Below are 60948 nucleotides of genomic sequence, written 5' to 3'. Positions count from 1 at the left end.
CCACATTTTTGACCGCAGAGCAAGAAACAAGATTAGAAACACTTTCGCGGGCTAAACCTTTCGCAAGAAAAAACTTACGCTAGGTAGAAATTTTTGCGGAATTTTCGAGTTTTTGCCTAAATTAAATCTCGAACTTTACAAGATTATCAATTCGCGATAAAAAATGTATAGGACTTAATAATTAATATCAACTTTTAAGGTTAACTTTTCACGATCATCGATTCAGCAAATTTATATTCGCAAAATCTTTTAATATAAGGCTTATTTGCAAAAGTTTTTGTACTTAAAGTATGTTTTCCATTAAAACTTTTCCATTTTGAGAGATAAGTTGCTTAAAAATTTATATACGGGTTCACCCTTCGCGGTCAACGAAAAATTCAGAGTTATTTTTCTTTTATGTTTTCTAAATAAATAAGTTATCTAATATATATATTAAACACGAGACTCCGGTGAGATCGCTTCTTCTTCCGTCAATGGCTGATTGCCGTTGACGCTTGTTATTTCCGTATCTAAACTTAAAGTATCAATGTCCGAAGTATCGATAGCCATATTTGGCGTATCGTTGTCTATATTTGGTAATTGATTGTCCGTGTTGGGAATGTTTGACAATGACTTGGAAAATGTTTCAACGTTTATTTGCGACGAAAAAAACAACGAATCGTTTAAAAATTTCTTAGGCGATTGTTCACTCTGGATTGTTTGTTTCACACCTGGGTGAAACTTGTCAAATCCATCAAGAATGCTACTATCAGTGCTCCTGTCACTGCTTGTATCACTGAGTGCGTTGTCATTGTTTATGTTCTCCCTGGATACGTTTATATCATCTCCAATGGAGTGTTGGCAGTTCTTCGCAGTTTCTTTAATTACGTAGTACGCATGCAAATCTGATGTTTCTTTATCGTACGTCGAGACGTAGGTGGCTTGGTTATGCTTATATTTTTGCCGTCTGTGACAAAACATACCGCATATGACGAAAAACACGACGACGGCGATTAATACAAATGTTAACGAAACTATCATCATAATCTCAACTGTCGTCGCCTTCGTTGTCATTGTTGCTGTAGCCGTGACGTTGTCGTACGATATGTTCTGTTTTAAATTGTACGCAGTGGTTGCTACAGTCGTTTTCGTATTATCGATCAACCTGGTGCGTTCACTAGTTTTGCTTTGTGAGGTAGTATCTGGTGCATGTACACATATGGCTTTTTTAATTCGGCCATTGTCAAGCAAATATTGAACCATGTCTTCCTTGCTTTTCTTCGTATACGCAGACAGCATCTGCACGATCAAACATTGCTGCGGTCGAGACAGACTTTCAAAATATGGTGTGATATATTCGGGAAAAATAGATTGTGGTATTAGATTGCGTCTGACTGCATCCTTTCCTTGTTTTTGAAAAAAAGGTACAAAACGAACGTGTGCGTTTAAATACTTTTTTAATTTCTTTTTTCCATAAAGATATAAAGCTGACAGTACAGTGTTAGCATTTCGTGGACCAGAATTTGGTAGTAGTAAGTATACATTGGTATAGAAGATATACTTGGTGCGGAGAATTTTTGTATTCGTTACAACGGCATGAAATATTGAATCAACCCGCGTAGTCCAATATGGATCAATATCAGTTTTAATGCCATGTTCTTTCGTGTAGTATTCCATAACGCGCTTTAAAATACGTAGTATTCTTCGCTCTATCACTTTGGGTTGGGTTTGGTTTGTTTTTCGGACTATGAATTTGACCGTGTCGGTGTATGCGTTTTGCTCTCGTATTAACTTGCTGCACTGTCGGGCGATCGGAATTATATCATGCTGACGAGCTAGCTTATCTTCAGTTTTCTTCACTAAATTTCCGACTTTTCTTTGAGTCTCTCCTCTTGGGAATTCACTCATATCTTTCATTAAAAGCCTATTCAAAATTTGAGATGTACTTCTGTATTTTCCATTCGCATGTTCTTGTCGACTCTGCCTCGCTTTTTCAACTTGTTTTAACGTAGTCATTGTTAGTATGTTGCACTGAAACGGCAACGGTAAAGTATTGTATAATCGAGTAAATAAAAACACAAGGTCCTTTTCTCTTAAAGATTTTTCTTCTCTTGCGTTCTTTTTGTACTTCAGCTTCACATCTCTGCACGCTTTTTCCTTCGAGTTGTTAAATGGAAACTTTTGAAAGAAAGATACAAAGCTGATATTCCGTTCCTCTAAAAAGTGGTCCAATAACTTGCAGAACGATTTTTGTGGTAGAAAATTCGTTACAACTTTTAATGATGCTAGAAACTGCGCCTCCAACTCCCGTCTATGTGTTGGGTTTCGCCTGCTGCGTTCTTTTTCAATAATAGCTTTGTTTGCTGTTGCCATGGAAACTGAAAAAAAAAGTTTTTTACAGCTTAAATTGGGGAAAAATACAGAGCATAAATTATAAGAATCATAATATATACCTTTATTCCTATTACCTTCCAATTACAGGTAATGACAACTAGATTCGAAACTTAATGGTTAAAAATATTTTTACATGACTACATCATTATCAACTTGTTTTTTTTTTCGTAGAAAATAAGCTTTAAAAATAGAAGTGTGCTCTGTGCCTTATTTAGTAACGTGTATTAAGAACTTTAGAATATCAATAGCCCTTAAAGGAAGAAATTTCGGCAAAATTGGTAAGCGGTTGGAACAATTTAGGGTGAAATGTTTAGCACTGTTTTGCATCACTAAAGAAGAAAACGTACTATGGTATTTTTTGAGTCGTGTACAGTGTGTGGTTCTCAGAGTATTTTGAATGTCATCGACACGCTGATAAAACCGTAAACAGAGCGAATGTTTGCTTAATGTGTAATCTTTTGAAGTTTCTGATTTTATTTTTAGTCTGTTTCAGCTTAACATTGTGGTTAGAAATTTCAGACCGTTATGTCAATAAAATTTAGAATTGACAATTGCACGAAAAGAATGTCTTTGGTAGGAAGAAATAAATGCTGTTTTTTGTTGTGATTAAAGAAATTGACATGGGAAATTCAATCGAAAATTAACGTGAATTAAATTCTGTCCTGTTACTCTTTCTAGAATCAAATTTTAAAATGCTTTGTCACTCTCAGACTAAGGCTTGGGAACACGAGCAATTCTTTTGAGACGCATACAATGCAATCTATTGCGATCAAAAAAGCCAAAAAATACACGAAATTAAGTCCCTTTAATAACAGCCGCAGTTGGGAAAAAAAAGATTTTGAATTGAATTTGTAAAGAAAATGCATTAATATGGAAATCTAAAGTTAAAAGATTGTGTGTTAAAAGTAAAGTTTTGTCCAACTATAATTCACATGCTTTTATAAAAACACAGAACTTGTAAAAGTTGCAATACATTTAGCATGTCGTGGTTACACGAGATATATTTTAGGCGCATGCATTAATTTGCTTCGACCTGCAAATTTGTTTACGTTACAGTGCCAGTGCAAGTGTCTTCTTTAAAGAGAATGTAGTGCTTAAGAAAAAATGGTTTAAACCAATTATACTATTGTGAAATATTGAAGTTTATTTTGAGCATGCTGACATCATATTTTTTGTCACTGTATGGCAAAAAGAGAAAACAAAGTACAGTTCAATATTTTTTAAAAAGCATAAAAAGCAAATATTATTTCTTTGAAGGCATTACCAGAGGTGTTAAAATAATAATTTGTTGCCTCCATTTTATTTTATGTTTACAGTTTTAATTCCACACCGGATCTGAGTATAAATACACATTGAAAATTTTTGTTTAACCTGACAAACTTTTCAACAATACCTAAATTCCTGCGCACGAATAACTATTTGTCATACTCCATTTAAGTCCGATTTTTTTGCCAACTTTGTGGCTATTTTTAGATCACTTTACGTAAACGGAAATTTTTTTAGTGACGTTAAATTGAAAAAGATCGTTTTTACAGTTAAATTTGAAGCTTAAGCACCTAACCAAAGGAAGTCATCCCTAACATAGAAATTTTTACCATTTTTGCCTATTTCATGTAACAGTTAATTAAAAAAGAATTATGTTAATGAGAAAACATACCAAAATCTTATTTAACTCCTGTATACAGATTTTAGTTTTCAAAACTATAAACCCTTTGCCAACAAATATGCGTAAATATTTGTTCGCAAAAGACCAGTATAGTGGCGCAGGGTCGGGCGTCATTGCAACGCTTTACTAAGAACTGGTTCATACGATGACATCGAGATGAAAATCCAATGCGCATGATATGTTTTTGTAGGAGAAAAAAACAAAAGCAGAAAGACTTGATGAACGAAAATAGACAAATATTTTCTAAATACAAGATTTTATCTCCTTTCACATTTGTTGCCAATCTTCGTAAACAAAAGACAAAGGGTTATTGTTCTTGTTTTGTATGACTTGACTCATGTCACTAATCTTGTGTCATTCACCCTGCTACTTCAAACGCGTTTCGCCGCGAGTTGTTATAGCCACCTGTGTAAGCCCCTCCCATCGTCCAGTTACCACATGTGGATAACCCACGTTATCTTACCATTTAATAGCTAATCAGATGTAAGTTAATCATTAAAATTTATTTTCGAAGACTGGGGAAGAATGTCAACAATATATAATGATATGACAATTTACTTTTATGCTAACTATGAAATATTCATACAATTATACACGAAATGTTTTTACTGGTTTTTGTACAAGATGACAGCGCCAATCTGAAATTACATCACCAAGCCGTGCGTGACCAACGTTATAGCCAGAAGAGGAAATTAAAGATACTTAAATCCCTGTGGGAACCTGCTTCCTGCTAAACCTGATCCTCAACAAGCATTAATTTCATGCTGTGACGTTCTCATGGCGACAATGAAGTAAATTTTAGTTTTCACAAACTAATTATATCGCATTTATCTCATCACCAGCGCAACTTCGTTTTGTGCAACGTTAAACCGGATCTGGTTCTCTTTGTGTGGTAATCAGCTACCGGTACTAAAAACACGCTGCAAACGCTCTTAAAATCTTAAATGATGAATGAGTAAACGCAGGATAATTATTTTGTGTGCATTTTTTATACTAATTTTCCCGACAAGTTCGTTTGTTGGCCTGTTAAATTTCTCATTTTTAGTTATTGGAAACTAATAAATTTTATTAGTTTAAAATATTTGTTCGTTTGAGTAGTAACTCATTCTATCAAGTTTAAGCATTTGTAATTCATATATTGTTTTAAGATGCGATTTCTGAATAAGGAGGCTAACGAATCAAATCAGTTGTTTTTTTAATTCCGTGTTTTGCTTTCTGACCATCAGCTCTTCATTTCCATAAGTGACATCATCTAGCAACCGCATGAATTTTTTTTTTTTTTGGTTAAGCATCAAGTGGTTTAGATGATTTTATATTTAGAAAACTTTCGCAATGGTTTGAATTACAGCCTTAATAATTGCCTTTCTCTTTGCTTTTCAAATGATTTTTTTCCTTTTAAAATATCAACTGGATATTTACATGCTAACTTCGTTATTAAGATGTTTACGTAGAGATTTTTCTCTCACCTCGATTGGTGTTGTTTTTCTTAATTCGTTCACAGGACAAGTCAATTGAATTTTTCTTTTGCGTCACGCAAGCACTGTCATTCGCAACAAATGTGTGGATTGCATAACCCTCATGTAACCCGACACTAGCCTTTGCTGTCAGATTTGGAACATGGACTTTCTTCTTAATAATTTTGTTCTCTTTTTATTTCCTGATTGCGGAACAATTAGAAAATGTTATGAAAAAATTTAGCCAGAAGCCAGCAATGTTTAACTGCTTTTATTTCGATAAGGGTTTGGTATAGAAAATTTCGCGAACGTGTAATTTTAAATTTGATTTAAAATTGAAGTTACATATGTTATCAAATATCGGAATATTATCTAAAAAATCGCTGGAAATGTGTAAAAAACAAGGTTTTAAAAAAGGACAAACTTTATAAAAACAAAAAAAGACAAACAATGAATAAAAAAAGAAATTAAGAACTCACCGAGAATGAAAAATAGAAACAAAAGATGGCTTCGCGTCGAAGGAATTTTCACCATGGTAAATTCCTAAACAGTAAACACAAGTTATTTTTTACTGGTAACCTTAATTGACCGCTAACCATTCCACAAAAAAATATATAATAGTTAATTTGTTTTTAAACAAAGATTCTGCACTGTTATATATATAAAGATAATATTGATAAAAAGATATGGAGAATAAACAATAAAAACAACAGAGACAAAGAACGAAATTATTTTTCAAGAAATTCCTTTGCGAATAAATAAACTGCTAAAAGTGACATTACTAATATAGACATCAATCTTGAAAGTAAACAAACTTTTAAATACAAAACAATAAAATAAATTTTTGAAAATTCATGTACTTATTTGTAAACAAAAACTTGAGTTAGATCTGAACAACAAGATTTGTAAGAGATATCAATAAAAATATTTCTGAACATTAACTAGCTATATACAACACACTTCCTCATCCAAGCTACACGCAAAAATGACATAAAACTCATCGTTAAATAGTTTAATGGCTCCTTATAACGTGCAGGAATATATCTAGTATAATTTTTCCGCTATATGAGTAAGTTATTGTGTTTGTTTTGGCATGATGTTAATGTTCTTCGATTTGTTTTTATGGAAATTATATGCAGAACAAAGTTTTCGTTAAACAATGTCTTGTGTATTTACAATTGATTTTTTGGCAAACTAATTTAAAAATTTCAAGATCTATCTATATAATTGTAAAAAACAATACCCACGAACTTTTTTTAAAAAAAAGTCGTTAGCGTACATAAAATTACACAGATTTTTCCGAAATTTTTTATAGGAACCTGAAAAAAAAGTTTTCAGTAAATTCATTTCCTAAGAAATCAGGTAAATTGCTACTTTAATTTACTCTATCGAGACAATATACGATTTTCTGCACGGTAAATTATTCGCTAAAAAATATATATATAATTTGTGGAATATTTTCTGGGAAAAGACCGCAAACCTTGTCAATATGTTAGCGTAACATGTTGTGACTATCGCAAATGGCGTAACATGTCTCAACTTGTCTCAAACACAACATAACATGGCGCAACATGTCTCAACATGGCGTAACATAGCTCAACATGGCGTAACATGTGGCACCACGATGCTCAATTCAATATTCTATGGAGGTAAAAGAAGCTCCATGGATATTCGAACTAGTATGTTCGTGAATCGAATGATGTCATTGCATAACGCGATCCATCATGCTAAAGCAAGTAACAAATAAAATCATTTTCCACCACATGCTCTTATGTCATCTGTAAAAACTTAAAGAAGAAAGAGGAAAATTTTCTCGTTTCAAAACCACCTTTTTCTTACAAGTTCTTTTTTTGTATCACTGAAATAATGAAAATAATAAAATCAGGACAGGAACTTCAATCCATCATGAATATATTTTTCCGGTTTCTCAATTTTTAATATCCACTCATTTCCAGGATAAAATAGCTTAGCTAAAACTCTTTGCTTTATAAGAGTAACTCGAAGGAGGTCTTCAAATGCTCAATTTTTTTTTTAAATTTGGAAAAGTTCTTAAATTGTTCTTACTTTCCCTCTATTTTGCTATTTTTGAAGAAGAAATATTTCATTACTTCTGGGTATTGACAAAGCATTCAATCTTCTTTACATGTTCAAAGTTTTAGACCTCTCAGGCCAATGTAAGTCTTTTTTATAAACAGCGTAAAATAGCAGCTAAAAGAAACAAACAAACAAACAAACAAACATACACACGAACAAGTTAACAAAAATTACTAGTCGAGCAAAAATCAGAAAAGAAACAAATACATAGTTAAACAAACGAACAAACAACTCCACAAAAAATAACACATGCGTGCAAATTTTAGATCCAAATCGAAGCAACTAAACACAATTCGAAATTACATTTCACTTGATTCGAAAACAAGACATTCGAATCAACGAATTTTGGAGTTCTCTTGCCTAAGCAAAGCTGATTTACTTTTAAACCTGCTTAATTTCTGGGGTTTTTTTGCTTGTTTTTTTTGAAATTCCCACTTTTTTCTACTGTGGTAGGAACGATAAGGCTGTGCTCGACGAAAGAGTAGTAATTGATCAAATTACAGAACCCCTCCCCTAGTCAGCACAAAGACGTTTATAAAGAGGTCTTTGTGTGACTGGGCTGGTACATTTGTAATTCCCATCAGTTATTCATTTTTTCTATTTTTTTGACTGGAAATTCGAAAAAATCCACGTCATCACCCACGAAGCTTAGAAGATCAGAACAAAGAGTATGTTGACGTCAGCAATGATGATAAGCACGGCTTAAGACTCCAATCCAACCTAAGACTTAGTCTTCTTTAAACATGGGCAAGTAAAATCTGATAATAAAATAGCTTAAATAACAACTTATGGGGAGGGAATTCGCAAACTTGCGATATGTTCTAGCATGAATTGTGGTAGGAATAGTTATAAAATTTTAAAAAAAAGACAATCAACTTTTTCCTTCCTTAGGAACAGCTCTTACCTGGAGATTTATAAGAGACAATAACCTTGTTTCGCTAAAATTATCGTTTATTAAAAATATGACGTCATCATTAATTTTTTGATGTCAAAACATTTTGGTTAGTTAAAGCTACTGTGTCAAGTTTCATTATCACAACTTTTTATCCCCTTAATTTTACAGGATCAAGGGTTAATAAATTAGAAGTTTGATAATGTAGGCATCTGGTACATGGAAAATCGCTTCACCCTAAACTTTAGAAATTCTTTTAGCTTTCTTTGTGGTAAAGTTATATCTGTCCGGAAACACGTTCATTTGTTTACAATATTATAAGCATGTTATCACACCGTCAAAATAATGAAGTGGGAAATAAAATTGTTAAGTGAATTAAAACTAACGTTTGCATCGCAATTAAATGTTGCTATTTGTCAAAAAGATAAGGTCATTTTCTTAATTAGAAAATCTCTGTAAAATTAAAAGAAAAACGTTCTGGTGAAGTTAATGGTTATAGCAAAAAGAGCATGGCATTGTTGCAGTGAATGACAAAAACTCATCCATCTTTTGATCCGCCTTGTTATTTTAGTGTTGCGTTTACAATATGTCTGTAGTACACCAATAAAGAAACCTAAAACATTTGTGTGATACCTTTATAACTGCGAGCATTACTGGTTGGTGATTTACAAAAAACTGATCTTTTAGGCTTTTCTAAAAATGTTATCTGTTGTAATATCCTTTTTATTTTAAAATAAATACATATAAAAACGAACCATCATATCACAATACGTCATCATACATGCTTCTTCGAAGACGAATGTGAAACAATATAAACAGACAAACAAGGTAAAAATGCGGTACTTGGATAAAAATGTAAAAAATGGTTATTAATATGTGTTAATATTATAAAACAACAAAAACAAAGAAATTATCGTGAGATCAACATAAAGGAGTACCATTAGTCAACAGTTACATCAATACTTCTAAAAGAATGGACTTACTGTAGCATATGGTTCTTGTTCGGTTTTGTTATATTTTCCGCTACCTATTTACAGTTCTGACGACCTCCTTAGTGTTGTATATGTTTTTATTTGTGTGTATACGTCGAAAGAGTCGAAGGTTTAAACCAATTCTAGTTTCCATAGCAACAAAATAACTTCTATTTAATAATGGCACCTTAATTAAAAACATTTACTTTCTTGTGTTTTGAGTTATTGCGTTTTATTGTTATCATATTTTTATTTCTTCTTATCATTGTGATTGGCAAATTTCCGTATGACTTATTAGAACACAATGAGTCCATTAACCTCACAGAGAATCTCACATCATCATTTGCCTTCCTTATTGACTTAATATGGTCTTTCCCTTAGCTGACTCACAAAAACAACTGATGAGAAAAACACTGAAACATTAAGCCGAAATGGCAAGAGGTAAATAGCACTATAGTTTAACTTTTGTACACGATGGGTGGCTTGCGCAAAAGGTTATGTCAAGGCATTAACCCGTTTGAAGATTGATGATCCTTTTGTAGCCAAAATAACTGACAACTTTTATAAATATAAGCCAATATAAATTCGTGTGTTAAACTTTGATTGAGTAGCTCTGATTGAGTAGCTAATTTGTTACGAAGAAAAGTAATTTGTTGACAAGTTGCAAGATTAAATCTTTTTTTTTTAAGCGCATGAGTTTACTAGAGTCGTGAGGTGTGGTTGATGGAGTGAGGGAGTTTATATGCAAAAATTAAAAAATAATACAAAAATTAGACCAGAGACTGAAATATTTCAAAAATTTATTAATTTTCAGGTTGAAATTATGCCATAGTGTATTCTTATACATGTGTATGAAGTAAATTGAAAACTTGTTACAAGATCTGGAATTCAATTCAATTGCCAATGTCAAACCAGCCTGTGGATGTTAACTCTTAATTGTTGAGTAAATCCCAGTCTATTGTTCTTGCAAAGCATATCCTAGTAGAAAAAACAAGCTTTTCAGTCAGAAAAAAAGCTGATTAATAGTACCACAATGCAGTTTTTAAAATATTAAACTTATTGAGATGATTCAGTGACTTATTTTCGTTTTAGTGAAAACATCACGTGGGTGTTGACACAGAAAAAGGTTTTTAATTGAATTTGTTAAAACAAATCTAACTTTCATTACTTGTGGCTTTAGTGCCTTAAGTCGATAATTGACTAAAGAATAATACCCAGTCTCTTTTTAAAACTAAATTGACAAAAAGAGAGAACATTCATCTTCGAATTGATAAAGCAGAGACTATTTCATAATAAGAGACGTAAACATCCCTATAACTTGTCTATTTATTTTAAAAACATTCTGGTATTACGAAGTATTTCACATTCCAGTACCATTTGATATTTCAGATTTAAATGACGTTTCATAGTGATAATAAAGATTAAATGTTAAAGATCGTAAATAATATAAATTGATTGTGTTTAATTAAAAAAGTTATCGATATAAATCATTTTTCTCTTGTGATGTGCCGATGTGGATGGAGTTAGTGCAAGAAAAGTAATTTGATAAAACGAGTTTGCAATAGATGACGAATTAAGTACATATATTGATTGTTCGGACATTTGATCCAAAGCTTCTGTTTTTTCACTCTATGCAAACAAAACTGTTAAGCTAACCTCAAATCAGTATGCGTAAGAAATTTCCAACCTTTATTTTCTTTGACGTACCGTAACTTTTGTAAATTACTTATTTGTTTGCTTTTTAGCTTATTACGGAAAGCGAGTTTATATTAAAATGTAAAGCTGAACTGTAAAGTGTGCAGAATCGTAATTAAATGACGGGTGAATTTTGTATTATTTGAACCTCATTTTAGGAACGCAGGACATTTGTTATAAAAAATAAAATTTTTTACCGTAGCAGTTATACCCTCAACCTATCACTTCCTTACGACGAAGTACGTTAGGAAAAGAAAAAATAGAGGTGATCAGGAGATATTCTATAACTAAAAACTTTAAAATTTTATTTGCAAAAAGAGACACATACTACGGTAATATTTTATATATCGGATTTTAAATCACACAGTTTAAAAAAGTCTGCAGAGTTAGTTAGTTTAGAGCTGCATGGGTAGAAACCTTACTTTATTCCGATACTCTTCATGCTGAGATAAAGCAAAACCTATTTATAATTAATGACGTTGTTCATCACCACGATGTAATAAACACATTAAATTTTAACGACTTGTCGAACCCCCTGTATTGTGGTTTCGGTGGTGTAAAACGGTCATTTCTCCTGCTTTCAGATTTTATCATCACTTTCAGCTGCCTTACGTCGATGAGCGGAAAAGCAATAAAAACATTTGGATTCAAATACCCTCCTTTTTGATGGCTATGACGTTCCTTGTGATAAAATAAGGAAATTTTGCTGCAGATAATTTTATAATGTTCATTTAATATAATTAATTGGCAAGGCCACTATTTCCTAACTGCAGAAATATGTTTGATTAAAAAAATATTTGTTACATTTTGCATCCGAATGAACAAACCGGCGTTATTTAACTACCGTCCGGTGAAATTATAAACTTGCTTTCACTCAAGTTACGTAAGTTATCTTGGAAATTCTTGCCAAGAGCACCTGCAGGATATCGTTTTAGGAACCCATGAGTTTCTGATGGAGGTTGGTATTACGAATGAAAGGTATTACAACACAGATTAAGTTAATTCAAAAATATTTAATCCGGTTTTCCGGACAGGATTTCTTTCCATGTAAACTAAGTGTGTAGCTGTTCTTCTGTTATTAAACGTCAACTCGTTTTTACTGCGTGATTTCAACTGTGGCTGGTTCGCATCTAGCCTATAAGATGCGAACCAGCCACAGTTGGTTGATAGTCAGTTGATAAGTAATATCGTATATAGGTATATTGGTAAAAAGAAAAGTTGGAAAAAAAGGCAGTCGCTTTTGCCAGGTAATTTCAAAATCGAAAATGATCACAAAAAGTTGAATTTGCAATCCCTTTTTTTTGATTAGAACTTTAACAAGAGGACAATGCAAACTACTTATATCAGTCAACTTTAATTTCAATGATTATTTATACTTCTTTATTTTATTTGAACGTTTTCTCCGCTTTAGTGATTAACTTTTTCTTTGTTATTTTTTTCTCGACTCTCTTGTTTTTTTTTCTGCTACTTGTTCACGTAACACTTTATTTAGAAAATTTATTACCGTTGTTTTTTTATCGATACTAATTGAAAAATGGGCAAAAATGGCTAAAAAATCCCGGCAAAAAATGGTGATCGGCAAAAAATAAAATCGACAAAAAATGTTAGGTCGGCAAAAAGTGACTTAGAAAAAAGTGTCCCATTTTGCCGACTTTTTTTAGCGATGAAATGATAATGAAACCACTTAGCAAAACAAAGTAAACATTATTGGCTTTCGTAAATATTCTTGGCGCTTGCTCCATGCCACTTCAACTCTCACGTCAACAGAGTGATTATAATGAATTCCCAGAATATCAAAACTTCCGTGAGGAGAAGTTTTTTAGTCGCTTATTTTATTTGTTTAATTGAACAAAACAAAAAAGTTGCTTCGAGTAGGAAAGTTTAAATTCAAACATGCGAGGATAAGCTTTTCAAAAAATTTCATCTTCTTTTTATTAAATTTTCACTTATTTTACTGCTAAGGAAATAAACTTATCGGTTTTTTATCGCTATAACTATAGAACTCGTTCTTGTAATAAATTTTGTCTCCCGCTAATTTTCCAATAACTGTTAGTACAATTCATAAAGAATGTGGAAACCCTGTGTGTACCATGAGCAAAAAATCAGTATAAAAAGGTAGAATAATCAATTTTTGGGTCAAACCTTACATTTGACAAGTTTTTTGCTGCAAAGTGAAAAGCAGCATTCAAAAGCATTTAAAATTTGATGTTCATATTTCGATGTGACGTGGAATATATTTCAGACTAGCGATAAAGATTATAGCGACAGACTGTTCCTTAGTTCTATTGCTATCTTAAAAAGCGTAAAGCTTATTTCTATCTGGTTGATCTTAAAAACTGAGGATATTTGAGAAGCTATTCAAAGAGAGTTTCTCCGAGAAGAAAATTAAGTTGCAACACGGATTAATAGAATGTTCAGTGATGTAATATGTTAAAATACTTTAATACCGCAACGAGGGCTTAAGATCTGAAGGTCTCAAAAGTAGAGCTTGGGGATATTCCACCCAAGATAAAAAAAACAAGTTGAGGAAACTGAAATAGACGTTGGTGAATTTAATGAAATTCTTATCAAAGCAATTGTATAGAACATAGTCATCAATGTATCATTTTTTTTCGTGTCGTCATTTCATGTGGGTTTTATGACGCAAGAATAAATGTAAACATAGCGTGACTAATCAGCTCAATGTAATTCTATTTTAAACCTAAACATCTTAAACTCTTGAGATTCTTGTAGGCATATTTTACATGCTTGAAGTTTGCAGCTTACAAATACACATATCTTATCTCAAATCTCATTTAAAGTTTTGATAAGTTGTACAAGTGAAAGAAAAACATGTTCGCTTTTCTTTTATTGTTACGTTAGAGTTAAAAGAGTGTAGCATTTTTAAGATGCCAAAGGTAATTAAAGTTTTATCGTGTTAAAAATACTGACTATGGCCCTGTAACCTCCGTCTGTGGGAGAAGTAGAGTAGCTACATAGTCACTGTTATCAATGGAAAACATCAGAACAATGAAAGTAGATGAGTGTCATCCATTCGTAGCTTTAAAAAACCCAGTAGGAATCCTATACGTCTGAACTCTTCAGAGTTTTCAGAGTTTCTTCGAATTATACAGAAAACTTTAAGCTACAAATGCACTTAAGCTTATTGGATTATTTTTTACTTCATTCTCACCTTGTATTTTTCAACCAGGAAAAGAATACCCCTAACCACTTGTTCGTGATTTCTTACATGAAGGTAGCTGAATATGTCTGCTAAGAGAAGATATCTACCGACAGGTAAAGAAATCACAGATAAACAAGTGAAAAGTAAACAGAAAACTAACAACAAAAGTTGAACTTACAACAGTTTATAGGTAACTGATTTGCTTTTGTTTAAGATTTTGTAGCTACTTCTTGACAGTTAGAATCATTAAACATGTTTACTAATTAGCATCCTGTATGGCTAATATATACTAGGTAATACGAGGGTGGTTTCCATATGTGATAACAAAAGCATGACAACAGAAACAGTGGTTTCCACATGACATAGCCGCAAGCGTGGCAACGGTTAATTTTGTTTACCGCGAAAGCATGATAGTTTCTTTTTTTTTTTGCGAATGTGTTTTTTTGGTGGGCGTACTTCATCGTAGATGATAATTAGGGTTATTTCCTGAAGTAACAACGCGAATTAGGTAACTGTGGTGAAGTTAAAAGCGTCGTGATAAACAAGCTCATGTGACAATACAACACGCGCTCTTTCTTCCCGCCAGTACAAAGAAATGGAAATATTTGTTTTTGCTATTTCAAAATTAGTTGTTGACAAAAATGTAACCCAATTCGGTCTAGAGTCTCAGGAATTTTTTAACATTTCGAACCACCTCCCTCCTGATGATTTGTTTATCCAATGCATCAAATTTGGTACTCTTCATAGAAGGAACAAAATGGCAGCAATAAATTTTTGCTGATGTTATCACTTTTCCTGTGACGTCATCGGAAGCTTGAAGTATGTCCAAAAGTACTATTGTCGGCTTACAATCAATTTACTTTAGAACAAATTTTCCTTTTCAGTCGAAAAATCATTAGGAAATCAGAATTTTCTCAAATTGTCAGGCGTAATCTTAAAAAATCGTTAATGGATGAAGTTATCGTGTAAATTTCAGGTTCCTGACACATTCCTAGCAAAAGTTTTATTTTAACAATTATAAGAGTTTCATAGAAATTAATGGGTATTTTTGAGTATAAGCCAAAATCTACGATATGGCATTTAAAATTTTAGCGGCTCGGCGTATGATGAAAACTCAGTATTATAGCTATTCAACAGCAAAAAAAGAATTTGAATCGGGTTAACTAGAAAGGGTAGCGAAAAATCTCTTCTTAGACTTTAAACAGGATTTTCATTTTATAGTATTTCGTCAAAATGGTATTTAAAAAATAAGTTGGTAAGCTAGATTTGAACTTCTACCACGACCTACTACTTCTAATACTATTTAAAAGCTTAAAAAGTTAACCCCATAACCTCCTTCATTCCATGCCATGACCTCCCTAATTATCGGTCAAATTCTACGCTACCTTAATTTACTGCTTAGTTTTTTTTGTGAATCAAAGTTCCCAGTCATCGAGTTTTGAGCTTACAAAAAGTGATACACTTCTTTCGAGATACGCACGGAAAGTTGAATAACTTCACCTAGCACGATGTGAAACCCCATTTAAGAGTAAGATATCATTTCTTCACTCTCACTATAAAGAGAAGCCAACATTTATTTCCTTCATAATCTTTCTTGGTTTACGCAGGCACATTACAACCCCAGCGTGCAAAAAACACATACAGTAATAATCACTTAGTTAATTATCAACATAAAAATGGTAGCATGAGGACCTTAACTGTTTTTAAGAGACATCGAGCGCAACAAATAATGTCTTGTTTAATTATTCCACGACAACATAGTTGTTTACCGTTTAAAAGATACCAATTAATATACTTTTAAAAAATTTTTGACTTTCTCAAAACCTAGCATGGAAACTGTTGATCAAGATAGAACGCAACCTCATTTTTTGCTTCCTTTAATTACCGCTCCGTTACAAATGTAAAAACAGCGAAAAGAGTCCTAGGCGAGAGGTTGTATATACCCAGCCCACTCACAACGAGGCGATTGGTAATTGAATATAAATAAGCAAATGATGTTATAAACCGCAATTCTTTTTTTGGATAATGAGTTTGGTAATCTGAAAAAATAACAATTTACTTAAAACGGTGATTTGGCAATTCCTTGTCTAATCACATTCTAATTCACACTTTGCAAATAAACATACTAGAAGGCGTTCCAGAAATTTCTAGATCATCCCTAGATTTAAGTTGGACAAATCTGTTTTTTTCATTGTAGCCTAGTCACAATAAAAAACCACTCCAAGGCGAATCACTCTACTTTCGCAAACAGAAACTTTAGCGATATTCTACGAAAGTATTGAATGTCAAAAGTTTATGACTTTCAAAAAAAAAATTTTTTCTTTAATTTACGAGAACTAATGTTAAAAGTTTCAACCTTGCTACTGTGAGACAAAAAAATAATTTGTTAAAATCATCCCTGGATTTAAGTTAGACAAAGCTCTTTAAAAACCTCTCCAAGGGGAATTACTCTACTTTCGCGAACAGAAACTTTAGCGATATTTATGTCGCGATATTCTACGAAAGTATCAATTTGCGAAAGTTTGACTTTTAAAAAAAAATTTTTCTTTAATTCACGAAATGTTCTTAAAAAAAGTTTTAACCAAGTATTGTTTATTTTAGGTTTATATTTATTCTGCGATTTAAGGTTAACTTTAGACGAATCCCAAAAGTAAATGCTTGCGATAGTTTCTATACTTACAGTGCTCGCACAGTGGATATGTAGCTTAGACTAACTGTAAACTAATTACCAGTCTATAATTATATTAAAAAAACTCTTACAGTATATTCGCATGGGACACTAGACTGGTAAAAATCAGTCCCGTTTAGCGTATGTCTCAATTAACCGAATCTTCTTATAGAAATTTACCAGCGAGATGAAAAAAGTTTTTAGATAATTAAAAAAAAACTCGTGACTTATTAGATTAGTAATAACAAAGATCAGAGATTTTCGACAACTTTTTTAATCGCATTTTTATTGAAACTAAATGAGCAAAAATATAAGAATTTAAACATTTTTGTCTCCTATCTCAGAAGTCACTGCAATATAGTCCTATTTAATCAAATTTTCTCAGGTTCAATTTAGTAAAAACGTTCAAGAGTCTGGTTCTAAATAGCAAAGTTCCCATTCACAAGGGTCTTACTTAACGCGGGTATGGCATAATATACTCAAACAATGATGTCCCCTGATCTTCTCTGATTTAAATTAAAAAGTTACATCGGGGTATAAAACTTTTAATAATAATCCTAAAACAACAAAAATATTTATCGAAATCGGATCAAGTTATATAACTCAGCAGGAATTATTAACTTTACATTATTTTATGCTTACATAATTTTACCAAAACAATGGACATCGCCCTAGGTGAAGATTAATTCACTTGGTTGACTTTTATGTGAAACTTACAATAGTTTCTCATGTCATTTATACATTTTCTCATCATAATTTTAATTAATAACTCTTTATATTTGTATTGACAGCATCACTAAATGTGATTTCAACTGCAATGTTATAGGAGAAAGCAGCCTATACTACGAAGACTTCTCAGGAACAGATAAAATTACCATCAAACTCTCATAAAAACTCCTAGACACTATAACGGCCACCTAGCGGACGTCTGTTAAAGGTCCCAATTTTCATTATTCCTGGGCCTAACACCGCCATAATGGACAGGACTAACATAAACAAGTCTTGTAAAAAAATATTTACATTTTAAAATCTTTTTGTAAAATTTTTGCAAAAGTTTGTGTTGTAAAAAATATAGCATGTTTAGAAAAATATTCTCTTAAAAGCAGCCTCTTGACGCACTCACTCCTGGGCAGGTTACATGAGCCCATTGTCTATCTGAGCTGAATTTCAATAATTTTTCGAGCGTTTCGATATATTTCGCTCACCAATGTAAAGACAAGAGAAGGAGAATGAATTAGCATTGCTAAAAAGACACGAATAGAGTGTAATGAATTCACTTTGTTTATTTTAAAAGAAATATAGGATAAGAAAAGATAGGAAAAGAAGTAAAGAAGAGAAAGAGCACTGGAGAAAGAAATGGCCTATCATACGTTTACCCCTGCTTGACTTTTCTTCTCCCGCACCCCTGTATAAACTTTACCACAGTCATTTTACGTGAAAATATCCTAATGCCATCTTAACCCCATAGAAGAGCTGGCGTTCGTGTTACAAATGTTACAGAATTGTTAATCCTTCTTGATCAGACATGCTAAGTCACAATCGAGTATTAGTAGGGATGTATTAACAACAGTTAGTGAAAATTATAACTTTTCTTTTTATTATTTTTATTTTTTATTTTTTAATAGATTTAAAAGATTTTTTAATAGAGTACCTAATGGGTGTTTGCTGACGAGGTAATTGGGGAACCGAGTAAGGGGTGTTTGAAGAAGGTTTGTATAAATCTGTTGCTTGGAGCCAGCTGAATCACAACTATTGGATGTATGTTAGCTAGGTTAATTCAAAATCAAACAAAAATATTATAATTATTACAGTTGAAATGCATCATCATTAGCCTACGTGCACTTTAAACATCCTGTACGTATTAATCGTTCCAAAAAGGAAAGCCACTATAAATTAGTCCCTTGACATTGACAACAACCGAACCGGCATTAAGAATTGACACCGTGTTTAATTATAATTAGATTAAGGTTAATCAAGCAATTAGTAAATACGTTACCATATAATTAGGGCTGACCGCTAACGAGGTCGTTCCAGATGATACAAGCAATAAACTAATAGAGATATTGACAAATCTCATGTCAGAATATGAATGGAAGGAAAGATTCGATTAGTCTAATTTCTTGCGGTCGAACACAAACATAGTGTAATTAACTCGAAAGGATTTAACGACTTTCTTCGTATTTGATGACGTCATACTTCACGTGAGCTTATCTCCTGTTTTGTCCGTATCGTCAACTGAGCTTAATGAGAATCTCCAACGCTATTTTTACGGTTGTCAACGTAGTGGTTGTTTGTTCTGGCAACTGAATCTTTCGATCGGAAGGTTTTTGGTTTATTTGAAACACGAAAGAAAGAGATGGGAGAGCTCTTGTATTAATAAGGTGCTCTGATCAGTTTTGAATGGTATTTTTGAAGAATGGTATTTTTTGTCAACCGTAGAATCCACGAAATACTGATAACATACCGCTAGCACATAAGAGGCGTTCATCACATACTTTATAGATTAATACAATTGATAGATTAATACAAGATCTTTCCTGAATTTCTTAATTAACTCAATTAAAAGGGTCGATACAAAAAGCATAGAATAGAACCATTATAAAATTTTGGATGATGTCATAATTATTTAATTTATGAAATTCGACAAAGGTGTATAAAATTTAAAAAAACGAACTGGTAGTAAGTCCGTGAAAAAATCCATTGAAATTCGCCTGTTGTCACATGTGTTATTTGTAGCTCAAAGATTTCGTGCGTGATTAGCCTGTCCCGCTTTTTTTCGACACATAGAATGCGGCTATTATTAAGGTCTACAAAATAACCCTTGGTGGCTACGTTTGCTTTTGGGTTCACTAAAAATGTGTAAACTGAAAGTAGGTATGCGAAGAAATGGACAGTTACGATAAAGTATTATTTTTCGAGGTACATCTACGAGCGCTCTGTGCAACCTTGTTCCCACTCCTCATTTCGTCCTAACCACAGTATCAGTATAAAACGAAACACTGAGAAAGATTTTGACCTGCGTAACGTATCTGTCAAGGTATAGTAAATATTGGTTTGAGAACAACCAAATACTTTTCTTTTTTTTCCAAATAAGAGCAGGGTTCAAAATGGTAGTCGATTTCCTACTAAAGTTAAGGAGGCAGAAAGTAGCGGTAATCGGAGTATGTACCACGGGTGATAAACTGAGGACTGGAATGCAATAGGTTAAATCGTGGATTTAACCACGCGCCAAGACTAGTTATTGAATATTAATCTCTATAATGATAACCCCAAGTAGCGAGACACATTTGCTGTATAGAAAGGCCGGCCGAGGATTTCCACGGGTTAATGACTAGAGCTTTTTCTGTCTGTCCGTCGGCAAAAAAAAAAATTGTGCTACGGAAACAGGAAATGCGATGCGAAAAAATGCGCTATATAAAGGAAGGGCGAAGCCGTAGATTTATCCATAGGCCAAGAAGTGGTATTGTATTAATGCGTGCATTTTTTTGAAAAGGGCTGCCACTTGACTATTTTTTGCTGAAAGTGCGATGCCCGAATTATATACCCCGAGGAAAAATATCTTGCGCGGAATTTTTAGGACGGCAAACCTCTTGTGTTCTTAGCAGGCTAACGTTTCGTCCAAACCCTAAAGCTGATCGCCTCTATAACTACAGATCATTAAACATAATTATTATCATTTAAAAAAAGTTTAAATATGGTTCTGAAGAAGTAAACAAGTTCGAAGATAAAGTAAAACTTGTTTGTAAAAAAATGCAGCAAGCAGTTTTTGTGTTGTCTTTAGTAAGAGCGTGATGTAAGTGGTGCCTAGATTAGTTTGACTCTCACAGAAATGTAAAAAAATAAAAAAGTAAATAAAGGGATAATGGCGGCATTAAGACTTAACGTTTTGTTCCTATTAAGTTCGTTAGTAATTCCTAGACTAAAATATGAGGTGTTTATTAACTGGTTAGTTATCTGTTACTCACCGCTGAAGCCTATGAGAACGAAATGCTGCAGACTGTGTTGTGAATGTTTCGAATGATTCTCTAAATTATCAGAACTTATGACCCTGCCATTGTGTTAATAGTGCTCAGGCCGTAGTTTGAGACGAATCTTGCATTACGATCGTGCAAACAGTGCTTGAAAATACTTGCAAATATTTTAATGATGCTAAAATTCTTCCTGGCGTTGTAAAGTCCTGACGCTTGTCTTACCGATTTCGATATCTTAGGAACAAATTGAAAGATATGTCAGTTTAAAAGTTGATTATGTCAGAATAAAAATGCTGTTCCGCTCAGCCTGCTGAACTGCATCAAACTTTTCACCAGAGGATAAAGGGTTCATTTGTGAGGGTTCATTTGTGAGATACTTCAAAAAACGAAGCTCCAGAGAGATTATTTACAAAATGACGTCAGCTATTATTCTAAGATTTTACACCCCCGTTACCTCTCTGCCAACCTGCGCCAACGTTGCTTCCTCCCCTCCGTCTGAGTTAACGTAATCTTTTGGAAAGAGATTTTTTCATAAGAAACTTTTACTTAATTAGAAAAATCAAGGGTTTGAAAAAATGCAGGTTGACGTCAAAAGTAGTGTCAACCCACCCCGTCCCCCTCGTCTGTCCACTTTAGCATACCCTCTCCCCCTTCCGCTCCCCCTTCCCTTTCCGTCCCTCTCAACCTCTGATGATTAAAGTCATTTGTGAAAAAAACAATCATTAAAAATTATTTCTGTTAATGCTTTCTTAGGAGTATATTGTTTTTTTGATCAGGTTTGCTTCCTATCGACAAAGTAATTTACGTTACTATCTAAGGATGTGGATTAAACATTCGCAAAATTTGTTTTATAACTTCCTCGCGGAAGGGAAGTCTGCCACAGTACCCTGTTGTTTGAAGCAACGGTTTCTTGCGGTTATCGTGGCTGAGAAAGCGATCAAAATATTATTTCAGTAATTTTAAAGGCACTTTTTCATCATCAAACAGTTAAATTGACGTTGGTTGTAAAAAATAAGAGAAAAATTGAATTCAAATTGCAATCGTTTATAAGTTTTGAAAACCTACGCACAAAAATACCGCAATCACGATAAGAAAAAAGAAAAGAGAAAAAAAACGAGGTGTATACCGCAAAAGCTAGTGTTACTAATATCTTGTTGCAACGCCCCTCCCCCCTCCCTCGCTTATAATTTTCCTTTCAAAAATTTAATTCTGAAAATGTTGTGAACAACACTTGTACTGTCAATTCATTTTTGTCCGCTTCCTCACGTCATTTCCTGTATCCTCGTTTTCGTTTATTTTTTGTTTGTTCTACATTCATTTAGCTTTGAGCATTCATTAATTCGACATGCAAGTAATCAAACAAGCCTCATAACCTAATTTCAATTATTCAAATACTGTGTTACAGTTACTTTTTGCAGGTATATACTGTCTAATTTATTATTAGCATGTTAAAAGAACTTATTCACGTCACAGGGTAGTGCCATAAACTGAGATTGTACCTTAGTTACTCAGCTTGACTTAAAGAACAAAATATCCAGCAGAGTGTATAATTCCAGATCATAAAACATTTGGCAGGATAAATTAAACTAGAATTATATTACTCACCCACAAATTTCTGGAGTCAGGCTAAACGTTCACTATCACCTAAATCAGAAAAGCATAAACTAAAATTTAATCTTACATTGCAGAAGTAAAAAATTTAGAAGTGTTTTATAGACATTAATTTTTGGGTGAACACATTCTAGATGGGTAGTTCACTTACAGAAAACTCTTGAAAGACTTAAAAAATGTGAAGTGAAGTCCCTGGTTGTCCAAACGACTATGAAAAGAGTTGTTGATGTTGAGAAAAGTAAAATGCGGTAAATTAAAAACGAAGGCACAGTGGAAAAAAGCATGTTGAACATCATCGCAAAGAGGGGGATTTCATTAAACAGTAAACAGTACTGATAGAGGTGTCTTTAAATCACAAAAATAAGTTGTCAAATTTACTAGATCGTGATTTGTTGATACAAAATATGATCACAACATACAAAGCTTTCTTCGTGGCAGAACGAGTTTTTTTATACCTGATAAATTGTGTACAACCTACGTAGTGAAATGTCAAAATGTCAAAAATCCATAAAACTGGTATTTTTAGAAAAGCGACGTTAATGAAAGCAAATAAGCCTTCTGAATATATCTGTTAGTTATTATCTATAATTAATGGCAAAGAGCCTAATATTTCAAGTTTAACATTCATTTGACTAAATACAAAGCGCTATGTTGTTGACTCGCTTTTGTGCAGTAAGTAATTTTCTGTATGTTTTACATATCTGTGTAATTTTTAAATTCGCCCTTTCTGACAAGGACTCTTCACAACTCAAAAAAATTATGTAAACATTTTAATTATTATTTCTTGTTTCATTACATGCATCCGATGTCTCTTTGGATTGGAGTCTACAGCTAGCACGTTCACTATTTCATTTTGTCACATGTCGACGTACCTGTTTCCTTGACAACGATCAATTGTCATGGAGACAACGTTTATGCACAAAAGACGTATGGACGTGTTCACACGTGAATAAATGGTACTCAAGAGCGATCTTAGTACCGGATGGGGTACCCCTCCACGCAAACCCAAGTATACTAAGTGTGTGAGTAACAGTGATTCTGTTACGATAGAAAAAGAAAAACGACTCCCACAACCTCTCCCAGTGCTCTTTTTGTACTTTCTGAATGTTGTGGAGGCGAAGAGGACAACAGCCCTCGGAAGGAGGTTGATTGGGCTGACTTTTACACTAATTTTCATTCTCACATTCTTTATTCTTTGTCACCGAATGTGTTGACAGCTTGCTACACTTACGAAAAGGTACTACCTTGTCCTGGGAACGAGGTTGAAAAAGATGCTATTTTCATTTTTTTTGTCTCTCCCGCTAAATGACAGATTAAAAAAGCAAACATAAATCATTTTTTCCACGATGAAGTCATTGAATATTTATGGAAGACGAAATTCTTCGTCGAACACTTTTTTTGACACTTTGTTACAAATCGTCACTTTTCTCGGGCGAAAACGTTTTATAACCATGAGCCCTGTTTTTTGCGCCTGGTCTTTAGTGTTGTTTCTGAAATGTTCACAGACAGACACACCCTGACAAGACGTTTAGAAAAAACAAAAGAAGAATAAATCCAGGTGCAAAAAAAGGCTTATACGATCAACCTCGTTCTCAGGCCTTGTTAACTTATTTTTTGTAGTTCGCAACCATAAAAGGTTCTAGCTCTGAATGTAAAAAGGACTAAGACGCACTGGGGACAAGGTTGTTTTTATCGTAATATTCGCAGCTATCTCAAAAATAGAGTGATAAAATTTAATATTGGTAGGAGCATAAAAAAAACGTAAACATGAAAACATCTTTCCTATTGCCTGCTTCTCATTCTTTCTAACTACCATTCGGTTACTTTACTACCAGAGACAAGTATAGCATTGTGATAATATATTTGTCTGTCACACCAGCCGGTATACAGTTAGGTGGCTCCACTAAAACGCTAACTTAAAGACAAATAAATTCTGCAAACTCACTATTCAACATCACAGCGCTTTTTGACGCAAATAATGCACATACCTCTCAACGCTATGCACAAACCAAGACAACTAACGCAGACGCTTGCTGTGAAGAGCTATAACTCAAACACACAAAAATATATCAGACATATTTTATCTGTCTAGCCTTGTGTGTCTTTCACCGCAGTCTTAAATGTTTTTCGGACAATAACGGAATTTGCTTCTAATCCAATCAAGAGGGGTTTCTGTTTGTGAACAATGTTTGAATGGGAGGCTTAGTAAAACAATTGCGTTGGAGGGGCATCTGTTTCGAGGTTGTAAACAAACAAATATAAATTAGTAAAAAGTATAGACAAAAAGAAAATAAATACAAAAAGAAAATATAAATCTGGAAAAAAAGTAAACATCGACTAATTGTTAAATTAGATATATTTTTTTTACCTTGTTTTTGCGACTTCTATAATTGCTACTAAGTTCGTCTTTAGGCATTGGAATTCGTTTTTCTTTTCCCGAATTTATAAATCTCTTTTAGATCTTTTCACTATTTAACCATTTACCTACAGCACAACATTCTTCATCTGGGCTATACTTCCAATACGATCTCTTGTTCCATTTTTTGTTTGTAGAATTCCATTTTAATACGCAAGAGATAATATGCACTTCTTCGCCTCAACTTAGTAAAATCTTCTTATTGGCTGTTTCTACGACAACGGCACTCTGATTGGTTTAAAATCCCTAACATCTGCTTGATTATATCGATTCATAACAACTTCTTTTATATCAGACCTGTAAAAGTAAAAGCGCGTATCAAAGCATGAATATCAAGGGACCATTAGGTGAACTATTTTACTTGTTTAAGGTTTCTTTCACACCAGCCGTTTTCCCGTAGAGATGATTACGTTTTTAATGCAAATAAGCTACTTAGTAAGAATCAACACTCAGGGGCTGTTTACACGAGAGAAGGACAGGACGATTCCCGGGATAATTTTGTCACTTTCTTATATGAAAACATTTGTGCCGGGACGATTTTGCAAAATAAACGCCAAATTCTAAAAACCGTAAAGCAAAAAATACATTGTTTTTAATAGCATTTTAAAATACTGAAATAAAATTAATACTAAATTTAATGTATCTTTTATCACTTCCCATGCCTCGCCCTTCTAATGAGAAACGGGTATATCGTAATTATTTTAATTTAACGCGCCGGTAAAAATAATTATTTTAACCGCCCCGCAAGAATAATTAGAAGCGATAAATTATAAACTTTTAAGCACGGTCAACCCGCGTTAATAATTAGAAGCGATAAATTACAAACTTTTGGCCATTTTTGTCCGTCTGCGTTAATTAGAAGCAGTGTTAAATTAGAATAATTACGGTAGCTCTGTTAATATCACATTACCTTTGTTTCTTATCAACTTAAGAAGAAAGAAGAGAAAAATAACAGCGAAGGGTATAACATTGATATAAGGGATAAAAGGATAGATAAAAGATAAATATTATTTAGAAAAACGTAGAAAATTACTTTGAAAACAATCGATCGATATATCGCATTTTCCCGACAATTCTATAGCGCGACCATATAAAGTTCGTGTAGAGAATAATGACATCGTCATGGCAGCATTAAGCCTTAAAGTGTTTAGAGATTTAATATGTTAAAAAAAAGTTGTAATACGCAGGAAAATGTTGTTTTCCGCGTTTTATTCACTGCCAAATTGCCAAAACGCACTTTTCCCGAGTTTTCATAAATCAAGCGCTGTGTAATATGAGCACTATTAACAGACCGCGGGAGGTGTCATAAAAGCAGGTCTAAGGTCTTACTTTTATCTTAAAAATGTGTTAAATAGAGTGGCGTCATTTGTAAATATAGTTGTAAGATGAGTTTTATGTATAAACAGCAGAAAAACCGCGGAAAGATAGAAATTTTGGAATGTAACAAGTTTTTATAAGAGTGAAATCAAGCACACGCTCTTATTACACTTCCCGCGGTCAATATTAGTACCTGTAGTGCCTACACTTGATTTGTAAAAGTGCAGGAAAAATTCGTTTTAGCAATTTTGTAGTCCTTAAAACGCGGGAAGTGTTATTTTTCTGTGTCTTACAACTTTTTTAACTTATTAAACCAAAACACATCAACACCTAAGGCTGCCATAATGATATCATTATTCTCAACACGAACTTTATGATGCTGCGCAACAAATCGCTTTAGTTACTTCGATAATTATTAATTAATAATTAGTCGGGATGCACTGTTTTATCACAAAAAAAGCTATAAGCAGTGGTCCAACATGCTAACTGCAGACAATTTATGTGATGGGCAATTACTTCAAAAATATTTCTGATATTAAAGGGTTATCCTTTATTGCACTGAAAAATAGCTTTTTAATCGTTTGTGCTGCAAACTTTAGCATTTTCTTGTATGTAAGTTTATTATTTTCTTCGCGGCAATACCGTATTTACTTGAATAAGCGCTCGGTGGTTATTTAATTTCAGGACATTAAAGATTTTATTCGGAGTAGGCGTTCTATATCTAAAAGCACCCTAAGTGGGAAGGGGGGTGGTATATTAGTGTAGTGTGTTTTGGTGCAAGTTTAAAGTTTTAATCATAATGCTAATGAAAGTTATTATATTTAACCGATGCCCACAGAACATTGAGTGATGTGTCAGATCGTCCAATTATTGTTAAACGTAACTCGAACCTCAACACCTCTTTGTAATGTTCAAGATATGATTTCTCGTTTTAAAATTGTATCAATAACATTATTTGATACGAGAGAAGACGGATCAAAATGGCTACAAAAGCACATAATTGAACTCGACCTTTTTATGCTTTGTTCAGCGACCAAAACGAGTTAAGCGCAAGCGAAGCCCATTTGACTTATAAGCAGAATAACGATTTCCTTCCAGAGTGCATTTAATTAAGTTAATCAGCACTTCGCTTATGACCTCTAGTCAGTACTCTGCTTATGAAGAATTAAAACAGTTTTACATATTTAAATATCTTAAGAATATTTATGAGAATATTTGGAATGTGCTATGTAAATATAACTGATATTTTAAGTGCAGGAACATTCGGGGACAGAACCTTTCGTGAATAAGATTTGCTTTTCGATAACGTCAAATTTTCCATATCAAAAATTATACAAACAGAAACTTTTACGAAGCGACGCTTTTTAGAATTTCGCAAACATTTACTTCGCAAAATCAGCAAAAAAAACTCGAATAAAAATTAAAAGAAACAGGGTTTCCCTTATAACACGAGCTTTAAAACTTAGCTCAGAGAAGAAAAAATTTGTAAAACATAATTTTAGCATTTTCTCTGCTATTACTTTCTGTGGTAAACGCAGCAAGCAAACTAAATAATATTTATCGTTACGTTTTCATCGTTAGTAGAAACTTTTTTTTTTGATTCTAAAATTCGACGACGTTGCATTGCACACTGCGAAACTTATATTTGCACCTGAAGTGCTTCAATTATGGGGGTGTTTAAAAATACACTATCGAACCTGTTTTCTTACCCAAGTCTTTTATATGCAAGTCTCATACCCAAGTCTTTTAAGAACTTTTAGAGTTAGTCAAACAGAGAAGATAAATCAGATAATGATAAAGTGTTCTCTTTTTTATCAAAAAATCGAAATGAAAAACGTATTTCAACGTCACCGGAATCACATGTGTTATTGACCATGTTTTGAGGTAACGTCACAACGCTGCCAAATCTTGCAAACGTTGAATACTGAGATATGTTTTTCTTGATTATTTTGAAATCTTTTGAAAAATGCAAATTCGTGTTATTGACTTATTTTCTGTGTGACTAATGACTTATGACTATGAATCACGAGCGAAGAATTTTTCGCTCGTGGATATAGGGGACTTCGCAAACATTTATATACTGCTTTTACACCAGAACGGGCAGTAAAAATAAAACCTAGTCCTACAGTTGTGATTGATACAAGCTGTGGCTGGTGGAAGGATCAAAATACACTTTTATTTCCCTTACTAACCACCAAGAAAGGTATTAGTTCACAACATTGTCAGTGATGGCAACAGAGAAAATTTTACTGGACACAAAAGTTTATACAGACCTTTTTGGAACTAAATGTTGCACAATTATATTTTTGATGCATATGGCTTGAATACACACTTTTTTGATAAGAATACCCAAATTCCAACCAGGCTGGTCATCATTCTAATTTCTCTTTTGGTAAAAAAAAAAGATCTATTTTTTTACCTGAAAACCTAGCCTGATATTCTTATTACGAAGAATATTCTGATAATAAAAGACCGTATTTTAAAGAGGCCATGAAAAGATTCAAAGTCTTCAATCCCCAGAAAATCTGGAATTACCGTGTAATAAACGGACCACCCAAAAAGCTAAAAGGTGCAAGAAATTGTACACACCCAGACGTACGCACAACTTGTTTTTAAGTCCGTGGTCCGTGGAAATATCCACTGAAAGTTGCTTACATAATTACTAACCCTGCGCTAGTTAGTTGCTTATTGATTGGTTTCTTATTAGAAAGAAAATTGTAAACGTCTCTGAATTTCCTTCTTTTCCCCAGGGTTTGTTGCCAGCAGAGCTCCAGTGTCAAAAAGGCATTAAAAGAACTAGGAACGAGGTTAACGAGGTTGAATTAGTCTTCGGTATCGGTTACGTCAATATGGGTCAGCTGATCCTCACGAAAAAATGGCTGCGATTTTTTCGAAATCAGTTTCGTTTTCGATACAGAGGTAGGAGCTGAGCAGAAATGTTTTTCACTAGGCTAGCTAACTCACTAACCTGAAGGCTTTCATGGCTATGCTGTGCTAAAGAAATATAATTCTAAGGCATGTATTTTGTCTGCTTGTCAAATGATTTTGAAGTAGTTTGTTTCTGGAGGCAAATACACACTCACTTGACGACGAAACGAATGCTTGATGATATGCTTATTAAATGGGAACTGTATATTCGTACGCACTTTAATATGACATAAAGTGCTTGGGGCATCCTCTGATATGAGGATGCCCCACGATCTGAATAAACATATCCATGAGTGCTGAATACTGAAAATAATTTGTCAGATATTTGATTACTGTTAATGTAGATACGTCTTTAACAGGATATGCAAAATTGAATCTTGAGTATTCATCTACTATCGTTAGCAAGAATGGATGTATTCTGGAGGGTAGTGGCCCTTTGAAGTCAATCGAAATTCGTTCAAAAGGTTGAACAACGGCGATAGAAATGTTTTTTTAGATCGCCTTTTAAAAATTTAAAAACAAAAAACGGCGATAGGTATGATTTTTTAGATTGCATTTTAAAATTTTAAGAATAAAAAAAGGTGATAGAAATGTTTTTTTAAATCGCATTTTAGATGTTTGAAAACAAAGAACCGCTATAACAAAAAGCTTTTTCTAATTGTGTTTTAAAAATTTTATACTCTGTTCTCACAATAAGTGTTTTGATCTTTCCAGAACGTCAAAAGTTATATTTTTAGATATTTTCTTTCTTCGGTATTAAAATTTAACTTGTTCTGGCAAAGCCCCGAGGCAGACCGAGAAAGACTTGGCAGGTGGACAGACTTGATACAAAGGAAGTTGAGTTTAGGTCTAACACAGTTTAGATCAGATTGGAAGAAGGTCATTAATATACCCCATGCTAGCATGGAAAACGGACGTTAAACCAAGAATGATGATGATGATTGTTCTCAAAATCTTATCGCAAATGGAGAAGTCCCGCATGTAGGGTTTTTCCGTTTGCGTTGCTAAACGTTGCTCTGTATAAAAACAACATTTAAAAGTTTCGCATGTTAAAAAATATGTTTCGACGATAAAGAAATACCACTAAAAGTTTTAAAAGTAGCATTATTTTTTTTTAAAATATTTAAATCATTGGATTTGTTGTTTTTTAAAAGAGGTTGTGTTTTTTAAATATATTGAGATTAAAAATTGCGTTACCATAATTAGTTTCGTCGTTAAAAAAAATTAAAATTCAATGGCCTTCGCGTTTAATTTTTTCTCGCGCAGATAATTTTTTATAAACAATGTTTCTTGCTATGCTTTTGATTTTAACACAAGCAATTATTTTCACGGAATTTGAAAGGAAATCGCCGAGAATGATGATGATGATGATCATATGCTTTGGATGAATGGTTGAAAAGAATTAAAGTTTTGATGACATCACAAATCCCTGTAATCCTAAACAAGTTACAGTACAGTCTGAATGTAATCTACCGCGGACGCGAAACTCGCATGAATAGTTACACAGAACAATAACATTGCGATAGCTTTTGTTTTTTTAAGAAAATAATTGCCTCGCTGATAAACAATGACCCCACGCGATTGATTGTTTAAGCACAATAGGTCGCAAGATCAATTTTAGCAATCTATTTTGCGCGAACTCTTTTGAAATTTTTAATTGCAGTAATTAAGTGTTTTTTTAGATCGCTTTTTAAAAGTTTAAAAACGAATAGCGTCGATAGAAATGTTTTTTTAGATTGCATTTTAAAAGTTTAAAATCAAGAAGCGGCGATAGAAATGTTTTTTTAGATTGCATTTTAAAAGTTGAAAAACGAAAAGCGGCGATAGAAATGTTTTTTCACATCGCTTTTTAAAAGTTTAAAAACGAATAGCGATAGAAATGTTTTTTCACATCGCTTTTTAAAAGTTTAATAACGAATAGCGGTGATAGGAATGTTTTTTTAGATCGCATTTTAAAAGTTTAAAATCGAAAAGCGAGCGCATTGTTTTTTAACACGCAAATATAAACTCGTAAAACCCTTAAGGGATTTAATTATAACAAAAGACGAACGACTGCCGTCCTCCACGTGTACGCTAATATCCGCGTGTACGCTAATATCACACCTTTATATTCAGACTGTACTGTAGTTGATCCAACTATAAAAAATTGGTCCCATTTTTAGTTCCAGGCGGTTCCTAGATACCCACATGGGAGATGATATCAGTTATTTCAACTCGTTTTCAAGTTATTAGGCCTTAAAGTTTTTGAGCGCATTAATTTAAGCTATTGACGTTAAATTAATGTTATTGATGTTGTGACATTTAGTACGTCAATTAAGAATTGTGACATGACTTACACTATAGCTGTTTTATAAGATTCTTGTGCATGATTAATAAAATTTTAAAAATACTTTAAATGTAACAATACATCATGCGAGAAGCAAATAATGTGACACAAATACTAAGTCATGTATAGTGCTTGTGAAGCATTAAACACTGTGAGACACCAATACTTCAGTAGAACAATAATATCACGTATTTGAAGTCACTCATAAAAAATTAGGTGTTCTACCAACTTTGGTAAACATTTGTTTTCAATTGCCAGCCTATATTATAAGTAATTTTTATTTTGGGCTGGATTGGCCATAAACTGCGTTGGGAAGATGGCCATCTTAACCAGTGACTTTTGTGCCAAAGAAATGCATATGGGTATCAGTTGTGGCCTCAGTAAATAGGCGGTCATCTATAGAAGTGACCACAAAGACAAATCTAACTGCATAAATCATATCTGTTTTTAGATTAGAAAATTTATTTGATCAAGATGAAAATGGAATATGACGAAGAAGAGGATGATGTAATTTGCCCGGACTCAAAATCCTACAATAGTTCAACAAATTCCCTTGTGCAGCCACTGTTGTCTTCTGATAGCCAATCAAATTGCAGTGTGAAGATACCTCTTACAGCAAGTTTGTTTGAACGTAACACAAAACTTGCAAAAATATGTGTAATGATAACTGTTGTTTTGGAGCGTGCATCTTATTATGGCCTACTGGGTAATCTAGCTTTATTTGCAAACGTTTACATGGATTATGAAGTGGGAGAGAGTTTAGAGTTAGTGCTGGGATTTTCTGGATTTACTTGGATTTCATGTTTTGTCGGCGGAGTTCTTGGTGATGTTGTACTTGGTAGATTTAAAACAATTATTTCTGGACTATTTTTGTACATCATTGGCTTTGTGAGTTTGCCATTGTTGGCTCATTTTGCAAAACTGCATCAAGATAAATTTCAAAATGATGTTGGTAGAAGTGCAGGTTTTGTTGCTTGGACTCTATTCTCGTTAGTCATAATATCTTTGGGTGAGGGTTGTTTTAAATCAAATATGTCGCCCTTTGGTGCTGACCAACTTCACAAAGCTCAAGACTCTGAGATGCGATCTTTTTTTAACTATTTTTACTGGGCTATTAATATTGGTTCTTTTATTGGATATTCCTTGTTGACATGGCTGCAGCTAAATGAAGGTTTTGTATGTGGTTACTCTATTCCCACCTGTTTGCTTGCACTTGGTATAATTATTTTTTGCATACCACAAAGAAAGAACTACCATGTGATAGAACCAAATCACAGTATGTTGAAGAAAGTTTTAAATGTTTGCTTAAATTCATGGAAAAAGCCCAGGTGAGAAAATTTCCTATTAAGATCATAATTTGTTTTGTACCTTGATCAAGTAATAAAAAGATTCCTTTATTAGAGAGATTACAAATGATATTATGTTATATGTTGCAGTATCCTTATTTGTGCAAAGAAACCCTAAGCAGAGTCTCATTAAATTTTTTAACTTTTAAATCGAACGGCTTTCCATAATAATGATATTAACGTTAACAATTTACCAATGGGTGAAGAAAATTGTTCATAAAAGAATATCAAATAAGAGTATTAAGTCTAACATTATTTTATACGTCAGGTCCCCTTTTATTTTTGCGCTTAAAGAATGCCGTATTTTTAAAAATTTTGTGAAATAGTATACCATTCAAAGAGAAGCACTGTGGTATCGTTTTATAAAATTCTCAAAATGAAGCATAAAAATGCTAAATATAGCCTAAATATAGTTTATTTATTTTCTCTTACATTGTGTAAGAAAATAACACTTCATTGTTATTTACACAGAGTGTAAGTATTGAGAGTGCAGTATTTAGAGTATCACCAGAAGATTTTAATGCTTACTTGTAAATATTATTAAATATTTAAACCGTGCTTTCTTTTTTAGTTCGGAATTAACAACCACTTATGAGTCTGTCAACCCTAGAAAACACTGGCTTGATAGAGCAAAAATTAAATATGGTGGAAAGTTTTCAGATTCTGATGTGGAGGAAGTGAAGATATTGTTTTCTATCTTGCCTGTGTTTGGATTTACCATAATCTATTGTACCTGCTACTACCAGGTAAGGTAATTTCGCACAAGTTCTATGACTCTTTGATATTAAACTGATCTAAAAAATGCACACTCCCCCATTTTGTACCACAGGACTCTAAATAGACAACAGGGAAGAAGTATGGAAGAAGCAAGTACATCTTAACCATTTTTATGCCAACCTTTTCAGTTGATGTCATTCTGTGTTTAGGATGACATCATCATATATTTCTGAACCTGAAAAAAGAATAAAACATTACTTGATAAAAGCATTAAAAGCTAAAATATAAATTTGGAAGTGATAGGATATTTGAAAACAAAATCATTTTTGTCAGGTTATCTTTCTTACCACCAGATGATTCACCAGACAAAAGACGTGACATCAAACCAAAATCTTTTTAATTGTCATGAAGCTAACTAGGGTGGGTGGGCTGGGTGGGGTAGCCAGTTAAAGGGTTACGAAACTGTTCAATTAACATGTCTGTCATTAATAGTAAACTCCATTTTAAATAACAGTGTGTAATATAAACTTTGTTTAAACATTGGGAAAAACTAAAAAAATAAGTTCTCTTATTCTCTTTTTTGTTTACGTTGAAAGTTTTCTTGGCCTATGGAAACTGATTACGGGTTTTTTCTCATTGAAATTTCTGTTTTTGTTGAACAAATTATCCCTTGAAAAAGGTTAGAAAAGTTGAAAAATGAGTAGCCAATCTGAAATTAGATAATATTAAAAAGTTTTAATATATAAAACTTTTTTTTAAGCTTTAACGCTTATTTTGTTCTTTCTAGATATCTGCAACATTCCTTCTTCAAGGACTTCACATGAGGTTTATTCATTTCTCCACTGTTTATTCAGTTCCCGCTTCATGGTTCTCTCTCTTCAACATTATTATCGTCCTCATATTCGTACCGATCATTGACCGTTGTTTTTATCCGTTTTTGGAAAGGTTCGAATTTCGAACACCGTTTCTAGTGCGCATGTCTATAGGTAAGCGAGTTCCACTAGTAAACAGTTTTTTGCTGTTGTTGTTGTTGGGCTCGATTAATATAATTCCTTAATTATCTACCGTAAATACTCATTAAGCCCCTAGACTTGTTTGTAAGGAATGATTTTGTGGCTGGGACCTTTTAAGGGCAGGAAAGTTAGTAAAAGGGGAACTAAAAAAATTCATAATTTATTAACTATTGACTATCGATTTAAAGATAAATGCAATATCACAAAACAAAACATTCCGAAGATGTTATATATTGAAAGTTGGGGGACAGGAACAATGTTTTAAAAGTTCTCTTTGAGTTAGTGCCTTTTTCGAAGAGAGTTCTTGAATAAAAGGTGGCTGTATATACAACAGAACCTTTTAAGTTTTTTCAGTCGCCGCATCTCACCTCATTCTCTTAAAATTTGTGTTTTGCTAGGCGCAAATTTACTCACTAGCGTACCTAAATATATTGTTGTTATTTAGGGATGTTATTGGCAAGCGTATCTATGGTGAGTGCCGGTACGGTCGAATATTTTCGTTTGCAAACGAGCAATACCACGTTTAATCATATGTATGGCAACAAAACCATAGAGGCGACAAACATGACTATTTGGTATCAAATTCCGCAGTATGGTTTGATGGGAATATCAGAAATTTTCGTCCTTATAACAGGTACGGGAAGTGTACTTCCACCGCCTATTTAATATCTTAAACGAATGCTTCAATCGCTTAGCCATTTTGTAGCTGTTGTTTGATCAAGATTTTATGATTTTTCGAATTTTTGTATCTTAGACAAGCATGTCAAACCTCTGAATTTTTTTATTTCGTTAGCTAGAATATTTTACCATATACAAGTTGATTAACATAGCTATTGGGCTTCTTATTTCAAAATATAATCGCGCGGGTGATTTTGAGTTACATTTATGAAAATTGAGTATAGTTTACCTACCTGCCTTCTCATGTTTTTAAATTTCTCCTTTTGTTCACCATGCGTCGCCTTTCTATCATCCCATATTAAATTAGCTAGAAACTTGACTCTAAAATTTAATGCATGAACGCTAAACGGTTGGAAATTAATCCACGCTTCAACTATTACATTGCCATGTTCGTTTTTACTGGAGGATTTCTAAACGAACTGTTTATTCTGAGCCTCCGATTGGTTTAAATTGCGACAAACGAATTGTACAAGCAAAAAACAGACTTCTAATGTGCACTGTATTTTTTTTTTTTTCTTTTAAGCGCCTAAGCCTGTCTTCTTCGTGTTATAGGCTTGGAATTCGCTTACTGCCAATCACCGCCATCTATGCAGAGCTTCGTCACTTGTCTCTTCTTCATAGCAAATGGCTTGGGGGCATTGATGGGCTCGGCTCTAGTTGCTATTGGAAACAATGCCGGTTTAGGAATCCTTGAGGGGGGAGATACGAAGGGCGGAAATACACTGCAGCTAAAAGGACATTTGCATTATTTTTTCTTTTTCTTGGCAGCGTTAAACCTTCTAAATTGGATTGCTTTTGCTATTTTCGGCATACGAAGAGCGAAGAAGAAAAAGAGGAAGGAGTTCGAACGAACTGTCGCTGCATTTGTGCAAGGAAGTCTGGAAGCTAGTTTAAAAACAAACGCGCCGTAGCAAGGAGGACGAATTATGCATGTTAAAAATGTAGATAAATAAGTTATAAGCTTTTACGTTGCTAATTTATTAGAATTCGAAGAGTAACAAGGTAATTTGTTGATTTTTTCACGTTTTTATGATTCGTTTTTATTTGTTGAAAATTAGAAAACTAAATCCAATGGTCATTTCAATTAAAATGGTACAATATTTTTTTGTAATTATTTTTATATTCCTTTTCTTATATTATCTAATTTATATAATGTTTTACATCCTAGTCTTCTGAGTTTGGAATGAGTCAGGCTGTGTTCTGTTGTAGTTTGGTGCAACCATTTAGTAATTTTTCTCATTGTGTTAAAATTACTCTTTTTTATGTAAAGTGACGCGTGTTTACAAATTTTGTTTGACTTTCAACTGAAAACTTAGCATCTTTTTTCTGTTCTGTCGAAGTAAAAAACGATATAACAAGTGGAAGCAAGACATATCTGATAGCAGACGACGAAAAAAGAAATTGAACCAAACAAAAAAGACGAGTTATGATATTTCTGCATTCCACTGTACAGATCTGAAAATATAAAATGCGAATTTTATCTTTCGAATTCTTTATATTTTACATAAAAAACTTTTTTTTCATAGGGTAGTTACATGTTTTTTATTAGCAATGTATACGAGCAAGCCAGATTTGAAATCACGCTATAATATACTTATGTGATAAACACTAACCAGGCTTGAGTATGCTTACACGTTATGTTTATTGCAAAAAAAAAAAAAAAAAATTGCCTTATAAATTATGTTGAAATATAAAATGGTTCTGTTTTTAGTTTTAAGAAAATCGACAAAACTGAATATATTATTACAGGAGTACAGTGATCTAAAGTTTTATTCTGTATTATCTAAGCCTGAATATTCTTCACACGTTTATGCTTTACATTTGATCGAAGTCCACAAGATTTGGTGTTTTCGCAAATATGTTATCGAAAGTTTATGATATGTATTTTGTTATCTTTGTTGATAATAGCGTTAGCAACTTTTATTTTCATTTTCAGTTTAATGTTATCTCAACGTGGATTGAAAACAGGGTGGCCACTCGTCCTTGAAAACCTTGAATGTTCTTGAATGTTCTTGAATTTTATTTGGTCTTGAATTGTTCTTGAAATAGTATGTTTTCCACCCTTGGTTCTTGAATGTTCTTGAGTTTTTACAATTCTATGAAAAATCTTTTTAGAATAGTAAAAAAATGTCTAGTAAAAAAAGTACCAGAATGCATGGAAAAAGTATTTTTAATGAAAGTTGGTTGAGCGATGAACAGTTTAAAATATGGTTGAAAAGGGGACCAGATAAACACAAAGCATTGTGTAGACTTTGTAACACAGTGATAGACATAACTATAATGGGAAAAAGTGCTTTAGCATCGCATTCTAAGGGCAACAAGCATCAAGTGAATGTGAAAAACTATAGTCCAGTTTCTGGTCTGTTCTTCAAAAGTAACCCTCCAAAGCCATCATCAAGCAAAGACGCCTCCCCCGCCACTAACAAGATTGATTTAATGATGAGTACATTAGCAGTTTCCCATGCTGAAATTCGTTGGGCTCTGAAAGTACTAACATCACATCATTCATTTCGTTCTTGCTTGAATTTGAACCAGCTATTTTGTGTGATGTTCCCTGACAGTGACATAGCAAAGTCATTCCAGTTATCAAAAACGAAATGTGCGTACTACATCGTACATGGATTAGCCCCATATTTCATGGAAATCTTGCTCCAAGAAATTAAAAATTCGCCAACCTATTCCACACTTTTTGACGAAAGTTTGAATCATTATAAACAGGAAGAACAAATGGACGTTCAGATTCGTTTCTGGAATGAAAATCTCTATGAAGTCCAGACACGTTACCTAACCTCAAGGTTTTTCAGGCGCCCAAATGCAGATAACATCTTGCACGAGATTCTTCAAGCAACTGATGCGTTACCCCAGAAATCAATGGTCATGCTTTCCATGGACGGACCAAACACTAATTGGAAAGTTTATGAAAATTTAAAATCGCATCGTACTGAGAAAGAATATCCCCAAATTATTGATGTTGGTTCGTGTGGATTACACGTGGTGCACGGAGCCTTTCAGACTGGCGTAAAAGCAACTGGCTGGAAATTGGAAAAGGTTTTAAAGGCCATGTGGAAGCTGTTCAATGATTCCCCAGCTCGAAGAGATCTATATATTCAGTTAAGCAAATCAGATGTTTTTCCAATAATGTTTTGCCAGACACGCTGGGTTGAGGATGAACCTGTTGCCATCCGAGCAAAGGAAGTTTGGGAAAATGTTGTGAATGTCATAAAGCATTATCAAACCTTATGCAAATCAAAACAACCAAGCAAAAACAGTTCGTATGACACCTTGGTCACCCACCACACTGACATGTTTATGCAAGTAAAGTTACAATTCTTTGTTGATGTAGCCAGCATGATGTCTTCGTATCTGAAGCAATTCCAGACGGATAATCCAATGATGCCATTTGTTTCGGAAATATTAGAAAATATTATCCGTCGGTTAATGAAGATTTTCATTCGGAAAACCGTTATTGATGAAGCTGATTCAGCTTATTCTTTAATTAAAATTGATTTGCAGAAACGAGAGAATCACTTACCACCGGAATTAGTCAAGTTACCAACTGCCACCAAAACCTTGCTTTCGTCCCTTCAAGCCAGTTTGACAAAGAAGTTGAAGTTTAAAGGAGAATGTGCTGCACTTATTAAAGGTATTATTGAAAAGCTACAAGAACGATCGCCATTGAAACACCTTTTTGTTCGATCTTTGTCTAGTCTTGTTCCAAAGAATATGATTGAAAGTAAAAACTGTCTACTTAAGTTTGAAAAGGTCGTGGACAAGTTTTACACAACAAATCACATCAATTCAAAAGAAGCAGATAATGCCAAGTTGCAGTTGGAGGAGTTCATCTCACGCACAGCTAAGACTCATAAAGATAAGTTTCTTGGCTTTAGCCTTTCTGATAATCGTTTGGATCATTTTTACCGCGAGTATTTAAACGGTTCTGATAAATACAAAGATTTATGGAAAGTCATGGTGATGGTCTTCACTATTTCACATGGACAAAGCCAGATCGAGAGAGGATTCAGCATCAACAAAGAAGTCACTATCGAAAATCTTAAAAACAAGTCACTATGTGCTCAGCGGTTGGTATATGATGCCTTAAAGTGTTGCAAGAAAGATGTGCATGATATTGAAATCACTGCCAAAATGGTTACATCATGTAAAACAGCCCGTTCTAGGTATGTATTTGCCCTTGAAAAAGTAAAAAAATCAAAAGAAAATGAAGCAGCGAATAACAAGAGAAAGATAATAGCATATGAGATTGATAGTGTGAAACGCAAACGAATGGAGGTAGATACATGTATTCGATCATTGAACAAAGATATGAACAACTACCTTGATGAGGGCGAGGTTAGCCATGACATTGCTATGTTTCTGAAAGCAAATGCATTCAGAAAAGCCATTACAGAGAAAAAAGTGACAATGGTGGATTTAGATGAGGCTATTAAAAAACTGGAGGAAGATCTCAAAAACTAATAACCTCTATAATACTCGTAGTTTGTTGACATTAGTTTATTTCAAGATATATGGATTATTTATTAGCTTCATATTAGCGTCATTTTGTCTGGTTCATTTTCTAATTTGAAGATCTTCTTATACAATACAATATATGTTCTATTTTTAATTGAGAATTAAAGTTTTATAAAACACAAGAAATAGAATCCTTTGGACCGTTTCCATAATACTGGATAAATAGATTTTAGAAACAAGAAGAGAAGAACACTATTTATTGAACTTTGTTATTTTTGTGACTTTTATATTCTGTTATTTTTAGTTTTACACTTTTGTTACTATATAATTCTAGCTTTCTGATAAGTATTTATAAACTTGTACACAAAGTAGCTATGTACTCCTAAAAGAATGATTTCTGGAACGATATCAACTTTATTATCAAGGTTTCTACATGTCTACACTCTTTTATTTTGTTCAAATTATCACAGATTATGCTATATTGATGTATAAAGTCAGTGAATTGATCAAGATATTAGCTTTTGTTGAAGTTGTTAAAAATTATTTTTGTCCTTGAAAACCAATATTTTGTTCTTGAATTGTTCTTGATTAGTTCTTGGATTTTTTTTTAATTTTGAGTGGCCACCCTGGAAAAGGTTTCGCTGTCTCGCAAAAGTTTGCTACGGTAGTGTATGATAATTATGATTAAGCCGAATTTTGATAGTTAAAATATTGTTGTTGTTTTTTTTGTCAATTTCAAGTATCTGTAAATTTAGCATTTTATAGAAATTTCTTCAGTAATATTATTTTAATCACTGTTCTTTCAAAAAAGGCGTTCGCATCACAATTGGGTATGAGCCATCAAGAAAGCGCTAGCGAATACAGCAGATTTCTGGGTACGAGATGCAAATATATGCTAAATGGATAAAAACAAATACATTTCGTCGTGTATTTTACATTTATATTATAACATTTGAAATAAAAAGCCACCAATCCCCGCTTTTGCTGAGAGAACCTAAAATATACATATTTAATATCTGTTGAAAAATCTGCGTCGATGATCCATTATTTGAAGACAAGTTTCTTTATTGTAAAGAACGAGGAACTAAATTCCAGTTTAAAAATAATAAGAGCGGACGGGAAAATGATCGACATATATATGTCAAAATGAATTTGGAAAGTAATTGAAGTGGCGTACAGTGAAATAGCCGTAATAAGGTACTAATTAATTCCACACTGCTCCATAAAAATATGGATTGGGTGACGCTAAAGTAGTTTTAAAAATCTTTTAAAATTTTAAGAAACTTGTTTACTTTAGTTTTAAAGAAAGCGGTAACTTTACTGGAAATTGCATTTGTGTCTCACTTTTTTGTTATGTATACTCAACAGTCCGCTATGCAAAACACTGACTTACTGCTTATTTTCCATTAATGGTGTGGAGTTTACAATATTTCGTTAGAACGCGAGCCTTTTTGTAGTACTTGACTGCTAACCTTTCTTTTTGGGCACCAGTGTAAAAAGACGCCCTGTAAAGCCACGAATAATAATAATCCCTGGATAATCTTTGCTGCATCTCCAGAAATGATTCTTGTTGTAGAAGAAAAATCATTTAATACATAGTTTGATTGCCTGTGTATTATACTGCCTATAGTTTGTGAGCTTATTGGCCACTGCCCAATTTCGTTCCTCGGGCGTTTTGCCTTATTGATGCCACACACTCCGTAATAACGGCTCAGGACCCTGGGGACAAGGTTGGCCACTGCCTATTGTTTGACTGTTTTCCGGCTATATATACTGTTGCTAGAAATTTTTAAAGCCATGGGATTTATGTTAATATTTGATAAATTACCGTTGATTTTTGTGAAACCACTAAAATCATGACGTAATTAAGAAACTTGGGCTACTGAAACTCAGCCCTTACCTCTCTGCTTTGAAAAATGTGTACCCTGCTCAATAAAACAGATTTAAGGAAGCACCTGTATTTTTAGCAGTGAGGCACTCCTCGACCCCGTGCCTACATTCGCAAAAGTTGAAAACGAGGTAAATGGTAAAGAGGAGCTCCTGTAGCGGCGTTTCTCACTTGGTGGCGTTAAAAATCATGGCTCTGTCATTCACCAGACGCGTGTTAACTGCATCCAACATTAGAGTTGCACAATCAGTATTGCACTGTAGAAACTATGCAGAAGCCACTGGATCAAGCAATCTCGCATTTACGTTTGGCACACCAACTAGGGTAATTTGACATAATTTTTTGTTTATCTTTTTTAGTAGCATAATAGTGCCGTGTCCATACCATATATAATACGTAGTGTATATTCGTACGCACTTTTGCGTACGTATATATTCATCTGCTATTCGCACGTAAAGTGCGTACAAATATTTAGTTCCTATATAAAACGTGTTTGCTTATACTAACTGCTCTGGTTTATTATATAGTTCACCTTCTCTTAAAAAATTAACAGTCGCTGCAACTATGATCTTAAGCTTCTTAGCGTTTGGCTAAGAGCAAACAAAATTTCACTGAATGCTAGTAAAACTGAAGTTATATTATTCAGATCTAAATATAAAACTGTGCTGAAAAATTTGAACTTCAGGCTTAGTGGAAGAGGGTGCCGATAAGCCGCAAACGCCCGCATATATACGGGCAAGCTCGAATAAAAACGAAACCGCCTGCATTTTCCCGAACTCGCCCAAGACATTCCCGAAATGCAGTTCCTTGTAACAAACCATGCGGACGATGGTTGGGAAGAAGGCGCTTGACGAGAAAGGAGTTAATAACGTTTAGCTATATATAAGTTATTTATAAAGTAAACTTCTTTAAAAACCATCAAAAACAGTTCTTCTAAGAACTTCGCTACGACATAGTAAGTTTATTTTAATTTTTATAGTTTTTTTGAATCATATATTAGTGTCTGTTTTTTTTTCTTTTGGGCATTGTTCGGGTCTATGCGGGTTTTTTCGGGCGAATACTTGAATTTTTTTCAAAACGCCGAACTCGCCCGAAAACGCCCGCACTTTTTACGGCGTATGCGGCTTATCAGCACCCTCGTCTTAGTGGTCAAAAACTTCTTTTAACCAACTGTGTGAATTATCTTGGTTTACTCATTGACGAACCCCTGTCATGGGATAAACATACAAATATACTGTTAAATAAATTAAATAGAGCCTCAGGCAATCTTGCAAAGGTGAGACACTATGCACCATACCCAACCCTCATAAGTATCTACTATGCCCTATTTACTTCACATATAACTTATGGATGCCAGATCTGGGGCCAAAATAACACCATAAACAAAGCTAAAATAATTGCTCTGCAAAATAAGGTCCAGCGTATCTTGCATTATGAAACTAACAGAGATAAATACAACCCTCTTTATAAGCAAGCTGGTGTACTAAAACTGAAGGATTATATTTCTCTGGTTAATTGTCTCCTGGCTTTTGACCAACGTTGCAACTCTCTACCTAACATATTTCATGACTTCTTTACACCCGTGGGTAACAATCATTCACATAACACCTGTGCCTCGAAACTTAACCTGTCTGTTAGCAGAACTAACACAATCATCTATGGAACTTTCTCAATACACGGGCTCACAGTTTCAAAAAAATACTGCGCGCGCATATCATAACATTACGTAATGCACATGCGCGCGCAGAAAAGGCAGTAAAGAATGTAAACAAACAACGTAGAAATACGAGTCCCTAGCTTGTTTTTGCCTTGGAAATCATAAAAATCACCCAACTAAGCTTTGATATGATAAAAAACAAACAAATAATAATGCCTCTAGGCAGATGTAATAATCCTTTTTCAGCTATAATTCATCTATGTATAACAAAAATAAGGCGCATGCAGCGCAAGAGAAACCGAAGATTGCTGTTTCGTTTTCCATCTTTGTTTGAAAACTGAGACAGCAGTGTAAATACCAGATCAAGAGAATTAAAGTAGATATCTATTTATAAACTCGTAAACACGCTGTGTAAAGTAGCGCACATGGGTTTTTTTGCGATTACTTTCTCTTTCGATTTTTATCAGTGGAAACAAATATACAGTTAATTTAACTATGTCATCGAACTTAGAAGCATCCCTTTATAAGGAAAATATGTTGCAAGATTTTAAAATGTGGAGTGAAAATGCACTAAAAACTTATTTAAATCTTTGCGCCAAGTCAACTGAGGGAGATTTTGTGTGACTTGTGTAATGGTTGGTTTCACTTTAGTTGTGTAAGATAAGGACTGAAGAAGATATTCCATTGGACTCTAATTCTTTCCTATGTGTTAAATGTACACGAGTAATAATACTAGAAGTGTAAATATATAAGAAATATATACCTTATAAAAATATAAAATATCTTTTTTATTTACAAATCTTGAATATAATATATTCATATATACATCAGATGATAGATTTTCCAAAGTTACATAACAATAATAACAATAACATCATCAAACAGTTTAATCATACTGATTGGGTACTCTGAACCTAAGATACGAAATGACTTGAGTCAACGAGGATTCCTAAATTTGCAATCCGTTTTGTTTTTCGTATTTCCGCAGGAGTCATTTGGGCACTTCATTTTTTACCAGGAGGTAACTTGTATGAACAATTGTTAACAGATTGATGTAACACATTACGGGTGGCAGATTGTTTATTGAATTGATTTTTAAATAATTTTTTGTTGTGGTAAGTGACACGATTTTCTTCTTCAAAAGTTTGTTTTTGGCTTTTAGTTTCAGGATATTTTCAGAGAGTGCATTTAAATGTAATTCTCTTTCCTTATTTGAATCCGAAACTGTAAAATCTGCATTATATTGATGTGAAACAAGGTCAGGTGAAATCATCTCTTGTTGGGGTGAAAAGCTAGTTGATACTGTACTATTAGGTGACAATAACTCTGGCAATGGTGAAGAAATACAATATTCAATGCTTACCAGGACTTTGAATATCAATATTAATGTCACTGTTTGATGCTATGCTACTAACACAAGAACTTTCAATACTGGGATCCACTTTCTTTGTTTTAGATGTTTGCTTTTTTTATGACAATGTTGAATATGACAACTTCCGTCGACGTGTTGCAGAGGGTAAAAACTTCTTAGTCCTTGAAGCTGATTCATAACCAAGACATACAGTTGGATAAGGATGCTCGTATGATGGTTCCCTGCTAACAAAATGTTTGGAACAAACCCGTTGTTTGAGTCTAACTGTCATTAATTTTGCTGGATTTTTTTGGGCTGGCACAATTATTAAGTTGCCTCCATTTATTATAAGCATCAGATCTCTTGGTTTTAGAAGGCAAGGTAAACAAGCTAGCTAAAAATAAAATAAAAAATAGTATATATATAGCTAGGTAGCTAGCCCTTTAGCAAGACCTAAAAGCTACCCTTTGTTGCCTTTGGTATTTGCTAATTACTGCTAGTTTTTGGCTATAAACACTTAATCTTGTATAAAATATTTTCTCACCTGTAAGGTTCTTTACATGAGCATGCATCAGAACGTCTGGTAACATTGTGAACATCACAGACGTTATCCCTCCAAACTTCAAGGTTGTACTCGCTGTCGGCACAATTCAAAACTGCACACATAACCGATCGTTTTCTTTTTTACTTGGTGGATCCATTATAACCAAATTTTCTTGAAAAATGTAAGTATAAGTTCTGAAATAAAACGTTCTTTGCCTTTGACTTCTCTGAGCGAAAGATACTTTACTGCCTTTTCTGCGCGCGCTATTACGTAATGTTATGATATTAAAATTAAAATCAGCCATACGTAAGTACTTCTTTAATAGCTATGATGAAGTAAATTAATTAATTCCACCAATTTATTGCATTTATTTAAACATAACTTTCCATGGATAAATGTTATTTGCTGTAAGTAACTCCCTGAGAATTCTGTGTTTCTGTTCTTAATTGTCTGTTAGTATGTTTGTTGTTGTTGTTTTTTGGTTGCTTTTTTGTTGTTGTTGATGTTTTTTTTTTGTTTGTTTTTTATTGTTTTTTTTTTTTTGTTGTTGTTTTCTCTACTTCTTTCTCTTCTTCTCACTTGTCCATCTGCTATTCCTTTCTTCTTATTCCTCTCTACAGGTTTCATTGTTATGTTGTTTTTTTTGTTTGTTTTGTTTGGTTTATACTCACACTTTTTTTTAGGGTCACCATAGCTAGTGCACAATAACTATTCTATGGCCTTCCCCACATGTAATGTCTTACTAAGCGTTCATTACCAGAACCTATTTTATATAATGCCCAAGAGTGTTCATTTTTATTTGTATATTTTCATATTTGAGTATGTAACCATATTTTTAACTAGATAACCTGTCAGATATACTTTTAATATTTAAGAAAAACTTTATTTATAAAACAAAAACAAAAATCTGTTACTTTATATTATTATTATATATATATATATATATATATATATATATATATATATATATATATATATATATATATATATATATATATATATATATATATATATATATATATATATATATATATATATATATATATATATAGAGTCATTTCAACCTACTGTATTATAGTACTGTATTATAGTTTATTCCAATGCTTGCACCTTGTATAACATTACCGTGTGAAAATACTTCTTTGTTTAAACTATACATCATCTAAATAAGACAAAGTTGCACAGGGCAAAAAGCAGTAAAAGTTGTTAGACCTAGCTAGGGGCCGTTGAAAAACAGTTTTCGTCTTCGTTAAAGGCAAATTGGCCGCTAGACTCAGACCCTCCTGCCCCTTAACAGCAAGCCCATTCCCCTATGTTAGTTTTCGTCTCCGTTAAAATCGAATTTGCCTTCCTCTGTATCAAGTCTGTTCTTATAACCTCCTGCCAAGTCTTTCTCGGTCTGCCTCTGGGCTTTGTCCTAGGAACTATCAAGTCTCTACACTTTCTCCTCCATTCTTTCAAAGTGCCCCAGCCAATTCAATCTTCTTATCTGGATAACATCTTTAATTCTACGGATACTTAGCCTGCTTCTTAGCTCATCTGAACCTTTTTTGTCTCTCAGACTTGCGTTACACATCCACCTAACCATTCTCATATCATTCCTTTCTAAACGGTCAAGATCTTCCTGCTTCACTGCCCATGTCTCACTACCGTACAACATAGCACTTCTTACACAGGCCTCATACAACCTACCTTTTACCTCAATTGACAAGACTCTGCTAGTCAACAAAGGAAGGAACTCTCTGAACTTTTTCCAAGCAGAACCTATCCTGCAAGTAACACTTCTTCCAACACCCCCTTCACTGCCCAACATATCACCTAAGTAACAGAAGTTCTCAACTATTTCTAACGAGCCACTGTTGTATATCATTGAAGCTGGAAATACTTCATTCTCTATAATCTCACCTTTGCAACGCTTGGATACAAACGGAATGTCAGCTCTTAACCTTCCACCAATAATACTGCACTTCTAATGTACCCAATGCTTGCAAGTCTGACAAAAAATTGAGTTACTACCAACCCCTGTCCTGCAAACTCCACAAGACCACTTTCCAACTACAAGGTCACACTTGACTGCAATGCTACTAATCATGACTTTAGACTTTGCTGTGTTCACCCTTAGCCCTTTCTCTTCTAGTCCGTTCTTCCACTTCTCAAAATTTTTAACTAATACTTCCATCGACTCTGCTATGAGAACCAAATCATCTGCATACAATAACTCCCATGGACAACCTGTTCTGAACTCCATCGACAGCGCTTCTAAGACTAGAAGAAACAACAAAGGACTAAGTACAGAACCCTGATGTACACCAACATTTACACTAAATTCATTACTAAGTGAATTGTTAATCCTGACACGACTTCTAGCATTGCTGTACATAGACTGTTCCATCGTAACTAGACACTCATCCAACCTAATTTTCTCATAGCCCATGTGAGACACATAAAGCAGTATCTGCATTACTTGGATTACTTTGGCCTTCAAACAAGGAAAATTTAGAGTAGAGATGAAGTTTGCTAAGCATAAGAATATTTCATTTTGATTTTTCGTTTTTTTGTAATAGTTTTTAAACGTCAAATTGCCATGAAAGAAACGTCAAACTAGAGAACCAACCACAAAAATTGACGTTTCCTAAGGCAACTTGAGTATGGGCACTGCCTTTTATTAGTATGTCTTGAAACCATTTGCCAAATTAGGAGGCTATGCTATTTAAATTAGATAAGATTGTTCAAAATCTTAACCTCTCTGATCCAGATACTGAAACTCCAGGCAACATATAATCCAGGCAAAGGAAATTAACTCTACTAATTACTGTAGTAATTAGTAAAAGTCTTTTTTTTCTTTCTGGTTTTTACTTTTAGCTTTCTTTTTTGCAAGTACCTTCTCTTTTTGCAATTGTGGAAAACTGTGAATAGGAGAAGCGGTGAACAAGTGAAGATAGCAACATGTATCTGATTTTAAACACTGGTTTTTAGATACGATTAATTTTTTCTTGGATTCTATCCCAATGAAACTTTTCTAGTTGTCATTTTTGGCAATGTTAGCCAAATTTAAAAGCAAATTTGGAAAAGGATTTTAATTGTCTACAATATTAACTATATATATTACATGAAATCTAGATGAAGAACATCTTGTTCTTAAATTTAGGACTTCTTACTTTGAAATAAAAGCAAATAAATCGTCGGTGGTTAGCTACAAAAAACTAGTATTATCAGTGAGGTTGTTTGTGATATTGTGATATGTAAGATCCTGTTTTTTGTTTTAGTCCTTCTTTAACAATGAAGATGTTAGCCAGGTAGATGTGCCATCAGGTTCAGGAAATTTCTGTATACTTCCTCAGCACGTGCCGATTATTGCTGTCTTGAAACCTGGATTATTAACAGTCGCAAAAGATGGTAAGGTAGTTGTTTCGTTGTTTTTGTTCCGTATTTCATAGGTCTTTGACCCTTCACAGGTATATTTTATTTTGTTAAACAGTTTAAATATATTTATTTGTGTTTCAGCACATAAAATTTTTTTAAAAACAAGTTGTCGTAACATTGTGACTGTAAAATTTTAAATTCATCAGATCCCTTAGCAAGATAAAAAAAGCTGTTATTATAGTATTTTTCCTTTTTATTGCCTGGTAACTGACAGTGTTGAGATTGTATATTCGTACGTTAAAATATATTTGATGTTATACATCTATTACTGCAATTAATATGCTCACACCGAAAACTTATAACTTTCGCCAATGAGTTTTACAATTCGTCGGCAAGTGCCTTTATGGTACCAGGTTGTAAATTTTGAAGTTCGTTCTCACAAGTAATCACATGGGCCATTTTATATTAGATTTATATAATTTAACATTTTAACGTTTTTAATTATGGTTGCCAAACCTAAAACCTAAAAACGCCGAAAAAAATAAAGACCCTAGTAACATATCCTAAATAACCTAATATTTGCACACAAAATATCAATATGGCATCCTTTTTTTCGAATAGTAACTTTCTGTTGATATGTTAAAAAGTTGAGCATATGTTTATCTTGCAATAACAGTGATCATTTTATTTTTTTACATAGTTTTACTGCATTTTGAAATAAACAGCTTTTCTGGCATTTGACAAAATAAAGTCCCGGTTATTAGTAACCTTTTCCTTTAAACTTTTGGCAAAATGTCTTATGGAATAGTTGTTATACATTTTTAGTGTTTTCTCTCAAAATTTGACACCAAAACCCCCTAAAATCTTCTAAAATTACGAAGTTTTATTGTCTCTAGTCGCCTGCTTACTTTAATGCCATAACCTGAAAATAAGAAAGATTTACCTTCAAAATTTTTAAGAGTGACATTGAGTAGCCCTTATTACGCCAGTGATGTTTAACCTTTTCGATTTGGCGAGAGAAAAGTCGACCAATCGGATTCTTTTAAAATTGCATTTATCAATCATTGCAACGAATGAAAGTTCATAATGAAATTTAAATTCGATAAATTGAGTTCGAAAAAATGGAATGTCGTCTGCCTAAATAGATAGAGATTGCATTGACAAAATTTCCAATTTTAATGTTCTTTTAAATTATTTCTTTTAAAACGAAAATCGAACGGCCAATAACTTCTCTTTACAAAATTTGATGAGTTCTTATAGATTCTCCATTTGTTGTAGGAAATGTTGAGAAGTATTTTGTCAGTAGTGGTACAATCACCGTTCATGCTGATTCCAGTGCGCAAATCCTTGCTGAAGAAGCTGCACCGTTAGCGGAGTTCGATTTAGATTCAGCGAGGCGAAATGCTGAGCAAGCACGTACATCGGTTGCTTCTAGTGCTGACGAAATGGAGAAATCAACAGCGCAAATTCAATTGGACGCATACGAAGCTTTAGTACACGCCCTTGAAGGAAAATAGGGTAAGTGAGGCGTATTTTTCTCATTTATTTTTGTAATATCAAGATGTTTGTTTAACTATGTCTGAGCGGAACTAGGCTCCTCTATCGAATTAGTCAGTGTTCCAAGCTATTAAAGGAGACACACACGAATTCAGTTTTACACATATAGAATCGGTTAGTGAAATGGGTTAAGTTAAGGGTATAGTTTCTGGTTGAGTGTTGAGCAAAAATTGGAGTCTCTATCTAAGTACATAACGTATCTAGCAACTTATGGTAAGTAAAACATATACCTTCAAGTTGTTACAACATATATTGAGACAAGAGAGCAAGTTTCAAAGTTTGTGACACAAGTAAAAGGCTGGTTAGGAGTAGGAATACTGATTGTTTTTGTTAGAACTAAGATATAACAAAGTTCGCAAATATTGGACGAAAGAAAACTTAGAAAGCGTCGAGAACATTCTGTGATATAGCCTTGCGTGGCATCGAATTTTTGTATCATTTCGTGAGTAGATTTATCACGATTTCTCTTTTTCTTTAGATGCGATCAATTAGAGATGTTACGAATTGTGTATATTATAGTTTGAAATATAAAATTCATTTCAATATTTTATTGCATTGCTTTGTTGTTCTTTCAGAACATAAGAATTGCTGAATTTGAAGTCAAGCCTGACTGTTCTTAATTTTAAGAACATAAGGCTCAAGCGTTTTTATTTGTTTTTAAGAAGCTTTAAATAGCAACTTTTTTTAGACGGAGTTTGATATTTCTTATCTATATTATAATGCCCGTGTACGTCTGTCTGTCTGTCTGTCTGTCTGTCTGTCTGTCTGTCTGTCTGTCTGTCTGTCTGTCTGTCTGTCTGTCTGTCTGTCTGTCTGTCTGTCTGTCTGTCTGTCTGTCTGTCTGTCTGTCTGTCTGTCTGTCTGTCTGTCTGTCTGTCTGTCTGTCTGTCTGTCTGTCTGTCTGTCTGTCTGTCTGTCTGTCTGTCTGTCACGCAAAATGATAGCTTAGCTGCGCAATAGCGAGAAGCACGCAATGCGGTATAAAAAGGACAGGCGAACCCGTGGATTTTCCACGGGCTAACGACTAGTATGTATATATTCTTAGCACAGTTTGAGTGCTGTTTCTGAATTGACTGTTTTTCCAAATATTCAGCCTTTGGGTAACTCTTAAAACAGTTTTGAATATTTTTTCTCTCATGAGATAAATAACTATACCGTGCAGTAATTGGACATCAGATAAATGGCTTTATACCATTGTTGTCTGATCTATAAATCTTTCTTTAACAGAGAATTTCAACAATCTTTATAACTTGATAATTACATTTTTTTCTGTAAAATTTCTTTAAAGGCAGGTGTTAACAGGAATGCAGTAAAAATAGATCGTTGCAAAGTTAACAGAAAACTAAAGCCAAGACGGGGGTACACCTGCATACAAATGGCTGCTAAACTTAACTTCCTATAACATTGTTGTCAACATCAAGCATTTGATTTTTTAACGTACTATCAAAACTCAACGAAGCACTATAGTGTTTTACTCGAAATGTTCTACAGTGGAATCCTCTATCTCGAACTCGCAGGGGCCAAAAAATTTGTTCGAGATAGAGAAAGGAAAATACTTTAGGCGGACCACAAACGGACCGAGACTTTAGTTCGAGATAGAGGGAACTTCGAGATAGAGAGTAGTCGGGATAGAGAGATTCCACTGTATTTCTATATAAAAGCGCTGAAGGTCTTGGTTTCGAGGTTGGTGTTTGGTAAGCTACTTAGACAACAATTCAAAAGGATAGCCGTAAAGTTATCAGTCCAAGAAAGAAAGAATTTCCCTGTCCGCCAAACATTTTTTTTTTCGTTATGAGGTAAATCACATAAAAATTGCACAAAGCGATTAGCTTAAACTATTTTAGTTGCGTAACCAAAAACCGATAATAAAATTATTACCCCGTTCTCGTCCCCAGGGCTCTTTGAGATAAACCTCAAAAGTAGTAGTACTTTCAGGTTTTATCTTAATGAGCTCCGGGGGCGGGAATGTTATAACCCCCCTCTCTCTTTGCTTCGGTGATTAATTTTTCTTTAAATCATAATTTGTTAACTTAATACACATAAACACATTTTTAACTTCATAACTATTATAAAATGATGAATAAAATATGAAAGGTGTGCAGTAATTCTGCTTCTGAATTGAAAGAAACTTCGTGCACAAAACACGTTGGGATTCTTGTAAGAAACTTTTTAACGTCATGACTTCACATGTTCAGGTAAGTCTTTTTCCAAATTTGTTCACTTATCATCGAAAGTATGCGATGGACTATATCTAGGAATTCACTTTGTTTCGTCATCAAGAGAACTATAGTGCAGTCCACATCACTGGCATGCTTATCAAGTGTCATTGACATAGGGGTATCATATTAATTAGGACAATGTTGAAAACACAGATCATTTACTAATAACAATGTCTTAATCTGAAAAAAATTATACAACTTCGTATATATCAGAGCATTATCCAGACCACACCCCGGCAAAAGGCTCTTACCTTTCTCTTAATTTCTGAATTTTCAAAATACTGTAAATCCTCTATCTGTGAAAGTTATGTTGTCTTTTTGGAAAAATCAAGTGTTTTTGTTTGCTGACGAAGCATTTTAAGTTGAATTTATCTGAAAATTAACATTTGGCTGCTTCTTAGTTTCAAAACTAAATGATTTGAGCCTTAGTATGGTCTTAGATGAGTTGTTCTTACGTTGTTGTTCGTAAACTTTTAAAAAAACTCATTTTTAGTAGTCACTATGAATTTACAACACATTGAAATTTTTGACACAAACAACACAGTTTCACGCAAATATGACTTTTTTTAAAACGCATATAAAAACCATCCCTTCCTCATTTAATTTTCTTCCTATCCCTTTGTACCGTGCTCTACTACCCATGCAACTTAATCTTTCAGTGCAATGTCTGACAAAGCCTTTCTATAGTAAAATCCATTTGAATCCCATAAAAGTGTCCGCTATAGAGAGGTATCTACTAATTACGTAGAAGTTTCCACCAAATTTGGCCTATTTAGCTTTAAAAATCTAGTGCGCTATATTAGGGCATAGTGAAGTCGACCGCTAATTATATTAAGGTGGTCTTGGGAGAAAAATGAAAATGTACTATATTTTAAGCTAATGCAACTAACATCAACCAGACCCCCATGCTCATTTTATCTTTCGATATTGTATATTTTTTGCGGTTTTTATTTCACTAAATTGAAAAAAAAACTAATGAAAAGTTCTCTTTTAGTTCATGTTAACAAAGAGGTCCACAAGTATATTCAACGCTACTCTTTGCAACAAAATTTTTAATAATGGCGACACTGGAAGATCTTTTTGTTATTGTTTCCAATAGTCAATCATAGAAAGGTAATTGGCATAACTAACACAAGGGCTGGGCAAATAAAGTGTTTGATCCCGACCTAGAACTTTAAAAGATGAACATCACTAAATCATTTCTAACAGCTGCACCAGTTCACCATTAAGCTAGGGCGACAAGGGGACTTCACGCCTATGCAATACAACCTGATGCAATATACACGCATGTAAGCCTCTTCGTGTCGCATATCCAAAAATTTGTTGCAAAACGTCAATGATGTCCCTGGGGAACAAAAAATATTGTTGCAGCAACACGGGGACAAAATAGACTTATTCTATTTTGTTTCAGGGACAAATGTTGTGCTGGCAACAATATTTCGAAATGTTTCATTGTGTCTCCCCCCTCTACAGGTTGTTGCAATGCATTTTTATTATCCATTAACCAATTAAAATCACCATTATTACATTTAAAAATGTTTGCATTCAGCATGTGATTCTTGATTTCTTTATTTAAAGAGGCTGAAAAAAAGTATATATACTTCTGTGAACTCTTTCCTTATAATGGTAGCGTAATTGTTTGGTCTATTACTAGATTACTAACGGTAGCTAACTTTTAGATGGTACGTTTTTCCAACAGGAGCCTTCTATCACTTTTCCAGATTTATCTTCTTGGCCGACAAAGACGCGATTATATTTTACTTTGTTTCATTTGTAAAACAGTTTTGTTAGTTGTGTGGTGGCTACACACGCAAAATGTTCAGGCGCATGAAATAAAACAAGTCGTTGTATGTGCTTGAAAAAGTCCCTTGTATCGCCCTAGCTGTAACAACGATGATCTTTAAATGACTGGCACTGAGAACAACGAAATGGAAGCCACAAAAAAGAAAGCAGGTTAAATAGAAAATATCTACTTAGAGCATTGGACGTGATTGTTTTCAGTTAATCCAAATCCTTTTAATATTCTCTTATATTTTGCTTTTTGGTCCCCAGCCGTTTGCGTATGTCAACTGATGAAATCGTTTTCTTAGTAAAAGCATCTATGTTGCCGAAGTCTAGCATTCCAAGCCGTTGCAACCGTTTGGTTTATCACTCACCTATTAATAAAAACGTTCTCTCAAATAATAAGTCAAGCGGCTGACAGGAAAAATTCTAATTAAATAGTAATTGCTAGTTAGACATGATGAGGCTTTTCAGGAGTAATGAAGGATTATTGATTTGTAAGTTGTTATGGTATGCTTTTAGAACAAGCTAGTACTTCCTGATAAAAAAATTTTAAAGGAAAAAAACAGATTTTGACTAAAAAGCTAGCTCACTAGTTTTAATTTTAACCGAAAGGTATAATTAGAAATAAAAGTAGGTTTTGGAGTTACGTCCTCACTTTAGCTAAGTGAAAATCATACTGGTGAAGATAACACAAAAACACAATAATTTTGGCCCGGACAACTGATACAACCAAACTGAATAAACACCGTATCGGAAGAGAAGTATAACTAACTAGCTGGATGGGAGGATGCGTCTCAAGATGCACATTTGTAATCAAAATTTAAAAAAAGGGGTCAACTAATAATTTTAATCATAGAAAAAAAACATATATGTCCATGATACAAACTATTTAAAGGGGAAAATGGTCAAAAAGCGACTTTCAAAATCCGTTTACAATAGGCTAGAACTCTATGATGTACTTATGAACGGAATCGTGTTCGTATTCAGAATGGCGTATTGAAATCATACGGTTTTCAGTGTAATCTTTTCGATCCTACTATTGTGAAGACACACAAAAATGCGAGTGTAATTATGAATTTTTCATACTTACTTTTCTTACTTGATTATTTTTACTTACTGAACCTTACTTAAAACAAGTTTCTATTTTCTCTTCTTTCTTAATTCTGTGACGACTAGGTTGAATCAAATTGTCTTTTGTGATCCCTTAAAAAATAACGAAAAAAACAAAAAATAAAAAAAATTAAAAAATGGATGATGCTAAAAGTTGCTACCCCTATATAAGAGGCGATAGGCACAAAAGATGTGAGACATCTAAAGCATGTTAGTGGTAATGTTGAGACGAAATGCATATATGCATGAGAAATTTTTTTATAAACATGTTTCATACGCAAACTACGTTAAAAAGTATGATACAGACGCTCATCCACAGCAGGCAGTGGATGAGCGCTAACATGATTCCTTCTAAAAGATTTGAACCTTGTTACTCTTTTAAAATAAATAGTGTTGTGATATAGAAGACTGGATGTATTGGAGAGGAAGACATATCTGTTCATTCTCGACCACAGAGCTCGAGGTTTTAATCTCAAAGAGCTCTGAGGACAAGAATGCTATGTGTTCTGAAAATAAATCTGGAAATCACTTTTGAGACGTTGTTTCGAATGTCGTTTATAAAAAATGTAATAGTCTCACGAGTGAACGCTTTATGACCTTTAGCGTTTCCTAATTTCACTCAGACAGTGTTATACACAGGTTGAAACAATCAAGAACAAGATAGCTTGGTTGTTACTATGGTAACATTGCGTTGACTTACTTAAAGTTCAGAGTTATGATCTAATGAAGGGAAATGGCTGACGCAAAAGCAACACTATTTGTGACTTGATTACATTAGGTGACGTTTATCATGAAGTAAAGTCGAAATATTATTTTAAAACATTTAATTCTGAGAGATCATGACGCACATATGAATTAATGAATGCAGATTGCCTGTTTTAAAAAAAAGTTCTGAGTAACTGATAGTAAAAAGCTTTCCATTTTCGGCTAGATTATTTTCCCTTGCCGTTCAAACAAAAGCGACAAAAACTACCTCTAGGTAGGTGACCAATATTTTCATCCTGGCAAATAATTTTGTCCGATAAGCCAACCTATTCTGGCTTTAAGCGACCAATAATAATGATAACAATAATGTTATAACACTGTCATGCAACACAACTTTTATTAATACTATACTAGCTCTTTAAAATAACTACATACAGTTAGACATTTTAGCTAGATTTATTATATTAAGGTAAATTTTAAATCAGTAACTTCATCATTTATATATAAAAGACAAATTTGTCACCCCCTATTTTTGTTGGACCACAAGAAATAATCTATTAAGTTGTTGTTGATAGTGATTTGTCTATTTTATTTTTGTTATAGAGATGGCCAGTGTATTTCGTCGCCAGGCAACAAAAGTTCGTTTCGATCTCGGCAAATATGAACAAAATGGCAGCCATAAAAATGACATCATTTCTACAATAAAAGTAGGTAAAAGGAACTCATAAATTTTGGCAGTGACATATATGTTACCGCGCAAGTAATTAATATTTCCTTTAACTTTTTCTCTTTTGATGTTATGTGGGAGATAATTAACGTAGCATTTAAAAAAAAACCTCGTAGAGGAAAGCGTGTTAAGACAAATATAGATCAGTCAGTTAGTTGGGTTAGAAAAGTTTGTTAAAAAACATGTTAGAAAGACACGATGCTGTCACTCGCTGGGTAAATACATCTTGTTTTTAATTTTGTTGTTTTAACTATTCATGCAAGCTTGCTTTACATGCAAGGTTGTTCTTTTTTTATTTTAGTCACAATCCTATCCTTCTCTATAGCATTATATCTCCCAAATATGGTATTAGTTTTCCATTATGGCCAAACAATGTAGCTATACAGTATTTTTTTTGTTTTTGTTTTGGGAGATAGATAAGGAGACTTTGAGGATTCCAAACTTAATCTAATTTAATATCACTTTTGTTGAAAATTTTAAGTTTGACGGCTTTTCGAAATATTTTTAACAACTCTACCATTTCTACATTAAAAGATACCATCACGTAACAACATACTTTATTTGGTCCACAAAATCAATAGTGTGGCTAAATAATACTTTATATAAACACAGATTTTGAATTTCTTATCTTTTGTGTTCTTTTGAATTTTCCATTTGCATTTTTTTTCTTATTTTTGTTTTGGGCTTGTTATTAGCAGTATATATAATAAAAAAATTGAGTCGAGTATATGAACAAGGCCTCCTCTTGGATTTCTTGAATTTAACATAAGCGGACAGCTAAAACTTATAAACAAAAAATTATTTAAAAAGACTTGTACACAACAGTTTACAAAAAACCCAAAATACTGCAAATTAAAATCATTTTCAAGGTTTTTGAGTTAGCTTTGTAATCACCACTATATGTTTCCCAGCTTTCAAATGATCAAAAAAATACATTGTTTTTCATGTACTGCTATTTTTGTGTTAATTTTAATCTTTCTAAAAATAGAATCCCGTGCAATTAGTTATTTTAAATTTCCGCAAGGTTTTGTTTATTTCATTAGTTAAATATCGTATAATTGATTGATTGATTGATTCTATGCGGTTTGGTTGCACGGAGTTATTTCTGTTATTTGATTGTTATGGTTACATTACTAGAGTAATGGCGACCTTTAGCTGATAAATAGACGCAATAAAAAATCTTTTTAATGACATCTTAAGCATCGCTCATCAACCAACGCTCAACCGGGGATGTACTGAACGTTTATACTGTATCTAATAACTATCCTCCTACAAGCATCCGCAAAATATATTAAGACACGGCGAAAGGTTTTGAAGTTTGTCCCACAAGTAATTATATAGGCCATTGTTATACCACATTCACCCAGTTTAAACTCACCTGTCGATGGTCACAACGGAATTAGGACTTGTGATATTTGCTTAGATACCAACTCTCAAAACGTACTAATTCTTTCTGACGTCAGCTTCACTATTTTTCTCAAATTTCGGACGTGACTTATTTCATAAATCGAACGTGCTAACGACTAGCTCAATAAAAACACTGTTTACTTAACATACGCATTTGAAATACTGGCGCTTTATACCGTTTCCAGAGAATTCTCGGGTCGATGCTTTTTGCCAACTTTGTAAAAATGTCCAAAGAGTGCCATTGTCTTGACACTTTTGTAAGGGTTGTATGTAAAAAATAATGTTTTACAACACTAGATATTTTGAAGATAGAATAAACAAATTGATACAGTAATCAGGAATAATAATCTAAGCGTAACCGAACATTAATTGAAATTTAGAATGGATAACGATATCATATAATATAACGTGCAGCGCTGCATCATCAATTCCTTTCAATTCCTTTCTCCCATTTCTTTTACAGTATTATAGGTATTTGTTAGTTCGATAACGCTGTAGTGTAAATTTCTCAATGTCGAGTGCGATGCAGTTTTTTTTTCTCAAAACGAACAACGCTGTTGTGTTCTCCAAAAAAGAAAAAACGTTTTTGCGGTTTTACTATGTTTTTTCCGTTTCCGTCATCCACATTTCCGCAAGCGTGGCTTAGCCCTCCCAAGTTGTAATGCAACTTCGTCCCCGAGACTTCAATTTTTCCTCTCGATATATAACAAACGAAAAATAGGCTTCTGTTTGAGTTTATTTACTTTAATTAATTATTCGTCAAATTACTTAATTAAAAGAGAGAAAGTACAGTAAATCCCCTGTTAATTAGAACAAGCAAGGGGGGAAATACTATCCCACTTAACGAGGAACCTGTATGAATTCTGAGAATTGAGGTTAAGGGAAATACTTATCTTGTACTGACTATTTTGTTTTCAATAAAAAGTTTATTTTAATTGCATCAGTAATCGGATTGTATGATGCCATCATTTTGAATTTTCTAGTCTAAAATTTAGCAATATAGGATATATGCTTTGGTTTAAATTTCCCACAATTTTAAGATTTCTTAGAGGTTGTTCGTATGGAGGTAAGCTGGTGCGGTTAACCGGGCTGTCTCGCTTAGGAGAAATCTCGCCATGTTTCAGGAAACATTATACAAAAAGCATGTGTTCATATGAGAAACAAGTCACCTCACCTTGTCTTAGTTGGCAGGATGGAATTTTTCCATTTGAACCCGCCTGGGATAACCGGACCGTCTTATTTATTCTTATGCATGATTATTTGCCGAAAACACGTTCTTTTTCTGTACGAAAATGCCAAAAAATATTGAAAATTCAACTTCTTTGTCAATTGATATAACTTTCAAACTATTGGGAAAATATTATATTATATGTGTAGAAAACAATAAATATACTAAAATTATCATCAAATTTATCGTGATGTTTTTATTGTTTTTGACAAAATAAGAATTATTAATTAGCTCTCTCTTGGATTACATTTTTTTTAGACAAATCCTTGTAATATAATATACACCTAGAATGCACAGTGAAATATATAAACAACTTTCGTGAATTTTTCGTCTGCTCAAAACTTTCAACTTTTTGTTTCCATGCCAGACTCAATCACCTACAATCAGTGCCAAAAAAAGTCGTGTATGAGTGAAATGTCAGGAAAGAAAAAAGCAATAAAAACTTCAATTGATTGATGATGAAGGTAGCTATTGCACAATGTTTTATATAGGTAGCTCTTCTTGCGTATATTAAGTATTAATAAAAATGTTAATGTAAGATTTAAAACTCAAATGCTTTGTCTGTCTCCTATATAAAAGACTTTATCAGCAAATTACATATACTTGCGAAAACACAGAGATAAGAAATAAATCAGTTTATTTTATTAACAGTTACTGAATGTTAATTTCATATTTATGTTGTTCAAAATCGTAACAGCTTGACAATAAAATCAAATCTTGGTGTGGATTGCCAGGTTAATACCTGGAGATAACAAACCTAAACAATTTTGACACTCTCTGATGCATAGCCTGGTGTACAGTCTTGCACGAAAATTGCAATGACTATGCATAAAGGAAATAATATAAAATAAAACGACCTAAAAGTCGACCAATCCGCATGCTTCTTTCAAACCGACAATTTCCTACCACTCTTTCCTCAAGAATAATTTTATTTTTTAATTATTTTCTAGCATAAAGACGCAACAATCAACATAACTGGACATAATTTTATAACTATTTCCCTTATCAAATTAAAAATCGTTTAAAAAAATCATCTTTGGAGGATATACCACTTTTCTTTACTCAATAACTTCGTTAATTTTATTTTAAATGAGAACATATAGTTATGTGATCGGAAGAAGGTTGAACCATTGTTGTAATTTTGATGTTTTTTTGATATATAAGTGTATTTTTTGACGCTAAATTTTTTATTTGATACAAGTAAATACAAGGGATATGTCACGAACACAGAAGAAAAAAGTAAAGAATCAAAATTATTACATTATTATTCGATTATTTTTACATTTTGGGTAAGAGTTTTACATCGTCAACATTTAAATATTTATAGGTGCAAGCACACGAAGAAAACGGCATGATGGAACGTAGTCGAAAACCACTATCAACCAGTGCGAACCGCCATATATACCAACCACAATATTCAACTGGAGGGGGCTCAGCGCAAAGTCCAACATCCCCTAAAGGTGTTCCTGATGTTACTGAAGCAGAAACACGATATGTAGCTATGATACATCAGTTAAAAGACGAGCTAGCATTTGTAGAAGAATCTAATTCAAATCTGCTTGTGGAACTGCGAGAAAGTCAAGACGCGAACTATGTTTTAACTGAAGAATTACGACGTATACAAAGAAGTAACATAAATAC

The 60948-nt window shown here is 33.4% G+C and overlaps 4 protein-coding genes and 1 long non-coding RNA gene across 8 annotated transcripts; 4 read left to right on the top strand and 1 right to left on the bottom strand.

Moving 5' to 3' along the window:
* Positions 1-383: 383 nt before the first annotated feature.
* On the bottom strand, positions 384-25115 carry LOC130623430 (uncharacterized). Of its 4 annotated transcripts, XM_057438917.1 has the most exons (5): positions 24927-25115; positions 24547-24601; positions 22553-22591; positions 5973-6036; positions 384-2357 (listed from the first exon to the last, which is right to left on the bottom strand). In XM_057438917.1, exons 4-5 carry the CDS (start codon positions 6025-6027, stop codon positions 433-435), a joined length of 1980 nt encoding a protein of 659 aa, XP_057294900.1. In that variant the 5' UTR covers positions 6028-6036; positions 22553-22591; positions 24547-24601; positions 24927-25115; the 3' UTR covers positions 384-432. The 4 variants fall into 4 exon arrangements, with proteins under 4 accessions (XP_057294900.1, XP_057294899.1, XP_057294902.1 ...); XM_057438916.1 differs by lacking the exon at positions 24547-24601; XM_057438919.1 differs by lacking the exons at positions 22553-22591; positions 24547-24601; positions 24927-25115 and adding an exon at positions 14487-14510.
* Positions 25116-31960: 6845 nt separating this feature from the next.
* On the top strand, positions 31961-36327 carry LOC130623301 (solute carrier family 15 member 4-like). The gene is made up of 5 exons (XM_057438769.1): positions 31961-32873; positions 33463-33637; positions 34396-34594; positions 35067-35255; positions 35852-36327. Exons 1-5 carry the CDS (start codon positions 32020-32022, stop codon positions 36208-36210), a joined length of 1776 nt encoding a protein of 591 aa, XP_057294752.1. The 5' UTR covers positions 31961-32019; the 3' UTR covers positions 36211-36327.
* A 949-nt stretch (positions 36328-37276) lies between these two features.
* LOC130623300 (uncharacterized) lies at positions 37277-40546 on the top strand. The gene has a single exon (XM_057438768.1). The coding sequence runs from the start codon at positions 37427-37429 to the stop codon at positions 39770-39772; it is 2346 nt and encodes a 781-aa protein (XP_057294751.1). The 5' UTR covers positions 37277-37426; the 3' UTR covers positions 39773-40546.
* Positions 40547-41765: 1219 nt separating this feature from the next.
* Positions 41766-50671, top strand: LOC130623302 (ATP synthase subunit delta, mitochondrial-like). Its single transcript, XM_057438770.1, has 4 exons — positions 41766-41978; positions 48473-48602; positions 49848-50087; positions 50605-50671. Exons 1-3 carry the CDS (start codon positions 41790-41792, stop codon positions 50084-50086), a joined length of 558 nt encoding a protein of 185 aa, XP_057294753.1. The 5' UTR covers positions 41766-41789; the 3' UTR covers position 50087; positions 50605-50671.
* LOC130623303 (uncharacterized) lies at positions 41989-46036 on the top strand. Its single transcript, XR_008981133.1, has 2 exons — positions 41989-45043; positions 45214-46036. It is a non-coding gene; the product is annotated as an uncharacterized LOC130623303 (long non-coding RNA).
* Positions 50672-60948: the final 10277 nt, after the last annotated feature.

This window comes from Hydractinia symbiolongicarpus, chromosome 13 (genome assembly GCF_029227915.1).
Source record: "Hydractinia symbiolongicarpus strain clone_291-10 chromosome 13, HSymV2.1, whole genome shotgun sequence".
Taxonomy (NCBI): domain Eukaryota; kingdom Metazoa; phylum Cnidaria; class Hydrozoa; order Anthoathecata; family Hydractiniidae; genus Hydractinia; species Hydractinia symbiolongicarpus.
This window is presented reverse-complemented; position numbering and strand designations above follow the sequence as displayed.

Bases quoted from the DNA above. Each gene is read 5' to 3' on its own strand.
- LOC130623302 (XM_057438770.1), top strand. From the start codon at position 41,790: ATGGTAAAGAGGAGCTCCTGTAGCGGCGTTTCTCACTTGGTGGCGTTA. The intron at 41,979-48,472 runs GTAATTTGACAT...TTTTTGTTTTAG, and splicing joins CGTTTGGCACACCAACTAGG to TCCTTCTTTAACAATGAAGA. The intron at 48,603-49,847 runs GTAAGGTAGTTG...CATTTGTTGTAG, and splicing joins ATTAACAGTCGCAAAAGATG to GAAATGTTGAGAAGTATTTT.
- LOC130623301 (XM_057438769.1), top strand. From the start codon at position 32,020: ATGAAAATGGAATATGACGAAGAAGAGGATGATGTAATTTGCCCGGAC. The intron at 33,638-34,395 runs GTAAGGTAATTT...TGTTCTTTCTAG, and splicing joins ATTGTACCTGCTACTACCAG to ATATCTGCAACATTCCTTCT. The intron at 34,595-35,066 runs GTAAGCGAGTTC...GTTGTTATTTAG, and splicing joins TCTAGTGCGCATGTCTATAG to GGATGTTATTGGCAAGCGTA.
- LOC130623300 (XM_057438768.1), top strand. From the start codon at position 37,427: ATGTCTAGTAAAAAAAGTACCAGAATGCATGGAAAAAGTATTTTTAAT.
- LOC130623430 (XM_057438917.1), bottom strand. From the start codon at position 6,027: ATGGTGAAAATTCCTTCGACGCGAAGCCATCTTTTGTTTCTATTTTTC. The intron at 2,358-5,972 runs GTGAGTTCTTAA...TTTTTTTTTCAG, and splicing joins GTTTCTATTTTTCATTCTCG to TTTCCATGGCAACAGCAAAC.